Here is a 72,089-nt window from a genome sequence, read left to right as displayed (position 1 = left end):
TACATGCTGAGTTTATGTCATATTATTTATTACACAAATTCTTTTGGATTATTTGTTTACTTCTCTTCCACGCAATGTTTTATTTGAACCATTTGTTTGTTCGTGATTTCATCAATCTGAGACAAATGTGTTATTTTGCTTTCAAAAAAAAAAATAAAAAAAAATTCAATTGTTTACTTTGATAAACTCAGGTTATTATTGGAAATTTTCTTTTTATAGACCTATCTGATTTTGATATTAAAATTTCGTTCACCCATTTCACTTTATTATAAATTTACATGTTCGTAAGATGTAATTGTTTATTCATCTCAATGTTGCCGCTAGTTACGTTGAATATTATTAAGAGATTTACATTCGTTAAACTTTTTGATATTTTGATATATAACAGTTTCGTTTATCTAATCTATTCTCGAACCCAATGAGTTATCAAATTTACGTGTTCATATTTCGTTGGTTAAATGCTACGTTTACCTACCACGTTATTCTCGATCCCAGTATTTCAATTACATGTTACGATGGTTATAATTCTAAATGTTTCGTTCTTTAATTTCATTACCTCGTTTATTTCGTTTTCAACATCATTCACTTGGTTTAGACACAATGATTCTATTTATTTGACTTAGTGTTTTAACATTAACCTTGGCCTGAACGGTCTATTAATGTGTTTTGTAATGTTTTTACCCTTTTTAATTCATTATTTTTTTGAAGTTCTATATGAGAATACTTTTTTTTCTTTATCTAAGGTCTATGTCTTAAAACCACACAATAAAGCAAGTTATACGGACCATCCGACGATAGAGGTAATTACAGGTCGACACGTAATTATCAAAGTCCTCGCATTGAAAATATAATAAGTATGGTTGTGTGAAATAACTCGGAACTTGGAATGATTTTTGAAGAACGTGGCAAATACAATATGATAAGGGCATGGTGGATACGCCGCTGGTACATCATATATATAAGTGTCCTTGTCATATTTCCTATGTGTGGCGTTCTTTCGGGTCATTCAAAGATCTACGTTATTTTATTTTAATTGTGCATGTATAAAATTGCTTAAATTTCCAACAACTCTGTTTATTAGTTGTTCTCTTTTAGATTTTTTATTTTTTTTATTTTTATTCTAATTTCGGGATGAAATTTCTAAAAGTTGTAAGTCCTGTAACATTCGTTACTTTTCAAACCCGAAAACTCGACCCATTTTAAATTTTCGGTTTTGTTTCTATTTAAATTTATATATTTTTATAATATTATTAATTAATCTGAATTTTCATTAATGTATTTTATGTGACCATTTCTTTGTAATTATACATTTCACCACCTTTGTAGTATTACATACTCATTTAAAACATTCATAATTAAGATCAAATATTTAAGTACATGTCCCATGCAATTTACTATAATTAATATTTAACTACAACTACTACTTTTATTTTTATTATTATTATTATTAATTTTATTATTATCATCATCTTTTCATATGTTGCTTATTAATAATAACAAATTAATGTTTTAATTCAATAAAATTTATTAAAATAGTTAAACCTTTTGAATACCCTATTAAACAATTTTTAATTTGTGTTTTAGTTATATTAAATATGATTAATTTTCATAATTTCCTTAAGACATAACAACTCTATATTTCCAATATAAAAGGAGGACAAATCCTCCATTATTTTCACACCTCAATCCATTATTTTCTTAAGTTTAAGAGCACTAACAAGTAAGTTGTTACCATTTCAAGCATTTTATAGCTTTTGTTTTGATTTTATCTTGAATATTCATAGTTGTTCATAAGTTGTTCTTCATGATCATGTTACTTTTATCTTAACAATATTATATTTTGGTTTTAAGAATCATTATGATCATGGATATCTGTAACATCCCGAAAATTCTAGAATAATAATTAATATTATACCTGCGTCGGGTGAATTATTTGAGTTAGTGGGATAGTATGATAATAAAGCTTAAGGGGTAGCGGGCTTGGTTAATATAATTAAAGATGGACCAAAAATGAAAGATGGCCTTAGGTCTATGGGCTTAAGGGAGTATAAATACCCCTTAAACCCTAATCCTTTCCATTTTTCTCCAAATCTACACCATAGCCTACACCTTGGTAAACACACACAAACATTATCCTTTAACCCGAGCCTAGATCCGAAGTTGAAAACGTGAGATTTTGGTGCTAGAACGTTGTGACGAACCAAACCTGCATCAAGGACCAGCTCGTGTTCATAAACCACCTCGTTTAAGGTACATTTATATCTAGAAATCGTCTATTAAGGTTCGGTTTTGTTTGGAAAACCTTAGATCTATATGTAAATGATTAAAACGAACTCAACGCAACAAATCTCATTGAAATTGGTTAACAATTGATGGGTTAATCAAGGGTAAGCGAGCCCTTGTTTGATCCCGGATTACCAATCAATAATAATAACAGATCTCAGATCTGTGAATATCCGATTAGTACTAGATCTAGCTCATAATTAATATCGATTCAGTATTGTATATATGTATATTTATTATCAATATATTATCAGTAACATTTGTATAACATTAGGTGAAGCTTGAGAGAGATTGAACAGCAGTTCGTTAATTAGCTCAAAAACTTATATTAACAGTGAACAGTAGTTCACTATATATAGAGGGTAATCTGGTTCGCTAACATCCCCTAGCGAACCAGCTTCCCCTTCGTTACATAAATAATCATAGCGAAGCACCCCCAGATTCGTTAACATCCCCTAACGAATCAGGAGGGAATAAATTACTTGGCTAGTTCGCTAACATCCCCTAGCGAACTAGCCTTTAACTTAGCGAACTGATTAATAAATAAACTATTTATTACATTAAACATTAACAAAATCGTTAACGTTAAATACAAAGACTCAAGACGCAAAACCGTGCACTAACAGACACCCCCTCGTCTTGAGCTCTTTGTCTTTAACTTATTTGAAGCGCTTTGACTGCCAGTCTCTGCAACTATGAATTCCATTTTCATGACACACACGAACCACACGTTGGAATTGCATAGCCAGGTCGTAATCTTCTTGGCATTCAAACAAAATCTGCTTCCTGTGTAGCACGTCGTTGTCGGTCTCTGATAAATTAACCAACCACATCGGGTCGATTATCTTGATAAGCTCGGTCTGCAGTCCTCGACCACGAACAAAAACGGCCTCGCTAGTACGATTGTCATAGTACCAACGGTTGAAAGACAGATAAATATCTCGAGGCATTGTCTTCACATGAACCTTTTTCATCGTCTTTGGCGGCTTCACTTTGAAGACAAGTTTCTTCCAGCCGGTCCTTGGATCAATCTCGTCAATGCGCTTACGTCTTGGGACCTGGGGCTTGAAGAATTTGAAGCCATGATTGACCTCGAACAGTAAGTGTTGGTGAAACCACTCAGCTGTTCGGTAACCCCCACGATTGATAAATGGACGTCTCGCGAGGGTACGAATATCCCACCGCGGTAAAGTCAGAACATCCATTATCCTCTCGTAATACTGGACACCCTTTTCCCACTTGACTATACATACTTTAAGGTCATAATCATAGAGCCAGGAGACAATATCACCATGTACCTTAGAAACGGTCTTGAAGGTAGTCACCTGATTAGCCTTAACCCAAGCAGCAGCAGTATCTTTTCTTTCTTGATCTACGTCCTCATCAGTCACTTCTTTGAGTGAGGGTACTGTTCGCTACACAACCTTTTCCAATTCATCCTCAGTCTCTTTAATTACTTCTTCATGAAATACCGGAACACCTTGATCAACGTTTGCATGTTGAAACAAGTCCGGGTACTCTTCAGCAATCACATCCTCCATCTCAATCTCCTCGTTCTCATAAATAAAATCCGTATTCATAAACAACGGATCAACTTCCAAATCTTCCTCAGTTATCACTTCGACATCGGGCTCAGTCTCTAAAGCAGTCAACTGATCGTCATTCAGCCCATGCAGAATCAAAATCTACTCCCGTGTCACGGATCTAACCACAAACTCACCAACCTCTATCTCATCTCTGTTTACCACACTATGAACCACCCCTGATCCATCAACAAATATCACTGTGTTAGCTGCAATCATTTCAATTGGCTTGGCAGCTGTTGGATCTCGATAAATAATTATCTGCTTGCTCGAATCATCACCGCCACTAAAACCTGCACCAGAGGATGAACCATGCGATTGTTTAGGCTCACCTCCTGCATCAGACTCGTCAGGATCATCATCGTCATTTTTGAGTTTCTTGAGGGCATCTTCTTTACAAGTTAATTGTAAAATCAACTCTTCTTGTTCCTTTAATTTCACCCCCTGAGACTCAACAATCGTACGCAACGACTTAGTCTCCTTCTGACAGAAAGAAATATAACTCATCATTCGTCGTTGATTCTCCATGAGTCGTTCTTCAGTTTGACGGTCAGCTGCCGTTTGATTTTCATATAGATGTAGCAGATTTAGCAGCATTTCAGTTTGACGACCTGGTGGCAAGTTGTATACGGATGGATGAACAGGTTGAACTGGTCCTTGAGGCTGAGTAATTCTCATGAATGAGACATCACTAGGCGGAGGTGGAGGAAGAGTAGTTGTTGGCGGAGGAGGAGGTCTCATTGATGTAGTAGAAGATACTGTAGACAATGCAGCAGGAGGTCTCGGTATCTCGGTTAACGCCATTTGAGGAATAAGACCGAGCCTCTCATGTGACACCAACGTCGTCGTTAAAGTAAGCATCGGAGTGCTAGTAGTTAGCGGCACCGCCGAGCTTTGAGGAGTTGATTGACGTGGTGGTGGGGTTCCAATGATTACCCCAGCCCCAGCAGACACACGTCTCTTTCTCGATGGCTCACCAGTTGCCACCGCTTTCCCTTTTCGTTTTCTTTCTAGTTGAGCTTTAATGGTGGCAGCTAACGCAGCATCGACTGCATCTTGTTGTTCTTTAAGAGCTGTTTCACCATCTCCACCAGCACCATCATTCCTATCATTGTTCCCACCTTCTCCTCCTTCACGCTCGGAATCCGAATCATCGTGGATCTAGCGCTCATTAGGAGAACATACGTAATCCGGATTTATTATATGACCAATCATCTGTTTGTTCTGTGGCTTTTCCTTTCTATAAATTAACATACGATGCACCGTTTCAGCTTTCATATGTTCCATATCAAGAACATCATTCACCAACGTCCGATCAATCACCAAATTCGGAATCAAATCCTGAATAATTAGCTGTAAAAAGCGAGGGTACATCAAGAACTTCTTTGACTGTAGAGTTTGCTGAACCTGTTCTTTCAGATGATCAAAGATGAGTTCTAAGTAGTTGAAGGGCTTGTTCAGGATTAGGGCAACAAACGCCGACTGCAAACTTAGTCTACACTCATCAAAACCACCCCGACGGCCACTCATACAATGAAGTAGAACATGCAACAGATACTTGTATGGTGGACACAACCCGTTCTTGTTCAGCATAGATTTACGAATATCACCACCATTGTTCAAGCGTGTGAATAAACCTCTAACCAATGTCCTGTCAAATTCACTCGGGTTATCATCATTATCGTCAAATTGAAGTACCCGACGAATGACCTCAACGTCAATCGTAATTGGAATCTGATTGATTGTAGCTCGAACCAATTTATCTGCCTCAACATATTCCATCGTGTTCCAAAATTTCCTGATTATACTAAGATACACTTTAGGTTTAGCAGTGATTGCATAGTGTATCTTTGAACATCGTAAGAAAGTCAACATAGCTCCAAACGTTTCCAAATTAGTCACATCTTGATCAACATAAGCACAAATGTTGTTCTTTTTATCAAACGGCAATAAGATCACTTCAGCTTATTGATCTTGTTGTGGTGGTTGTCCTTGTGGAGGTTATTCTGGTGGTGGTTGATTTTGTTGTTCTTGATCAGTCATGTTTTACTGTATAAATAAAACCGAATATGAGAAGAGATATCAAAATATATAATTAAAAGATATGTGTAATTAATCTATTTATGCGTATTAGACGATTTAAATCCTTTAATTAAATTAAATGAATATTTAAATTAATTTATTTAATAAATGTCATTCGTTGGGAATCACACTGATTCGGTACAATAAGATAACGAATCAGGCGATTCGCTATAAAGTAAATACTTTAACGAACTGAACATAGCGAATCACTATTTAATTTTGACGAACTAAACTCTAGTTCGTTATATTTTAAGCAAATCCATATCTGATTCGTGTAACATCTTATTCGCTTAGCTAGTTCGTGTAAGATCTTAACGAATTGGACACGAAACAGTCCCAATTCGCTAAGATCAACAAATGGTCATAATTAAGACTTGCTCTTTGACCCATATAGTCAAGGTCAAAATCAAAATGAACAACAATAGTTAACATTATAAACCTAGATACAATTAGGCCATAACCATCATTGAACCATCAAGATAATCAGCTCGTTGAGATCGGAAACACACTAATAAGCTTAGGTGGATGAGATTGAGGCTCAACACCTAGATGTACTGAGGGTTAAACGAACCAACTATAAACACGGAGAACATGAACACATAATTAACCCAGCAAACAATAATCAAATGTTGATTAGAGTCCACCAAGGGTATCCGAATGACATTCCGATCACAATGATATCTAAATTATCAAGTATGTCAACACAAATTATACCGAAATGGGGTTTATAAACTCGAAAACCCTTAAACCCTTAACAGTTCATAATTTAACTATCAAATCTTAGCCATTTTTGAAGAAAATTAGATCGCCATGATCGGCTATACCTTAGAAATCCAAAGATGCATGTTTTTTTTACCGACGCACAAAGAAAATATTTTGTTGCGAATGAACAAGATATTGAGGAATTATCCTAGAAATATCAAAACGTGAAGATTGAAATTTCAGAGAAAATTTGAATAAGGTTACTTAAAGGTGAAGGAAGAAGGCGAACAGTGAAGAACTGTTCGTTTTCTTGTCTTATATAACCTTGCACACAACCCGAGGTACAACTTGTATGAATCAGACGATTCGTTTTAATTAAAGTTAGCGAATTATCCCATTCGCTAACTCAATTCGTTACCTTATGTTGGCGAATCGCTACATGATTCGTGGCGTGATTCGTTAAATATGCATAACGAAGGGATGATTCGTTACAGAGTGCGGAAGCGAATTAGGTTAGCGAACCAGAAGCTAGTTCGCTAAAGAATCACCTAGTTCGTTATCCATAAATAACGAATTAGATTCTAATTAAAAAATCTTTTATTTAATTTTAAATTAAAAAATTAAATGAATTAAATAACATAAATAAATTAGGTTATCGAGAATCCTTTTATCCCGACAACCAAATACCTTAAAAACGTTTCAGTTTTCCGAAACATAACTTAAAATATTTAAATAATTTGTACAAAGAAGACGAAAATATATTTGGTATTTTATAAAAATTTAAAGAATTAAAGAATGTATTTACAAAATAATATCCGATCCCTTTAAAAATAGACAATTTTTTTGTGTTTTTCAACGAATTTATCAAAAGCAGTACATATTTTTGTATTTTTGTTGAGTTTGAGCAGAGAATCATATTGACTAAGTTGCCCTTCCATCACAGTTTTATATTTCAGCGATATTATAACTGGCGATAAGTCGGTCATTGTTATTGTTATCGACATAAATCTAATAACACACATTCAAGTATTTTTTTATACGATTAATTTGTTCAATTAAAGTACGGAATATAAGAAACTATCAGCCTCTAATCTTGGTTCAAGCTTAATTTGATTTTCGCCAAATCACCCAACTTGACTTAAACCATTATATTGTTGATCAAAATTTTGATACCAATTTTGAAATTTTGAGCAATGCATCAAGTTTCCTTTACTGTGAGTGAGTATGCACGAGTCCATATGTCGGCTTACATACATTGTATCCCCTGGGGTCCGTTTCTTAATGGTATTAAGACGCACGCAAGGGAGGAACAATTGTATGACTAACAGTGGATTTTGATCAAGTCAGTAATTTAAATTGTACGAAGTACAGCGGTTATCAAGTTTAATGACTTTGGGTTTGCTTCTTGAAAGCGAGTGAAATATTCATGCTTATGAATACCCAGATGATTAAGCCGCATAAAGACTCACAGTGTCCAGAATCCTAACGCTTGTTATTTGCTTTATTTTATTTTTGGGTGATCAACAAATATAAGGCTTGAGTATGACTGGTTATTACATTTCTGCCATCCTCATCGAGACTTTTGCTAGAGACTAACACCCTTTCAATTTGGCGTTTCTTTATGTTTATATCACATACTTTACTCTACTGGGTTGTTTTAAGACCTACCAATGCACCAATGCAATTAAGCACATAGTCTTTTAAGCTTACTTTTTGCCGGATTTGGGGTCAAGATAATCAATGTACTATCATGTTCTCTTTTTGCTTCAAAAACTCAAAATTTGAGGGGCATAAAATAAAGAAAAGATAAATTTAATCGCCCCAGTTAAATTAAGTTTATAAATAAATGGCTAACCATCAATTCACAAGTGAATAATAGGACCAAGACATGCAAACATGCTTCACAAACTTAAATAACCGACATAATTTTCAGCGAGAAAATAAACTAAAAACGTCTGCAAAAATCTTTTTTGGTTTTCTCTATACAAACAAAATATTTTTGTCTTTTTCAAATTTCTTATAAACAAAATAACTTTCACAATATTTTTGGATTTTTGGATTTTCTGTACAAAACATAAATCACGTTCTTTTTGGTTTTTCAAAATTTTAAAATGTTTTTGGTTTTTCTAAATATTTAAACGAAAAACATTAAAGAACAGAAATCACAATATTTTTGAATTTTGAAATTTTTTAATGTTTTTGGATTTTAATTTTATCTATACAAACGAAAAACACTCTTTTTGTATTTTCTAGATTTTCACCCCCTACAACCAAAATAAATTTTAAAAGAAAAATATGACAGAAAATAAAGATAGTCATCATTGCTTAAGGATATCAGCGAGGGTCTTCAATCCGTTCAGCAACACCGTTTTGTTGAGGTACATAAGGTGCACTATATTCTCGGTGAATTCCCTTTTGAATACAGAAGAAATCCAATATAGTGTTTCTGAATTCAGTACCATTATCACTTCGAATTATCCTCACCTTTTTTTATACAGTTATTCGATCTTAGTAATAAGATTTTGTACCAAAACCGGTGTTTGATCCTTCGAACTCATAAATAACACCCAAAAGTATCTTGAATAATCATCAGTCACTACAAGACAATACCAATCCCCAGAAATACTCGCACGATTCACTAGACCAAACAAATCCATATGAAGTCGTTCAAGAGGAGTATCAATGGAATTCAATAACTTAGAGGGATGTGTCTTCTTCTTCTGCTTGCCCTTTTTACATGCAACGCAGTGATCGGATAACTTAAAATTCTTTAACGAGACACCCTCAACTAAGTCATTGGCATTAAATAATTCATCGTTCGGACATGTATGTGACCCATTCTACGATGCCATAGAATCGAGTCTTTCTCGGTTGCTTTCGAGACAAAACATGTTTTGATCGATGTGGATACCTTAGAACTCATTTATGACATAAATATCATTTGATTGTGGTGATCGCAAGAGAACCATGTCCTCGGGAATAACATAACCCAGTTTCAAGATAAGACATTCTTTGTCAGTAAATATCGTAGTGTACTTTTTATCACAAATCTGCGATACACTCAATAAGTTATGATCAACTTTGTCGCAATAATTCACTTTCTCAAACGTAATATGACCATTTGAAACTTCACCCTCTTGTGTGATCATGCCCCCAGAATTCCCAGCGAACGCTACATAACCCCCTTGAATATTTCTTACTTTGGTTAACAGGTCGAGATTCTCAGTGATATGACGAGAACATCCGCTATCCATGATCCAGTTTTCACCAGAGATGGTCTTGGATGAACCCTACACACAAACAAAAGTGATTAGTTCAAAAAGGTAGCCCAGGCCTCAGTCTTGGGCACCTTTTGGTTTTCTCTTTGATTATTAACTTGAACAGATTTCAACTGTTGTTCAGCCACTTGTGAATAAGTTACCGGCTTCCTAGACTTTCGTCTTAAATAAGCTGCCTGAACAATGTTTGAATTCTTGTTCTGACATATGGGTTCAGTTGGAACGAATTTTGGTTTCACATTAGAGAACAAAATATGAGTATCATCAGCATACGACACAGGTCGTTTCAGGATCTCCTTGACCAATGGAATTGGCTTAGATTTGTCCTTGATAAAAGGATAAATATTCTGATAGTTCTGCTGACTACAATTCCTCACAACATGACCCTGTTGACCACATAAGAAACAACTTCGCATGTCTACACGATGTTGTTGCGAGGTAATTGGAATAAATGATGCAGACGGTTGATGATGACTCACATTTTTTGTCATACTTTTTTCAAACTCATCAGATAATTCAGACTTCTTCTTTAGGTAAAAAACTAAATTAGAACAGTTCGAAAAACTTTTTAGTGTATCTGTCCCATTTAACTTCACAAAGTTAATTTTCTTAGCTTGTTTTAAAAGTTTTTTTGCCTTAGTCAATGGGTCAGATTGAACTGATGTTTTTGTTTGAGCATACACACGTTCAAGTTCTTGAATTTTTGAAGTTTCATTGATAAAGACACTCTCAATAAGTTCAGGCTTGATGATACTTATTGGAATATCTTTTTCAATGAACATCGTGTCTATTCCCTTTAACTTAAAAACTGTAGCCGATGAAGACTTAGAACTCGGAGGATTAATGAAACGTATTAAGTCATCGTCAGAAATCTTTGGTTTAACTGACTTTTTTTCCCTCACTGGTTTAGTTTTCACAGTTTCTTTCTTGTTCACTTGAGACTTGAATGAACCATACACAGCTTCCTCAAACTCTTGAGGTTCGCAAAGAATATGATTAGAACTAGGAATGTTCTTATTCTTGTGTATTATCTAAGGTTCAAACACATCCTCAATAATCACTTTGTCAACATTTTAAACAAAGACCTTTTTACTTTCCACATGAGGTTTTTGAGGAGCAACTTGGGGTTTGACAATTTCAGGTTTAACCAATTTAGGTTTTTCAGAAATCACAGATTCTTTTTGAATCAAATCCTCTTCTTTTCTTGTAAAAGAATTAATTTTATAGTCATTATGGAAAGGTGGTGGAATTTCAACAAAACCAATACCTTTCTTGGAATCCTTTTTGTTTTCCAGATACCTCAATGATTTCATTCAACAGAAAAGATGAATTTCTAAATTTCACCAATTTGTTCTTCAACTCAAGAACCTCAATCTCAAGCTCATTTATCTTTGAACGATGTTTCAAGATTTCTTGAAACTTTTGGTCATTAATGGTCATTTTCACAGATAACTCGGCTTTGAGATCATGGTTACTTGTCGACAATGCATCAATCTTTTCTCGAGATCTCATTTGAGATTCAAGAGATTGTCAATAAGTATCTTTCAGAGAAGCAATTTCTTGTATAAGACTATCATTTTGGTTTTTCAAAGCTTCTAACTTAGGTTTGTTAGATTCACAGTCAACACATGATGCTTTAACAAATGAAGTAGCAGAAATAGAATTACTAACCTAGTTAATCTTGGCCATGCAAGCAAACATTGATTCGGAAGGCTTGTCGCAAGAGTCGTCAGAATCAGATCCAGAATCATTATCGAAAGACATCTCACTACTAGTTGCATCTTGACAATCTTTGTGTACCCCAAACATAGCCAAATTTGCTTGAACATCATTGCATAGTAACCGTTGTGACCAATCAGTTCCATCCGCTAACATTGCTTGTGTTGTAGAAGAAGATGGTTTCTTTTCAACATCACTTCCTCGTGGTGTAGAAGCATTTTGACTTTGACCACGAGGTCCAGTGTATTCTTTCCTTGGTTTGTCACATTCCTTCGCGAAATGCCCAAATTCTTGACAATTATAACACTTTACTTTTAATTTATCAAAACCCAACTTCTTGTTTAAAGCTGGAAGATCTTTTCCAGTTCTTTGCATGAATCTTTTAACTTTACGAACGATCATAGCCATGTTCCATTTTAAATCCATGATTTCTAGATCATCTGGATCTATCTGATCATATTCCTCATCTGTTAAATCACTTGTGGCAATCTTACTACTCACTAAGTTTTCATATGAAGACATAAAAGCCGTCAGAAAAGAAAAGTTTTGCTCAGCTTCCTTCATATTAACACTAGGTGGTGTAGCAAATGGATTTGTATTAGTTGAACTTCCAGAACCACCCGAATTACCAGCAGAGTAGAAACAAACTTTTGGATCATTCAACATAGTTGATTCTTGTTCACTTGCAGCATGAGTAAGAAAAGCAGTGATTGGAGAAATCGTTGAACTAAGAGGCATACTTCCACCATAGAAAGCTGGATCTTGATTTTCTTTGGAGGATTTTTGACACTTAAGATCGTATTCTCTAGCTTCGATCTTTTGTAGAAATTCAAGTGCCGTCAAGTCTTCATTCACAAAATAGTCATTCTCTTTCAAAACCATTAGAAATGTTGAGTAAGAACTTGGAAGCACACTTTTAATAGTGTCAATTTTATCTCTTTCAGAAATTTCCATTTTCATCTTGTCCATTTCAGCAATTAAATGACTAAATCTTGTAGTCATCTCTTCAACTGTTTCTCCCTTCAATAGATTAAAGTTTCGAAACTGAAACTTGAGCATCACTTTCTTACTCTCAGCTGTGTTTCCCATGCTTCTCATACGCAGATGTTGAAATAAAGACGCACATCTCTTGATACTACCAACTTGATGAAAGATATTTTCTGGTAATGCCATAGTCAGAGTAGAATAGGCTTTTATCTCGATTTCTAAAGCTTTCTTCTCTTCTTATGAGTATTGAGAAACAGCTTTAGGAGTATACCCAATAGTATCATCACTATGACAAACTGAAAAATTTTTCTTACTTGTTCAGACACTCATCACGACTTGACTCAAATTTTCGGGACGAAAATTCTTTAACATGGGAATGATGTGACATTCGTCAATTTCAGGTTAACTCCGTTAACTCAACTCCGTCAATTCAAACTTTAGATCATTAAATCTATAACGCACACCTCATTACATTTAAACTAGGGTTTAAATGACGCTTGAACAATTACTACATGTGTAGTCTTTCGGGAATTGCACCGAAACGCAAACGAGTTGACGCAAACAATTGGTGAATAAACGAAAAACGTCAAAACAATAATTATGTGATAATTATGTGTTAGACATACGTGTTACTTGATTATATTATGTGTGATGCTAAACAAGAAACAAGAACTAAATTAATTAAGCTAGAAAAGTAACATTTGAAAGTTGAGGGACTTAAGTGTAACATATTGTTATTAAATAATAATAAACCTAAACCCTAACTCTCTCTTTCTCTCCTCCCAAACCGACGGCAGCCCCCCCCCCCCTTGTCTCCCTTGCGATCGGCTCACACACACATATTACTTGATTTTTGATCTTGTCTTTCACAATTGAAGCATCCTACACCCGTTTCTAGTCATCTTCTACCTTCCTCTTGCTTTCTTTGGTGTTTTTGAAGGTATAATTATAAACCCTAGGTCCGAAAATCTTATGTATGGTGTTCATATGTTTTGTTTTGATTAGATGATGTATTGATTGTGATTTGATAACTAGAATTGATGTTATTGCATGTTAATTGCTTTTTTCTTTGATTTTGAGTTCAAGTAAAACCCTAACCATGTATGTTGTGTGTATTTGATGTGCATGGATAGTCATTATGGTGTCTAGAAGGTCATATGAACGGATTATGGTCCATAGATAGTTAATATGTTGAGTTTGGATACAAACAGTTTCTGGACAGATTGTGTTATTGATGTTCAATTGACTGTAACGGGGTGTGAATGTGAAAATTGGTCGAGATGATTGATACTACAGTAAACTAGGTTGAGTCTAGTTTCTAAAGAATATAAATTTGCAATTTTTGAACGTGTAAAAGTTAACTTTTATGATTTTACAAAAACGTTGTGCAAATCTGAATTGTGAGACCTGCTGTTAGGCTGTTTTGTAAATATTATATCTCATGAACTACAAGACCAAATGGGTTGGTTTCACTTCTGGAAGTTAACTTGTTGAGTTAAGAACCTAACCCAATTGGTCTTGCATTTGTTGGAATTTTCATTTAATGGAAATTTCAAATAACATTCTGTTGCGCATGAATTTGACTGTTGTGAGTTTGCTGTAATAAATTGATCATTGTGAGAAATATATGTGAAATAAAAACACAACAAAATATGTTCTAGAAACCTAACACATGTATGCTCTTGTGGTGATTTTTGATGAATTAATTGATGAGTTGTGATCTGTGATTTAGAGTAATCTTTACTAGTAGTAATCTGTCTCGGTAAAGCTAGTTGCTGAGTTAGGCGAAAGTACATGAAATATGTTGATAATTGATAATTGCTACGTGTTTGACCAAAATACCCTTGTGTTAGAACATTACTAGAAGTATGCTATGTTTATACTTGATGCTTGAGAAATTGTTTACACGTGTAACGTATCACAAATATACTTGTTAATTCACACACGATTCACAAACGAAACACGAAACGTATCTTGTGCTTAGGAATTATGTGCCGGGTCTAGAGACTCGATAATAGTTCCGATACTTAGAAAATTTCCTTGTTGTTATAGAACGCTAGTGAGAGTTTTCTGTGACGCGCATCACTTGGTGACTTGTTTTTGGGAATTCTTCGCAAACAGTGAGTTTCACTTACCCCTTTAAACTTATTAAACGCTTTTTACTTGGGGGAGATAACATACTCCGAAAACGCTTTTAAGATTTTGTTAGTAAATTATATATCACTTGTAAAGGCTAAGTGGCAAACGAAACAATTGAAGTCCTACACATCGAACCGGTTAATATTTGGATAATAGCGAGTCACTGTTGAGTAGTACTACTGGGTTTGACAAACCCCACCCAACGCTAAGCTCGACTGGAGGTCGAGTGGGTGTAATTTTGGCTAACACATTACCATGGTCTGGATGACCTGGTGGCAAGGCACTTGATAAACAGTCAGCTTCGGTGTCGAACACTTAGTAATACTTGTTTTATAGGCTAGCTACCTATAGATATATAATTGATTTAACACTATCTGGTAAACGCAAAACGCTGAACGCAAAACGCTGAAAGCAAAACGCTAAACGCTTTATTTTTTATAAACTTGTGAATTCACCAACCTTGTGTTGACACTTTTAGTATGTTATTCTCAGGTAGCCGAGGCGGGCGCGCGATATAGGATCATTCATTGTTTGAAACGCTTTTGTTTATGCAAACTGATTTTTAACAGTTGTCATTGGGTTTTAAGTCGTCCTGCGTGACGCAACTTTTGTCTTTTGGTTTTTTTCGCTTCCGCACTTATTTTCATTTAAACGTTTTTATGGTTTGATTATAACTAATGATTCTGATCCTGTTAGTTCACACCCTCTGACGGTAAAACTCCGTTAGTGGATTTTGAGGGTGTGACAATCACCAATCATTGATGCAACATAAACTTCATCAAGACAATATGAGCAATCAGGATGAACATAACCCAAATGTGCACGAAACCGAGGTTCCCATTTGGCAAAGTCACTAAACTTCATCAAATGTGGACATTTAGAATGCGAACCTATCTCGGTATCAAGTTGCATCAACATGTTTTGAGACACTAATGCATAAATGCCGGCCATTTTTGAAAAGTTTCAAAAATTAAAGGTTTAACGAATAAGGATTAAGATTTAACGAACTGTAACTGTAGCGAACTACAAACAGTTGTAGCGAACTATACACAGTGTCTAACGAATCAACCCTTAACGAAGTTAAAATTGATTAGTGGCGAAGTAAATTAACGAATGAGAAACTTGTTTAGCGAATCACAAGTCAAGTTAACGAATCAGTGAACAGTTATAGCGAACTGTGAATAGTGTAGCGAATCAAGTCTTAATGAAGTTAAGATTGAAAGTTAACGAATCACAAATAAGATTAATCAACCAAATGACGAAACAGATAACGAATGACAAGTAAACTTAACGAATTGACCAAACGAATCACCAAGGATTAGTTTAGCGAATCACAAAGGATTTAGCTTAACGAATCACAAAGAAATTCTTAGCGAAATAAGATAACGAATCAGCAACAGTTGATTAGCAAATCACACTATAGCGAATCAGGTTGTTACAACCGTTTGTAAAAAACTCTGACACCTTATGCCACGTGGTAAAGGTTGTTATGACACAAATCCCAACATGGACGAGTGTCACACGAATTAGTTAATCTAGTTAACGAACTAGATAACACGAACCAATAACTCACACGAACTGGCCAACGAACTAGGTAGCGAAGTAGCAAAATTGATAACGAATCACAGATAAACATATAGCGAATCACCATACAGATGATAGCGAATTACGTTCATCTTCAAATCTTCAAATCTTCAAACAATTTTCCAGAAATTTTGAAGATCAAACCCAGAAACCCAGAAATACCAAATTTGTAATACTCTTTCAAATCTTAACCAAATCGTATAAGTAACCTATCAATCTTCTCGTAATCAAATTCCAAATCCAATACACACAACCTCGTAACCGATTAACATCAATAGCCAAACCAATTTTGACCAAAACATAACCCTGTTTCGGACTTAAACCGAAATCAATACCAAACAACACAAATCCAAACCACACCTCAATTCCTCTAATCCAAACCTCTACAATACCTTAACCAACACGAATCCAATCCAATTCGTCCAAAATTCAACCAATTCAAACCAAATTCGATTCAAAAACTATACAACAGAAAAACTTAATAACAATAACAATTAAAACACCAAATCAGGTGTAAATCGAGCACCAACAGCTTTGATACCACTTGTTTGATCCCGGATTACCAATCAATAACAATAATAGATCTCAGATCTGTGAATATCTGATTAGTACTAGATCTAGCTCATAATTAACATCGATTCAGTGTTGTATATATGTATATCTATTATCAATATATTATCAGTAACATTTGTATAACATTAGGTGAAGCTTGAGAGAGATTGAACAGCAGTTCGTTAATTAGCTCAAAAACTTATATTAACAGTGAACAGTAGTTCACTATATATAGAGGGTAATCTGGTTCGCTAACATCCCCTAGCGAACCAGCTTCCCCTTCGTTACATAAATAATCATAGCGAAGCACCCCCAGATTCGTTAACATCCCCTAACGAATCAGGAGGGAATACATTACTTGGCTAGTTCGCTAACATCCCCTAGCGAACTAGCCTTTAACTTAGCGAACTGATTAATAAATAAACTATTTATTACATTAAAAATTAACAAAATCGTTAACGTTAAGACGCAAAACCGTGCACTAACAGTGTATGTATATGCCTAAATCGCACCGTATAAAACGCGATATTTTAGTATTTAGGTACTTGGGGTTTGTAGGCGCTGGGTAGACGAATCTGTCGATACCTAAATCATGTTGTTTCATCACGATATGAGGGTTAAATAGAAATCCCGTACTTGTTGACTGTTACCTGTACTTATCAATTTTAACTTTTACCCTAGAGTCAAAGATTTGGATAAGCCTGATGACCAGTTCGTTATACCAGACGAATCGTTGGTCATTCGTTAGAAATTATAGCGAATTAGATGATGTTCAAGTAACGAATTGAAATAGCGAATTAGATGATGTTCAGGTAACGAATTGGAATAGTGAATCAGGTCATGATCAGATAACGAATCAGAATGACGAACCCGATTAACGAATCAGTTAATCAGACCTTGAATGATAACGAATTAGGCCGTGTTTTGATAACGAATTAGGCTTAAATCGTCATAGAAAACAAGTTGGCGAATTAGATAATGATTTGAAATCCAAATGGAAAACGTGTTAAGTTAGTGAAAATAAAAAAAATTTCAAGCTGACCTGGCAGCTTAACCCCAGCTAGGGGCTCTGCCCCTTGGACCCCGCTAGGGGCTGCCACCCCTAGAACCCCGGACCCCCGTTCGTTGTGGGCTATTGTTATACTAGAAACGTGATATGGGTAGTGATAGTTAATCACTACCCATAACAATTACACGTAACGATTAACTATCACTGCCCATATCACGTTTCTAGTATAACAATAGCCCATAACGAACGGGGGTCCGGGGGCAGGGCCCCTGGCACCTGGGTTCTAGGGGCGGCAACCCCTGGCTGGGTCCAAGGGGCAGAGCCCCTGGCTGGGGTTAAGCTGCCAGGTCAGCTTAGAAAAATTTTATTTTCACTAACTGTCTTAACACATTTTCCATTAGGATTTCAAATCATTATCTAATTCGCCAACTTGTTTTCTATAACGATTTAATTTCTATAACAATTTAAGCCTAATTCGTTATCAAAACACGGCCTAATTCGTTATCATTCAAGGTCTGATTAGCTGATTCGTTAATCGGGTTCGTCATTCTGATTCGTTATCTGATCATGACCTGATTCGCTATTCCAATTCGTTACCTGAACATCATCTAATTCGCTATTTCAATTCGTTACTTAAACATCATCTAATTCGTTATAATTTTCTAACGAATGACCAGCGATTCGTCTGGTATAACGAATTGGTCATCAGGCTTATCCAAATCTTTGACTCTAGGGTCAAAGTCAAAATTGATAAGAACAGGTAACAGTCAACATGTACGGGATTTTTAATTAACCCTCAAATCGTGATGAAACAACATGATTTAGATATCGACAGATTCGTATACCCAGCGCCTACAAACCCCAAGTATCCAAATACTAAAATATCGCGTTTTATACGATGCGATTTAGGCATATACATACACGTCTCGTTTACCCTTGATTAACCCATCAATTGTTAACCAATTTTAATGAGATTTGTTGCGTTGAGTTCGTTTTAATCATTTACATACAGATCTAAGGTTTTCCAAACAAAACCGAACCTTAATAGACGATTTCTAGATATAAACGTACCTTAAACGAGGTGTTTTACGAACACAAGATGATCCTTGATGCAGGTTCGGTTCGTCACAACGTTCTAGCACCAAAATCTCAGGTTTTCAACTTCGGATCTAGGCTCGGGTTAAAGGATAATGTTTGTGTGTGATTACCAAGGTGTAGGCTATGGTGTAGATTTGGATAAAAAAATGGAAAGGATTAGGGTTTGAGGGGTATTTATACTCCCTTAAGCCCATGGACCTAAGGCCTATCTTTCATTTTTGGTCCATCTTTAATTCTATTAACCAAGCCTGCTACCCTTAAAATTTATTATCATATTATCATATTATCCCACTAACTCAAATAATTCTCCCGACGCAGGTATAACATTAAATATTATTCTAGAATTTTCGGGATGTTACATAAGTTAACGTTTCCGTGAAAGTTTTAATAAACTCTTATTTGTAGAACTGTGTTTATGAGTAAATCCAACGCTAAAGTATGGCTACCGGATTCGGGGCCTTACAATATCCAAGATGAACACTTTGATTTTTCTAAATCTTGGATCAAGCCTAGTTATTTTGCAAGAACAAACATGAATATAAATTTATCTAAATCTTATGATTCTTTGATCATCATAACTTATAAACTTTCTTTAAATAAGATTATTTATAAAAATTTCTTTTATTTAAAGTATTTTACAATAGATATAACATACTTCATATCTTTGAATTACTAATTAAGTAAATTAATTATTGTTTATTTTATTTCAACATAACTACTATTTATGAGAATTAATTAATTAATTATGTTACTTGGAAACAAATGTTTAATCATAAATTGTTATTAATATTATTATTTAATCTTATATTAATAAGTCATAATTATTTATCTACAAATCATTCTTCAACTAATAAACATCAAATGATTTATATAAACTTTATTCATTTTTGGTAAACTCATTAAAAATCCCCAAGTCCCCATTTACCATAAGTTAATTAACTTTATAATTCCGGTTACTAGTCCTTGATTTGTTTGTATCTTCATTATTATTTATAGTTTCGTGAGATTCAATTGCTTCATTTGTTAACTCGCTTTCGGTTATTTATTTCAAGTTGTCTCCAATATCAATGGTGAGTTTCTCACACCCCCTTTTACCCTTTTTAACTATTTTGGGGGTAGCAGATATATCCTATCAAAATTCAATTTATTTTATTTATTATTTACAAACTACAATTCGCATCATGGACTTGTGTGTTTACTTGTTACTTGCTCAATTATTACGTGCATGGATTTCTTAGATGCGTATGATCATACGCCCCTCTTTGCACCCATGGACCATTTGTTTCTGGTGGAAAAGGGACTCCGATCTGAGTACGTTGGTGCACAATCCCAACTGGAAAAGGCCTGCATTTATTCTTTACACTCATGGACCATTGTTTCTAGTGTAAAGAACCCTTATGTGATTTTCACAAGTTTTCATGGAATTGTATGGTTTTTATATTATATTTCAACTATGTTAACTCACCAAGTATTAATTTAGTTGACGTTATTATATATATATTACAGGTACTTTCTGTTAGTGCACGGTTTTGCATCTAGAGTCTTTGTATTTATCGTTAATGTTTTATTTATTAATTAATGTAATATTTAATGTTTATTATTAACTAGTTCGTTAAGGTTAAGTCTAGTTCGCTAGGGATGTTAGCGAACTAAGACATTATAATGTATTCCCTCCTAATTCGTTAGGGGATGTTAACGAATCAGGGGGTGGTTCGTTATGATAATTTATGTAACGAAGGGGAAGCTGGTTCGCTAGGGGATGTTAGCAAACCAGGTCACCTTCTATAAATAGTGAATTACTGTTCACTTTAATATAAGAGTTGAGAAAAAGAGTCTTTGAGTAATTTCTCTCTCTCACGCTTCACATTAACATTATTCATCTAATATATTGATAATATATACACATACATAACATTAAATCGAGGTTAATTATGAGCTAGATCCTTAGGTGTTCTAATCGGATATTCACAGATCTGAGATCTGTTATTGTTATCGATTGTTAATCCGGGATCAAACAAGTGGTATCAGAGCTGTTGGTGCTCACTACACTTGATTTGGTGTTTTAATTGTTATTGTTATTAAGTTTTTCGGTTTTTTTTTTGTTTTGAATCAATTTTGATTTGAATTGATTGAATTATGGATAATTTGGATTGATTTTGTGTTGGTTAAGGTATTGGATAGGTGTGGATTAAAGGAATTGAGGTGTGGATTGGATTTGTGTGTTTTGGATTTGGATTCGGTTTAAGTCCGAAACAGGGGTGTGTTTTTGGTCAAATTGATTTGGTTTAAGGTGTTAATCGGATACGAGATTATGTGTATTGGATTCGGATTTGGTTTACGAGGATTTTGGTAGGTTATTTGTGCATTTTGGTTGAGTAACGAGGTTGTATTACGAATTTTTTATTGTTCGGTTTCTGGGTTTAATCTTCAAAATTTCTGGAAAAATTGTTTGAAGATTTGAAGATTTGAAGATGAATGTAATTCGTTATCTTTGTTCTGGTGATTCGCTATATGTTTCATGGTGATTCGTTATCAACTGTGTTACTTCGCTACCTAGTTCGTTAATCAATTCGTGTGAGCTATTGGTTCGTGTTATCTAGTTCGTTAACTAGATTAACCGATTCGTGTGACACGTGTTCTTCTTGGGATTTGTGTTATAACAACCTTTGCCACGTTGCATAAGGTGTCAGAGTTTGTTACAAACGGTTGTAACAACCTGATTCGCTATAGTGTGATTCGTTAATCAACTGTAGCTGATTCGTTATATTAATTCGCTAAGCATTTCTTAGTGATTCGTTACTGATTATCATCTGATTCGCTAAACTAATCCTTTGTGATTCATTTGGTCAATCCGTTAAGTTGACTTGTGATTCGTTAAGTTGACTTGTGATTCGCTAAGTTGACTTGTGATTCGCTAAACCTTCATCTCATTCGTTATCTGTTTCGCCATTTGGTTGATTCATTAACTTTATTTGTGATTCGTTAAGTTGACTCGTTAAGTTGACTTTTGATTCTCTAAAACACTCACCTCATTCGTTAAGGTACTTCGTTTGCTGATCAGTCTTAACTTCGTTAAGGGTTGATTCGTTAAACATTGTTCACAGTTCGCTATAACTGTTCACAGTTCGCTATAACTGTTCACAATTCGCTATAACTGTTCACTGATTCGTTAAGCTAGTTCACTATTTGATTCGTTAAACACTTAAATTTTTAAAAATGGCTGGTATGTATGCATTAGCGTCTCAAAACATGTTGATGCAACAGATGTTGCAACTTGATACCGAGATAGGTTCACATTCTAAATGTCCACGTTTGATGAAGTTCAGTGACTTTGCCAAGTGGGAACCTCGGTTACGTGCACATTTGGGTTCTGTTCATCCTGACTGCTCATATAGTCTTGATGAAGTTTATGTGGCACCAATGATTGGTGATGATAGTATTGGGTATACTCCTAAAGCCGTTTCTCAATACTCACAAGAAGAGAAGAAAGCTTTAGAAATCGAGATAAAAGCCTATTCTACTTTGACTATGGCATTACCAGAAAATATCTTTCATCAAGTTGGTAGTATCAAGAGATGTGCGTCTTTATTTCAACATCTGCGTATGAGAAGCATGGGAAACACAGCTGAGAGTAAGAAAGTGATGCTCACGTTTCAGTTTCGAAACTTTAATCTATTGAAGGGAGAAACAGTTGAAGAGATGACTACAAGATTTAGTCATTTAATTGCTAAAATGGACAAGATGAAAATGGAAATTTCTGAAAGGGATAAAATTGACACTATTAAAAGTGTGCTTCCAAGTTCCTACTCAACATTTCTAATGGTTTTGAAAGAAAATGACTATTTTGTGAATGAAGACTTGACGGCGCTTGAATTTCTACAAAAGATCGAAGTTAGAGAATATGATCTTAAGTGTCAAAAATCCTCCAAAGAAAATCAAGATCCAGCTTTCTATGGTGGAAGTATGCCTCTTAGTTCAACTATCTCTCCAATCACTGCTTTTCTTACTCATGCTGCAAGTGAAAAAGAATCAACTATGTTTAATGATCCAAAAGTTTGTTTCTACTCTGCTGGTAATTCAGGTGGTTCTGGAAGTTCAACTAATACCAATCCATTTGTTACACCACCTAGTGTTAATATGAAGGAAGCTGAGCAAAACTTTGCTTTTCTGACGGCTTTTATGTCTTCATATGAAAACTTAGTGAGTAGTAAGATTGCCACAAGTGATTTAACAGTTGAGGACTATGATCAGATAGATTCAGATGATCTAGAAATCATGGATTTAAAATGGAACATGGCTATGATCATTCGTAAAGTTAAAAGATTCATGCAGAGAACTGGAAAAGATCTTCCAGCTTTAAACAAGAAGTTGGGTTTTGACAAATTAAAAGTAAAGTGTTATAATTGTCAAGAATTTGGGCATTTCGCGAAGGAATGTGACAAACCAAGGAAATAATACACTGGACCTCGTGGTCAAAGTCAAAATGCTTCTACACCACGAGGAAGTGATGCTGAAAAGAAACCATCTTCTTCTAAAACACAAGCAATGTTAGCAGATGGAACTGATTGGTCACAACGGTTACTATGCAATGATGTTCAAGCAAATTTGGTTATGTTTGGGTTACATAAAGATTGTCAAGATGCAACTGGTAGTGAGATGTCTTCCAATAATGATTCTGGATCTGATTCTGAAGACTCTTGCGACAAGTCTTCTGAATCAATGCTTGCTTGCATGGCCAAGATCAATGAGGTTAGTAACTCTATTTCTGCTACTTCATTTGTTAAAGCATCATGTGTTGACTGTGAATCTAACAAATCTAAGTTAGAAGCATTAAAAAATCAAAATGATAATCTTATAAGAGAAATTGCTTCTCTTAAGGATACTTATCGACAATCTCTTGAATCTCAAAGGAGATCTCGAGAAAAGGTTGAAGCATTGTCGACAAGTAACCACGATCTCAAAGACGAGTTATCTGTGAAAATGACCATTAATGACCAAAAGTTTCAGGAAATTTTGAAACATCGTTCTAAGATAATTGAGCTTGAGAATGAGGTTCTTGAGTTGAAGAACAAATTGGGGAAATTTAGGAATTCATCTTTTCTGTTGAATGAAATTATTGAAGTATCTAGAAAACAAAAAGATTCCAAGAAAGGTATTGGTTTTGTTGAAATTCCACCACCTTTTCATAATGATTATAAAATTAATCCTTTTGCAAGAAAAGAAGAGGATTTGATTCAAAAAGATTCTGTGATTTCTGAAAAACCTAAATTGATTAAACCTGAAATTGTCAAACCCCAAGTTGCTCCTCAAAAACCTCATGTGGAAAGTAAAAAGGTCTTTGTTGAAAATGTTGACAAAGTGATTATTGAGGATGTGTTTGAACCTGAGATTATACACAAGAATAAGAACATTCCTAGTTCTAATCATATTCTTTGCGAACCTTAAGAGTTTGAGGAAGCTGTGTATGGTTCATTCAATTCTCAAATGAACAAGGAAGAAACTGTGAAAACCAAACCAGTGAGGGCAAAGAAGTCAGTTAAACCAAAGATTTCTGACAAGGACTTAATGCGTTTCATTAATCCTCCGAGTTCTAAGTCTTCATCTGCTAGAGTTTTTAAGTTAAAAGGAATGGATACGATGTTCACTAAAAAAGATATTCCAATAAGTATTATCAAACCTGAACTTATTGAGAGTGTTTTTATCAATGAAACTTCAAAAATTCAAGAACTTGAACGTGTGTATGCTCAAACTAAAACATCAGTTCAATCTGACCCATTGACTAAGGCAAAACAACTTTTAAAACAAGCTAAGAAAATTAACTTTGTGAAGTCAACTGGGACAGATACACTAAAAAGTTTTTCGAACTGTTCTAATTTTGATTTTTATTTAAAGAAGAAATCTGAATTATCTGATGAGTTTGCTAAGAGCATGACTAAAAATGTGAGTCATCTTCAACCGTCTGCATCATTTATTCCAATTACTTCTCAACATTATCATGTAGACATGCGAAGTTTTTTTCTTTGTGGTCAACAAGGTCATGTTGTGAGGAATTGTAGTCAGCAGAACTATCAGAATCTTCATCCTTTTATCAAGGACAAATCTAAGCCAGTTCCATTGGTCAAGGAGATTTTGAAACGACCTGTGTCGTATGCTGATAATACTCATATTTTGTTCTATAATGTGAATCCTCGGAAGGTTCTTCATGTCAATGAGACACACGGTCAAATGAAACCAAAATTCGTTCCAACTGAACCCATATGTCAAAATAAGAATTCAAACATTGTTCAGGCAGCTTACTTAAGATGAAAGTCTAGGAAGCCGGTAACTTATTCACAAGTGGCTGAACAACAATTGAAATCTGTTAAAGTTAATGATCAAAGAGAAAACCAAAAGGTGCCCAAGACTGAGGCTTGGGCTTCCTTTTTGAACTAATCACTTTTGTTTGTGTGTAGGGTTCATCCAAGACCATTTCTGGTGAAAATGGATCATGGATAGTGGATGTTCTCGTCATATCACTGGAAATCTCAACCTCTTATCAAATGTGAGAAAAATTCAAGGGGGTTATGTAGCATTTGCAGGGAATTCTGGGGGCATGATCACACAAGAGGGTGAAGTTTCAAATGGTCATATTACGTTTGAGAAAGTGAATTATTGCAACAAAGTTGATCATAACTTATTGAGTGTATCGCAGATTTGTGATAAAAAGTACACTACGATATTTACTGAAAAAGAATGTCTTATCTTGAAACCAGGTTATGTTATTCCCGAGGACATGGTTGTCATGCGATCACCACGATCAAATGATATTTATGTCTTAAATATGAGTTCAAAAGTATCCACATCGATCGAAACATGTTTTGTCTCGAAAGTAACCGAGAAAGACTCGATTCTATGGCATCGTAGAATGGGTCACATACATGTCAGAAAGATGAATTATTTAATGACAAATGACTTAGTTGAGGATGTCTCGTTAAAGAATTTTAAGTTATCTGATTACTGCGTTGCATGCAAAAAGGGCAAGCAGAAGAAGAAGACACATCCCTCTAAGTTATTGAATTCCATTGATACTCCTCTTGAACGACTTCATATGGATTTATTTGGTCCAATGAATCGTGCGAGTATTTCTGGAGACTTGTATTGTCTTGTAGTGACTGATGATTATTCAAGATACTCTTGGGTGTTATTTATGAGTTCGAAGGATCAAACACCGGTTTTTGTACAAAACCTTATTACTAAGATTGAATCACTGTATAAACAAAAGGTGAGGAGAATCCGAAGTGATAATGGTACTGAATTCAAAAACACTATATTGGATTTCTTTTGTATTCAAAAGGGAATTCACCGAGAATATAGTGCACCTTATGTACCTCAACAAAACGGTGTTGCTGAAAGGAAAAATAGAACTCTGATTGAAGCTGCACGCACAATGCTCGCTGATTCTAAGCTTCCTGTCCAATTCTGGAATGAGGCAGTGAATACAGCTTTTTATACGCTTAATCGAGTTCTAACTGTGAAACGCCTCAAGAAGACAAGCTACGAGATCTTAAATAATAGATAACCTAATTTAAAGTACCTGGAACTATTTGGGTGTCCGTGTACAATGTTGAAGAAGGATTCGGGTAAATTTGAAGAAAAAGCTATGAAGGGTATTTTTGGGATATGCATCTCCAAAGAAAAGGGTTTTTAATTTCACATCTGGTTGTGTCGAAGAATGGTACCATGTGGACTGTCAAAAGTACACAACTCCTCCTCAAGGGAAAGGTCCAGACTGGATGTTTGACTACGATAATTTATTTAATTCATTTACTCCTTCGACTGAACATATTGATGAAGATCTGGTTCGAGCATACTTTGAAGATCATTTGACCATTCCAAGATCTTCAAGTTCTAATGAAGTTGAAGCTCAACCAGATACTCCAACTGAAGAACCTCGAGTTGTTTTTCCAGTTGCTATTGATAATGTTTCTACTTCTTCTGATGATGATCAAGCTGAAGTTCAAGTTATTGATCTTGACAGTGATAATGTTTCATCTCCCGAGTTGGGTGAACATTACACTAACTTATTTGATAATGTTGTTGTTCCTGAGAATCCCATTCTTCAGATTCATGGATATCATCCACGGGAAAATATCATTGGAGAACTTGATGTGGGCGTTCGTACACGTCATCAAGTTGTTTCGTCAAGTGATAATAACATATTGTGTGCTTACACTAACTTACATTCTTCGGGAATTGTGTGTCTTGCTAAATTCTCTTGCTTTCTATCTCAAGTTGAGCCAACGACAGCTCATAAGGCACTTGAAGATCCTTCTTGGGTAGAAGCTATGCAAGAAGAATTACAGCAATTTGCACGTTTAGGTGTTTGGGATTTAATAGACAAACCTGCTAAAGTCAAGAAAGCCATTTCGACTAAGTGGGTATTTAAGTGTAAGAAGGACGATCGAGGGGTGATTGTCAGAAACAAAGCACGTCTAGTGGAGCAAGGTTTTTATCAGCAAGAGGGTATTGATTACACAAAGGTATATGCTCCAGTTGCAAGATTAGAGTCGATTCGAATCTTCCTGGCTTATGCAGCTTATAAGAATATCAAGGTCTATCAAATGGATGTTAAAAGTGCTTTTCTCAATGGTGAATTACACGAGGAAGTGTTTGTCCAACAAGCACCTGGTTTTGAAGATCCTGATTATCCAGACCGTGTTTACTGATTAAACAAGGCCCTGTATGGTCTACATCAAGCCCCAAGAGCTTGGTATGGCACGCTCGCCGACCATCTGACAGATAATGGCTTCAAACGAGGAACTGTTGACTGCACTTTATTTCATAAAACTGTTGGTGACGATCTTCTTCTAGTCCAGATTTATGTCGACGATATTATTTTTGGGTCTACAAACGACACATTGTGTAAGGAGTTCGAGAAGTCCATGCAAACAAAGTTCGAGATGAGCTCGATGGGAGAGATGAATTTCTTTTTAGGGTTGCAGGATCACCAGTCTGCTCACGGAATTTTTATTCACCAGACTAAGTATGTGAATGACGTCTTGAGCCGATTCAAGATTTCTACCGGAAAAATCCCTTCTACTCCTCTTCCAGTAGGACACAATTTATCACCGGATGAATTGGAGGATTCCGTTGATCCTACTCTTTATCGTACCATGATTGGTTCTTTAATGTATTTAACGGCTTCCCGCCCTGATATTATGTTTGCTGTTTGTCTTTGTGCTAGGTATCAAGCAAGTCCACGAGTGACTCACCTAGCTGTAGTCAAGAGAATTCTTCAGTATTTGAGGGGAAATCCAGACATCGGGTTGTGGTACCCCAAGGATGATACTTTTGATCTTACTGCCTACTCAGACTCAGATTATGGAGGATGCAAGATCAACTTCAAATCAACGACTGCAGGATGTCAATTTTTAGGAAACCGGCTTGTTTCCTGGCAGTGTAAGAAGCAGACAACAGTCTCCACTTCAACCGCCGAAGCTGAGTATGTTGCAGCCTCGAGTTGCTGTTCCCAGGTTTTGTGGATACAACAACATCTTCGCGACTACGGTTTGAAGTTTCTTACTACTCCTATTTTGATTGATAATTCTGCTGCTATTAGTATCACCAAGAATCCCGTACAACATTCTAAAATGAAATATATCGACATTCGATATCATTTTATACGGGATTGCTATGAAAAGAAATTAATCGATCTTGAGAAAGTACATACTGATTTTCAGAAAGCCGATCTGTTTACTAAAGCTTTTGACCAAACACGTTTTAATTTTTTGCTTGATTTAAACGGATTGAAGACCCTTGCTGATATCCTTAAACAAGGATGACTATCTCTATTTTCTGTCATATTTTTCTTTTAAAATTTATTTTGGTTTTAGGGGGTGAAAATATAGAAAATACAAAAAGAGTAATACAAAAAGAGTGTGTTTTTCGTTTGTATAGATAAAATCCAAAAACATTTTAAAATTTTGAAAAACCAAAAAGAATGTGATTTATGTTTTGTACAGAAAAATCCGAAAATCCAAAAAGATTGTGAAAGTTATTTTGTTTATAAGAAATTTGAAAAAGACAAAAATATTGTGTTTTTAAAGTTTGTATAAAGAAAATCCAAAAAGATTTTTAGATTATTTTCTCGCTGAAAATTATGTCGGTTATTTAAGTTTGTGAAGCATGCTTGCATGTCTTGGTCCTATTATTCAATTGTGAATTGATGGTTAGCCATTTATTTATAAATTTAAGTTAATTGGGGCGATTAAATTTATCTTTTCTTTATTTTATGCTCCTCAAAATTTTGAGTTTTTGAAACAAAAAGAGAACATGATAGTACATTGATTATCTTGACCCCAAATTCAGCAAAAAGTAAGCTTAAAAGACTGTGTGCTTAATTTCATTGGTGCATTGGTAGGTCTTAAAACAACCCAATAGAGTAAAGTATGTGATATAAACATAAAGAAACGCAAAATTGAAAGGGGTGTTAGTCTCTAGAAAAAGTCTTGGTGAGGATGGCAGAAATGTAATAACCAGTCATACTCAAGCCTTATATTTGTTGATCACCCAAAAATAAAATAAAGCAAATAACAAGCGTTAAGATTCTGGACATTGTGAGTCTTTGTGCGGCTTAACCGTCTGGGTATTTATAAGCATGAATATTTCACTCGCTTTCTAGAGCAAACCCAAAGTCATTAAACTTGATCACCGCTGTACTTCGTACAATTTAAATTAGTGACTTGATCAAAATCCGATGTTAGTCATACAATTGTTCCTCCCTTGCGTGTGTCTTAATATCAATAAGAAACGGACCCCAGTGGATACAATATATGTAAGCCGACCGATGGACTCGTCCATACTCACTCACAGTAAAGGAAACTTGATGCATTGCTCAAAATTTCGAAATTGGTATCAAAATTTTGATCAACAATATAATGGTTTAAGTCAAGTTGGGGTGATTTGGCAAAAATCAAATTAAGCTTGAACCGAGATTAGAGGCTGATAGTTTCTGATATTCTGTGCTTTAATTGAACAATTTAATCATATCACAAAAATACTTGAATGTGTGTTATTAGATTTATGTGGACAACAATACCAATGACCGACTTATCGCCAGTCATAATATCGCTGAAATATAAAACTGTGATGGAAGGGCAATTTGGTCAATATGATTCTCTGCTCAAACTCAACAAAAATACAAAAATATGTACTGCTTTTGATAAAATCATTGAAAAACACAAAAAGATTGTCTATTTTTTAACCTACCAGATATTTTTTTTTTTGTAAATACATTCTTTAAATTTTTACAAAATACCAAAAATATTTTCGTCTTCTTTGTACAAAATACTTAAATAATTTTAAGTTATGTTTCGGAAAACTGAAACGTTTTTAAGGTATTTGGTTGTCGGGATAAAAGGTTTCTCGATAACCTAATTTTATTTATTTTATTTAATTATTTAATTCATTTATTTATTTAATTTAAGGTACATAGGTTTTGTCTTAATCTCATTCATCTTCGATTACGAACGTCATTCCGAGTACACCGAGCTCATTATTGCGATGATTCAACGATAGTTATGGCCTAATCGTTCCCGGGTTCATATTGTTGACTATCTATGTTCATCCTAATTTTGACCTTGACTTTGTGAAGTCAAAGAACAAGTCTTAATTATGACCATTCGTTAGTCTTAGCGAATTGGGACCTTTTTCGTGTCCAATTCGTTAAGATTTTACACGAACTTGCTAAGCGAATAAGATGTTACACGAATCAGTTATGGATTCGCTTAAAATATAACGAACTAGAGTTTAGTTCGTCAAAGTTAAATAGTAATTCGCTATGTTCAGTTCGTTAAGGTATTTACTTGATAGCGAATCGCCTGATTCGTTATCTTATTGTAACGAATCAGTGTGATTCCCAACGAATGACATTTATTAAATAAATTAATTTTAATATTCATTTAATTTAATTAAAGGATTTAAATCGTCTAATACGCGTAACTAGATTAATTACACATATCTTTTGATTATATATTTTGATATCTATTCTCATATTCGGTTTTATTTATACTGTAAAACATGGCTGATCAAGAACAACAAAATCAACCTCCACAAGGACAACCACCACAACAAGATCAACAAGCTGAAGTGATCTTATTGCCGTTTGATAAAAAGCACAACATTTGTGCTTATGTTGATCAAGATGTGACTGATTTGGAAACGTTTGGAGCTATGTTGACTTTCTTACGACGTTCAAAGATACACTATGCAATCACTGCTAAACCTAAAGTGTATCTTAGTATAATCAGGAAATTTTTGAACAAGGCGGAATATGTTGAGGCAGATAAATGGGTTCGAGCTACAATCAATCAGATTCCAATTACGATTGATGTTGAGGTCATTCGTCGGGTACTTCAATTTGACGATAATGATGATTACCCGAGTGAATTTGACAGGACATTGGTTAGAGGTTTATTCACACGCTTGAAATATGGTGGTGATATTCGTAAATCTATGCTGAACAAGAATGGGTTGTGTCCACCATACAAGTATCTGTTGCATGTTCTACTTCATTGTATGAGTGGACGTCGCGGTGGGTTTGATGAGTGTCGCCTAAGTTTGCAGTCGGCGTTTGTTGCCCTAATCCTGAACAAGCCCTTCAACTACTCAGAAGTCATCTTTGATCATCTGAAAGAGCAGGTTCAGCAAACTCTACAGTCAAAGAAGTTCTTGATGTATCCTCGCTTTTTACAGCTAATTATTCAGGATTTGATTCCGAATTTGGTGATTGATCGAACGTTGGTGAACGATGTTCTTGCTATGGAACATATGAAAGCTGAAACGGTACATCGTATGTTAATTTATAGAAAGGAAAAGCCACAGGACAAACGGATGATTGGTCATATAATCAATCCGGATTATGTATGTCCTCCTAATGAGCGCTGGATCCACGATGATTCGGATTCCGAGCGTGAAGGGGGAGAAGGTGGGAACAATGATGATGGTGATAATGATGGGAATGATGGTGCTGGTGGAGCTCGTGAACGAGCTCTTAAAGAACAACAAGATGCAGTCGATGCTGCTCTAGCTGCCACCATGAAAGCTCAGCTGGAAAGAAAAAGAAAGGGTAAAGCTGTAGCTAGTGGTGAACCATCAAAGAAGCATGTTTGCATGTCTTGGTCCTATTATTCAGACGTTTTTAGTTTGTATAGAGAAAAACCAAAAAGGATTTTTGCAGACGTTTTTAGTTTATTTTCTCGCTGAAAATTATGTCGGTTATTTAAGTTTGTGAAGCATGTTTGCATGTCTTGGTCGTATTATTCACTTGTGAATTGATGGTTAGCCATTTATTTATAAACTTAAGTTAACTGGGGCGATTAAATTTATCTTTTCTTTATTTTATGCTCCTCAAATTTTGAGTTTTTGAAACAAAAAGAGAACATGATAGTACATTGATTATCTTGACCCCAAATCCAGCAAAAAGTAAGCTTAAAAGACTATGTGCTTAATTGCATTGGTGCATTGGTAGGTCTTAAAACAACCCAGTAGAGTAAAGTATGTGATATAAACATAAAGAAACGCCAAATTGAAATGGGTGTTAGTCTCTAGCAAAAGTCTCGGTGAGGATGGCCGAAATGTAATAACCAGTCATACTCAAGCCTTATATTTGTTGATCACCCAAAAATAAAATAAAGCAAATAACAAGCGTTAGGATTCTGGACACTGTGAGTCCTTATGCGGCTTAATCATCTGGGTATTCATAAGCATGAATATTTCACTCGCTTTCAAGAAGCAAACCCAAAGTCATTAAACTTGATAACCGCTGTACTTCGTACAATTTAAATTACTGACTTGATCAAAATCCACTGTTAGTCATACAATTGTTCCTCCCTTGCGTGCGTCTTAATACCATTAGGAAACGGACCCCAGGGGATACAATGTATGTAAGCCGACATATGGACTCGTGCATACTCACTCACAGTAAAGGAAACTTGATGCATTGCTCAAAATTTCGAAATTGGTATCAAAATTTTGATCAACAATATAATGGTTTAAGTCAATTTGGGGTGATTTGACGAAAATCAAATTAAGCTTGAACGAAGATTAGAGGCTGATAGTTTCTTATATTCCGTACTTTAATTGAACAAATTAATCATATAAAAAAATACTTGAATGTGTGTTATTAGATTTATGTGGATAACAATACCAATGACCGACTTATCGCCAGTTATAATATCGCTGAAATATAAAACTGTGATGGAAGGGCAACTTAGTCAATATGATTCTCTACTCAAACTCAACAAAAATACAAAAATATGTACTGCTTTTGATAAATTCGTTGAAAAACACAAAAAAATTGTCTATTTTTAAAGGGATTGGATATTATTTTGTAAATACATTCTTTAATTCTTTAAATTTTTATAAAATACCAAATATATTTTAGTCTTCTTTGTACAAATTATTTAAATATTTTAAGTTATGTTTCGGAAAAATGAAACGTTTTTAAGGTATTTGGTTGTCGGGATAAAAGGATTCTCGATAACCTAATTTATTTATGTAATTTAATTATTTAATTCACTTAATTTTTTAATTTAAAATTAAATAAAAGATTTTTTAATTAGAATCTAATTCGTTATTTATGGATAACGAACTAGGTGATTCTTTAGCGAACTAGCTTCTGGTTCGCTAACCTAATTCGCTTCCGCACTCTGTAACGAATCAACCCTTCGTTATGCATATTTAACGAATCACGCCACGAATCATGTAGCGATTCGCCAACATAAGGTAACGAATTGAGTTAGCGAATGGGATAATTCGCTAACTTTAATTTAAACGAATCGTCTGATTCATACAAGTTGTACCTCGGGTTGTGTGCAAGGTTATATAAGACAAGAAAACGAACAGTTCTTCACTGTTCGCCTTCTTCCTTCACCTTTAAGTAACCTTATTCAAATTTTCTCTGAAATTTCAATCTTCACGTTTTGATATTTCTAGGATATCTTTGGATTTCTAAGGTATAGCCGATCATGGCGATCTAATTTTCTTCAAAAATGGCTAAGATTTGATAGTTAAATTATGAACTGTTAAGGGTTTAAGGGTTTTCGAGTTTATAAACCCCATTTCGGTATAATTTGTGTTGACATACTTGATAATTTAGATATCATTGTGATCGGAATGTCATTCCGATACCCTTGGTGGACTCTAATCAACATTTGATTATTGTTTGCTGGGTTAATTATGTGTTCATGTTCTCCGTGTTTATAGTTGGTTCGTTTAACCCTCAGTACATCTAGGTGTTGAGCCTCAATCTCATCCACCTAAGCTTACTAGTGTGATTCCGATCTCAACGAGCTGATTATCTTGATGGTTCAACGATGGTTATGGCCTAATTGTATCTAGGTTTATAATGTTGACTATTGTTGTTCATTTTGATTTTGACCTTGACTATATGGGTCAAAGAGCAAGTCTTAATTATGACCATTCGTTGATCTTAGCGAATTGGGACTGTTTCGTGTCCAATTCGTTAAGATCTTACACGAACTAGCTAAGCGAATAAGATTTTACACGAATCAGATATGGATTCGCTTAAAATATAACGAACTAGAGTTTAGTTCGTCAAAATTAAATAGGGATTCGATATGTTCAGTTCGTTAAAGTATTTACATTATAGCGAATCGCCTGATTCGTTATCTTATTGTACCGAATCAGTGTGATTCCCAACGAATGACATTTATTAAATAAATTAATTTAAATATTCATTTAATTTAATTAAAGAATTTAAATCGTCTAATACGCGTAAATAGATTAATTACACATATCTTTTAATTATATATTTTGATATCTCTTCTCATATTCGGTTTTATTTATACAGTAAAACATGACTGATCAAGAACAACAAAATCAACCACCACCAGAATAACCTCCACAAGGACAACCACCACAACAAGATCAACAAGCTGAAGTGATCTTATTGCCGTTTGATAAAAAGAACAACATTTGTGCTTATGTTGATCAAGATGTGACTAATTTGGAAACGTTTGGAGCTATGTTGACTTTCTTACGATGTTCAAAGATACACTATGCAATCACTGCTAAACCTAAAGTGTATCTTAGTATAATCAGGAAATTTTGGAACACGACGGAATATGTTGAGGCAGATAAATTGGTTCGAGCTACAATCAATCAGATTCCAATTACGATTGACGTTGAGGTCATTCGTCGGGTACTTCAATTTGACGATAATGATGATAACCCGAGTGAATTTGATAGGACATTGGTTAGAGGTTTATTCACACGCTTGAACAATGGTGGTGATATTCGTAAATCTATGCTGAACAAGAACGGGTTGTGTCCACCATACAAGTATCTGTTGCATGTTCTACTTCATTGTATGAGTGGCCGTCGGGGTGGTTTTGATGAGTGTAGACTAAGTTTGCAGTCGGCGTTTGTTGCCCTAATCCTGAACAAGCCCTTCAACTACTCAGAACTCATCTTTGATCATCTGAAAGAACAGGTTTAGCAAACTCTACAGTCAAAGAAGTTCTTGATGTACCCTCGCTTTTACAGCCAATTATTCAGGATTTGATTCCGAATTTGGTGATTGATCGAACGTTGGTGAATGATGTTCTTGATATGGAACATATGAAAGCTGAAACGGTGCATCGTATGTTAATTTATAGAAAGGAAAAGCCACAGAACAAACAGATGATTGGTCATATAATCAATCCGGATTACGTATGTTCTCCTAATGAGCGCTGGATCCACGATGATTCGGATTCCGAGCATGAAGGAGGAGAAGGTGGGGACAATGATAGGAATGATGGTGGTGGTGGAGCTGGTGAAACAGCTCTTAAAGAACAACAAGATGCAGTCGATGCTGCGTTAGCTGCCACCATTAAAGCTCAACTAGAAAGAAAACGAAAAGGGAAAGCGGTGTCACCTGGTGAGCCATCGAGAAAGAGACGTGTGTCTGCTGGGGCTGGGGTAATCATTGGAACCCCACCACCACGTCAATCAACTCCTCAAAGCTCGGCGGTGCCGCTAACTACTAGCACTCCGATGCTTACTTTAACGACGACGTTGGTGTCACATGAGAGGCTCGGTCTTATTCCTCAAATGGCGTTAACCGAGATACCGAGACCTCCTGCTGCATTGTCTACAGTATCTTCTACTACATCAATGAGACCTCCTCCTCCGCCAACAACTACTCTTCCTCCACCTCCGCCTAGTGATGTCTCATTCATGAGAATTACTCAGCCTCAAGGACCTGTTCAACCTGTTCATCCATCCGTATACAACTTACCACCAGGTCGTCAAACTGAAATGCTGCTAAATCTGCTACATCTATATGAAAATCAAATGGTAGCTGACCGTCAAACTTAAGAACGACTCATGGAGAATCAACGACGAATTATGAGTTATATTTCTTTCTGTCAGAAGGAGACTAAGTCGTTGCGTACGATTGTTGAGTCTCGGGGGGTGAAATTAAAGGAACAAGAAGAGTTGATTTTACAATTAACTTGTAAAGAAGATGCCCTCAAGAAACTCAAAAATGACGATGATGATCCTGACGAGTCTGATGCAGGAGGTGTGCCTAAACAATCGCATGGTTCATCCTCTGGTGCAGGTGTTAGTGGCGGTGATGATTCGAGCAAGCAGATAATTATTTATCGAGATCCAACAGCTGCCAAGCCAATTGAAATGATTGCAGCTAACACAGTGATATTTGTTGATGGATCAGGGGTGGTTCATAGTGTGGTAAACAGAGATGAGATAGAGGTTGGTGAGTTTGTGGTTAGATCCGTGACACGGGAGCAGATTTTGATTCTGCATGGGCTGAATGACGATCAGTTGACTGCTTTAGAGACTGAGCCCGATGTCGAAGTGATAACTGAGGAAGATTTGGAAGTTGATCCGTTGTTTATGAATACGGATTTTAATTATGAGAACGAGGAGATTGAGATGGAGGATGTAACTGCTGAAGAGTACCCGGACTTGTTTCAACACGCAAACGTTGATCAAGGTGTTCCGGTATTTCATGAAGAAGTAATTAAAGAGACTGAGGATGAATTGGAAAAGGTTGTGCAGCGAACAGTACCCTCACTCAAAGAAGTGACTGATGAGGACGTAGAAAGATGGTTCAAACGTCATAAAGTGGGTAAAATTATCAGTGCTTATCGTTATGTAGATCAAGAAAGAAAAGATACTGATGCTGCTTGGGTTGAGGCTAATCAGGTGACTACCTTCATGACTGTTTCAAAGGTACACGGTGATATTGTATCATGGGCTTATGATTCTGACCTTAAAGTATGTATAGTCAAGTGGGAAAAGGGTGTCCAGTATTACGAGAGGATAATGGATGTTTTAACTCTACCGCGTTGGGATGTACGTACCCTCGCGAGACGTCCATTTATCAATCGTGGGGGTTACCGAACGGCTGAGTGGTTTCATCAACACTTACTGTTCGAGGTCAATCATGGTTTCAAATTCTTCAAGCCCCAGGTCCCAAGACATAAGCACATTGACGAGATTGATCCAAGGACCAGCTGGAATAAACTTGTCTTGAAAATGAAGCCGCCAAAGACAATGAAAAAGGTTCCTGTGAAGACAATGCCTCAAGATATTTATCTGTCTTTCAACCGTTGGTACTATGACAATCGTACTGGCGAGGCCGTTATTGTTCGTGGTCGAGGACTGCAGACCGAGCTCATCAAGATAATCGACCCGATGTGGTTGGTTAATTTATCTGAGACAGACAATGATGTGCTACATAGGAAGCAGATTTTGATCGAGCGCCAAGAAGATTACGACCTGGCTATGCAATTCCAACGAGTCGTTCGTGTGTCATGAACATGGAATTCATAGTTGCAGTGACTGGCAGTCCAAGCGCTTCAAATAAGTTAAAGACAAAGAGCTCAAGACGAGGGGGTGTATGTTAGTGCACAGTTTTGCGTCTAGAGTCTTTGTATTTATCGTTAATGTTTTATTTATTAATTAATGTAATATTTAATGTTTATTATTAACTAGTTCGTTAAGGTTAAGTCTAGTTCGCTAGGGATGTTAGCGAACTAAGACATTATAATGTATTCCCTCCTAATTCATTAGGGGATGTTAACGAATCAGGAGGTGGTTCGTTATGATAATTTATGTAACGAAGGGGAAGCTGGTTCGCTAGGGGATGTTAGCGAACCAGGTCACCTTCTATATATAGTGAACTACTGTTCACTTTAATATAAGAGTTGAGAAAAAGAGTCTTTGAGTAATTTCTCTCTCTCAAGCTTAACCTTAACATTATTCATCTAATATATTGATAATATATACACATACATAACATTAAATCGAGGTTAATTATGAGCTAGATCTCTAGGTGTTCTAATCGGATATTCACAGATCTGAGATCTGTTATTGTTATCGATTGTTAATCCGGGATCAAACACTTTCATTAGAGGATGAAATGGAAGAAGTCACTAGAAGATAGGTTATTTCAATAATAAATAAATAAGACATGGGTTTTATTGTTTTCCTTTGTAATTGTTTTATTGAACAACTTGTGTACTTGGGATTTGAATGAATTAATGATATTATTGTCACTTAATAGTGTCACATGTGTTTTGGGCTATCTGTACGTCACACCCGGGCGTATTCCGCTTTAGCCGGGGTGTTGTAACACCTTTGGCAAACACAACATTGTCCCACTTTTAGGCAAATCCCACATCGGCCGTGGTCAGAGAGATCCTTGGTTCATAAGTAAATGTCATGTCTCTTCAATCACCAACGCGTTTTGGGCAACCAAAAACAAATCCGTGAGCTCTTCGTGGGCCGAGCGGACAATATTGGTGGTGCGAGGGGCATATGTAAATGTTGAATATTACAATTCCTATGAAAATGTAAACAACTAAATAGATGTGGACTTGTTATTATTGATATGAAATCAAAATACTTGGGTAAATGTATGATCATACTAGATGAGGATGAGATACCAACCACCAAACATAAAATAAACAATTAAGCACATAGAGCATTATCATAGAGCATGCAATAATCACACATAAACATATATTAAATTGCGTTACGAATAAATAAGTAAATAAAAATGAGTAATTTAAACAGGGTATACATGCCACCCCTAAAATTTAAAACAGATGAAAAAGAGGAATATGTAAACTCACCTTTGAGATTAAAGCCAAAATTGAAATGACAACCGAAAGCACGTTGAAGAAAATGAACGATTGAACCTCACGAACTATAAATAAACAAAATATAATAATTAAATACTAACTAATTGATTGGAAAGTTTAAATAATACAAAATCTAATGAATAAATATTAAGATAAAAACATTGAAAAGATCAAAAAGAAAGATGAATATACAGAATCAGTTTTTGGACAACAAATTGTAATGTTGTGATTAAGGTATTTAAAATATTAAAACAATTTTATTATAAATCAAGACTTTTCAGTCTACTAAATTAGAATGTTTTGAACAACTTTATTATGGAAAAGTTTTGCAAATTCGTAACCTAAATAGGCTAAAACAACCATGTAAATCAGAGGGTACGAATCTGCGCACTATTTTTTAAATATTTATTGCGAATTCATAGGAATGAATTAAAATGCGTAAAAATAGTTTTAGAAACGTATTTCATTGAAGTATATCATAGAATATGGTTTGCACTTTTTCAGTTTATTATAAACAAGATATGCCTCTTTCTTTGACGACTATATCTAATGTCAAAACTGAAATACTGCTAAAAGCAATATTCTAATGAGATTGAAAAGGATTTTGATGACATAAAATTATAGACTTTTTTGGATATGATTATATAACATTTATTAGAATATATCATCAAAAATCCTTGGGTCCTTTGAACAAAAAAATAATGATTCAAAACAGAAAAATAAAGATGTAAGAATATTTCAAGTGTGAACTTCGTGTAATCGATCATCTCCTTGTGTTCTTTGTCTCATCCACCCTATATACCATGGTGTATGGATTATGTGGATTCCTAGACATGATTGTGTTACGGACATATGACCATTTGATATACTAGTATGAACAAGAATTTAAAATAAATAGAAATAAGATGAAAAAGACTTGAATAATTAAAACCCTACGTTTGAAATGGAAAAAAATAATCTCTTGAACATGTCAAAGAGTGGTGTGCAAGAATGAAAGGGGCGGGAGTGAGTTCTTATTTATACTAAAATAAGGAGGTTATTTTTTAGAATGTTTTAATGATAAAATTGATTAGGAGAGTGATTTGGGGGATGAGGTTTGACCAAAATTTGAATGGTGTAGGAAGATATTTTTCATCTTTTAAAAATTAAATAACTTTAGGTAAAAATAAATGTGACGAAAATAAATGTGACATAACTAGATTAAAATGATGTACTTTGGTTATGCATCAATAGTGTTCTTTATGTCATATTTGAATAAAGAAAAAAAATCATGAGTGTTATAATTTTTATTTATATACATATTAGTAATGATTAATATTATTAAATAACTTTAGGAAAGAAAAACTATTACGTATGAAATAGGTAACATATGGGTATATGTGTAATTGAACATAATCACAACGAAAATTTTAAACGAGTCAGGTTTTTGGGTCCGAAAATTGACGAATGTTACAATTTTCATGTTTTATTCCCTCCATTTCTCTAATCAAGTTACTATTGTGAGATTTATATAAATCTACCTTATTCACACTAGATTGATAACATAATTCTGAACTTACCTCGGCTGAGCTGGAAGAAGTGAAAGCCAGGAATGCAAATTGAAGAACCTTAACTTGTTCCTCAGCATCGTTCCCTTCTTCAGCAACATCAATCCGGGAAAAGTTGGCTTTCTGATTGCTGATGTTGAGAGCTGTCATCTGGTCATTCCAAGAAAACTGTTGAGCTACCAATCCCCACTCACTTTCACCCGAGCCAGCTGTATTTTCTCATCTTGCATTGCTCACCGGAACCAGTGCCCTTTCTCTGTTTTCTTCCTTTGTTGGATTAGTGCATTCACGAGGAAGTGACCCGGCTCGTGACAGTTGTTACACCTCAGAGTGTCTTTGTTAAATCCCACCTTCTAGTTAGATGGCACATTCCAGTTGTTTCTGCCTGTTCTCTTGGTAAATTTCTTCGCTCGAAACACTGACATGACTATTTGCCAAGAGATATTCATTTCCTCCACATCATCAGGATGAATTTGATCCAACTCAACAGCTACAACTGGTTGAACCAGATCTCTAGCATGAAGAACGTTATAACAATTCATGAAACCTGCCATCAGGGCAATGTTTTCTTGAGTCTCCTTCGAGATAATGGGAATCTGAGTAGGAGACTGACTAGAGAATGCAGCAGTTGGCTGGGGCTTAGTGGCAGAAGCAGGTTGTTGAACAGGTTGTGGAAAGAACACGGGAGTTGGCAGTGGTGGTGCCTGAGTGAATTGACCTTGAGCAGACTTAAACATTGAGAAGTTATTCTGAGACTGTTGTGGCTGAGCGTACTGACCCTGAGAATATTTAAACATAGAAAAGTTGTCTTGTGAGATGAGAGCATTATTGGAGGCAACACTGTAGCCGGCCGCATTATAGGAATTGGCATGATTTATGGCATGCGGCTTGTCATCCATGTCACATGCTTTAATGATTGCTAATACTTCTGATAAAGTTAGCCTAGCAAGATCCTTTGTCTTCTTAATCACAACAACATTCATATCCCAGCTTTGTGGCAGAGAATTGGCCAGCTTATTATTTGTCTCAGCAGCGGTCAAGTTTATGTTTGTGGATCGCATTTCAGTGACTAGAGAGATAAATCTCAGCAGTTGTGTTTCCAAAGACTTTCCCAGAACGTGATTGAACATGTTAAATTTTTATCGTAAGAGATCTGGTCAGCTGCTTCTTATGTCCTCATTTCCCTCGTACACTTCAATAAGGGCTTCCCATAAAGCCTTAGCGGACTGTAATTCTCTAAATCCCAAGGCAATTTCAGGTGAAAGTGTCTTATTTAAGGTAGCAAGAGTCTTTTCGTCCTCTTCAATCTTCTCAAAATCAGCGTCGACATACAATTCGACAGGCTTCACAACCACTTCATCAGAATTTTCTCGTTGATAAGTGATAGGGTGAGGACCCCGATGATGTGCTGAACGCGGTCTATAAAAGCTTAACCTAACCTAGAAACTCTAGTTTTAAATATATAAATCTAGACTATCCTAATGCTATACCACTAGACAGGCAACTGTACCTATCAACTGTAGTAAAGACTAATGAAATCCAAATATCGAACCCAAAGGACACTAGCGACACCTAAACTAGACTCTAACTAATAACTTAACAAATAGATTTAATTGATTTTTGTTTTTTTTAGTTATTAACTATAAACTAAAAAATACTGAAACTACAACTGACACTAAAACAAGACACGGACAAATCGGACTGGAACTCAAATAGGGTGAAACAACAACCTAGGCAAGGAATCCTAATAGTCAAATCGTAAACTCTCAGAATTGGATCTATGATTGGAAACCAGGATCTATAAATATGAAACTTAAGGAATAACAAAAGTATGCTAGATCACCTCCCGGTCTCACTAACAATACCTAAGAACCCTAAATATCATGTAAAGCTAAAAGAATCTAGGGTAACTCACTCCCGTGCTATCACTACCTAAACCCGTGAAAAACCAAAACAGACGATACTTAATTACCTCCCGGTCTCTCAAGTAGCAGAATATAAGGTATCTCTAAACTCTCAATTACCGTTCTTATGGAATATGTTAATAAAAGACCATAAACTAGTTGTAAACACACAGTAAACAACCTAATATGCATCCATACATGAAAGACTTCACAAAGACTCATATGGAACAAAAATTGAAAATAAATTAATACCAAATACGCATATGCATCACAACCAAATAAAATAAAAACTTACCAAAGAATGAAACAATAAAAATAATCCAAAACCAATAATAAAACAAGTTTAAAAAGTTTTTATCCAAACCCAGGCAGTATAACAGTTTAGCTAATCAGAATTACGAATGAAACAAAGATAAAATCTATATTGTAGTTCATCGTAAAAAAAATAAAATTAATTGAGCTACTAACATGTGAGCTTAAATTAATTGAGTTGTGTGCCAGGTAGCTTAAATTGATTCTCCTACCTGCTTGCTTGTTTCTTTTCTTTTTTGAGTTGTCGTGACTATTTGACGTGTGTGCTTGCTGGCTTGAGATGCTAGGCTGCTAACTTTTTTCCCTTTTTGTTTTTCGAATTCCGCCGACCCAAGGGTGGCACCCTTGATTGGCGTCTGCCTTCTTTTTCTTTTAAAAAATCAGCCATGATCTTTTTATTATTTCTTGCTTGCTTGGGGTTCAAGTCACCTTAGCCAACACACACATTGTCCAAAATATTACTTCTTCTTTGCCAGCCCAATTCACTAATATCAAAAGAGTCCACTTTAAAAACTTGACTTGAATATTGATGTTTGATTTACGTGATCCATATAACAATTGGTTCAAATAAATAACTTATGGGGCAAACTCCTCACGTGGACATATCTTGAAATCTGCCATTCTCTCATCACCTAAATCACATAATAATTTGTAAATAAGAAATCCATATAGATTCCATTATTATACGTTTTGTTGTTTTATATTTTTATAAATCATTTAACATCTAATCTTTATAAACAAATAGCTTTTATGTAAAAAAAACTTCAAAAGCAAGATTTCTTTTAAGTTTTGTTCGTCGGTCTTAAGTTTAGTAAAAATATTCTATTTAGCTTATGGACACTTAAAACTTTAAAAATATATATTTGAACCAAGTAGACGAATTCTATAGTAAAAACAACTCTAAACTTACTCAAAGTATAGGAAATTGATATAATATTTATATATAATTTAGCCCATATAAAATATCCTCACACTTAAATCTTTTTTGTCCCTGAAAAAAGGTATTTTGCAATAGAATCAGAATTAGAAACTGATCTTTATAACATATAGGTTATCTTTTAAGCATAGATAAACGAAAAGATCGTGATTTCCGATATTGTTGTCCACTTAAACCTAGCCACCAGCCTATCAAGCCCCCAATCATATTTAACAATTAAGTTCAAATTATATCAATAAAACTATGGGTCTCACACCTAAAGAGTTATAGATCCACTTACCCCCATTTCAAGCATAACCAAGACATTCGAAATTAGGTTGACACAGACTGGTTCAACCTATCACCGTAAGCTAAGAACCCTTAAATGGTAAGAAGAAAATACACACAGATGGAATTTAGATGGATGAAAGGTCAAATGAGACCGTACGAGCATATCCTAAGTATTATTAGACTTTGTCCTATATATTCCCTAAAAACAAATATTTATCGACTAAAAACCTCGAGTCCCAATAGTGTATCCTCAGAGTCACCATCCCCTGGTGACACGTAAACTCTCAGTCCCATCTAGTATGTGTACTTTGGCCTCCTTTTCTATTTTTGAGAATGCTTCTTTGGTATTTGGCATTACATAACTTTCTCATTTTCATTTGCTTTTCGGTCCAACTTCTCAGAATACTTATAACTTTCATGCATATTTTTTTGTGCACTTAGGCATATTTAACCTATAAATATAACTATTTTCTAAGCTCGTATAAAAAATGAACATGGCGGGTGCCACGACTCGTTATTTACTTTAATAAAACAGAGTGGCGTGCTAGTTTTTTCAAAGCTAGCTGGGCCTACCGACACATCCCAAGTTAAGTGCGTTATCTTTATCTAGTCTCATATATAATAGTAGTTTTAAAACCAATCTCAAATTTTTCTATCATTTTCCATTATTTGCAAAAATTTTCGTTAAATTTTTTGGACATTTTTTAATTTTTTTTTTTAACTTTTTTTAAAATTTTTTTGAATTTTTTGGTTTTTTTTAGTAAATAAAATCGTTAGTTTCCCATCTCCACATATAAATGTCACATTGTCCTCAATGAGAAACGAAAAAGACAAATATAAAGCAAACATTCAAATATAAGTAGACTCTCTTGGTAAATATGAAGATATTGTCTCGCGCGTCGTGTTCCATGCCCTCCAATTCGAACGAAAGCCTCACACTCCAGTGCTCTCTACCAAGCTGTCACTTACAAACGAAAGCGACAAATCAATAAGCAAATAGCCTCCCCACACTTGAATCAAACCACGTATCATCAATCATCCAATAACATCCACAGCAACCTCAAAACAAAGAAACAACCAGCACAAGAAAGAAAGAACCCCAAAAATAAAAAAAAACATACTACCGGGTTGCCTCCCGGTAAGCGCTAAGTTTACAGAATAGTCGTCAGCTGGACTCGCTCCCGAAATCTCAATCAGGAGGATTTTCTTTTATCCAACCCCGGTCTGACCCGTTTAGTTCCACCCTTCCAACATATTTAAGCAAATAGCACATAGTGAAACTAAAAAGCATTTTAAAACATTCAAGCGGGTCAGACCACCAACACTTAAACTTACTTGGACCAAACCTAATGCGTGACATATAATGAGGAAAATGGTTATTCTTGCATTTCAGTGTTGTCCTATAATTCTTAATGAACCATTTTTGAACCCTCAAAACTTGTTGATCCAAGCATTTTCGCTCCCTCTTCTGTGGCTTTATCGATTTCGGTTGCGATCCACTATGTAGTTCCTCCACAGGCCTGCTAACCTTCACATGGCATGCCGACTCAACTACCACCATATTCCGATCCTCCTCCGTTGCCACTTCCCCTTCTTTTTATTCTTCTTGTGACATTTTGATCTCCATTATTGGCTTCCCCATGATTAGTGTTTTTAAATAGATAAGATCGTCAACAGGGTCAAATTCTTCATGTTCTTCAAAAACTGGTAAACCCACCAATTCATCAACAAACTCATCCTCTCAAGATAGTGCACTCTCCTCCTCTTCGTCATTTTCCATCTGGTCAAGTGGCTCCACAACGACATCTTCACTCATATCCATGTAATCAGGTAGCTCCAGTCACATCTCTTCTACCACGCCCTCATCATCATCATTCCAGAATTCATCATCCGCTTCATAGACGGCTTCCTTCTCCTAGAAAAACTCTCAATTTGAACTCTAGCACTTATCTCGTCTAACCTGGCTTGAAATTCCTCTATTTTACGGATTGTTTCTCTTTCGATCAACCTGTCAAGCCTGGCTTCCATTGCCTTAAACTTTGGGAGTCTTTCACGTTCTTCTTGTTCGGCTCTTTCCAACATCATCTCTTTCCAACATCTTCGATATAAAATACTCCTAAACTGATTCGATCTATTAAACATATTAACTAGACTCGATAAAATAAAACACAAATTAAATTATCCTAAACACGACTAGATACGCTAAATTTAAGACACAGACTCACAAGACACAAAAGACTGACAAAACAATTAAGTTCAATCAATGCTAGTTTCGCTATCGCCTAAGTATCCCCGGCAACGACGCCAAAAACTTTGATGTGCAAAACGGTCTATAAAAACTTAACCTAACCTGGTCACTCTAGTTTTAAATTTATAAATCTAGACTATCCTAATACTAGACCACTACACAGGCAAGTGTACCTATCAACTATAGTAAAGCCTAATGAAGTCCGGATATTGAACCCAAAGGACACTAGCGACACCTAAACTAGACTCTGACTGATAACTTAATAAATAGATTTAATTGATTTTTGTCTTTTTTTAATTATTAACTATAAACTAAATAATACTTAAACTAAAACTAAAACTGACATTAAAACAAAACATGGACAAATCGGACTGGAACTCAAATAGGGTGAAACAACTAACTAGGCAAGGAATCCTACTAGTAAACTCGTAAACTCTGATAATTGGATTTATGATTGGTAATCGGTATCTAAAAATATGAAACTTACGGAATAACTAAAGTATGCTAGATCACCTCCCGGTCCCGCTAACAATACCTAAGAACACTAAATATCATGTAAAGCTCAGCGGTTTAATGGTTCGGATCACCTCCCGGTCTCACCTTACCTAACTATGCTAAGGTACCCAAAGACTAAATTACCTCCCGACCTCTCTAATCACAAAACACCCTAAGGCGTAAAGGGGTATTACTATTGAATTCGATTTTGATTTGGATATGTAAATATCTACAGGAATCTATGGTAATCTAAACCCGCAAAAGACCAAAACAAACGACACTTAATTACCTCCCGGCCTCTCAAGTGGCAGAATATAAGGTATCTCTAAACTCTCAATTACCGCTCCTATGGAATATGTTAATAATATACCATAAACTAATTGTAAACACACAATAAACAACCTAATATGCATCCATACATGAAAGACATTCACAAAGACTCATATGGAACAAAAATTGAAAATAAATTAATACCAAATACGCATATGCATCACAACCAAATAAAATAAAAACTTTACCAAAGCATGAACCAATAAAAAATAATCCAAAACCAATAATAAAACAAGTTTAAGAAAGTATTCATCCAAACCAAGGAAGTATAACAGTTTAGCCTATCGGAATTATGAATGAAACAAAGAAAAAATATATATTGCACTTCATCATAAAAAGAAATAAAATTAATTGAGCTACTAGCATGTGAGCTTAAATTAATTGAGCTGTGTGCCTTGTAGCTTAAATTAATTCTCCTGCATGCATGCTTGCTTGCTTCTTTTCTTTTTGGAATTGTCGTGACTATTTGACGTTTGTGCTTGCTGGCTTGAGGTGCTAGGCTGCTAAATTTTTCTCTTTTTTTTTCGAATTCCGCCTACCAAAGGGTGGCACCCTTGATTGGCTTCTGCCTTCTGTTTTTTCTTTTAAAAAATCAGCCATGATCTTTTTATTATTTCTTGCTTGCGTGGGGTTCAAGTCACCTTAACCGACACACAAAATTGTCCAAAATATTACTTCTTCTTTGCCAGCCCAATTCAGTAATATCAAAAGAGTCCACCTTAAAAACTTGACTTGAATATTGACGTTTGATTTACGTGATCCATATAACAGTTGGTTCAAATAAATGACTTACGGGGAAAACTCAACTCACGTGGACATATCCTGAAATCTGCCATTCTCTCATCACCTAAATCACATAATAATTTGTAAATAAGAAATCCAAATAGATTCCATTATTATATGTTTTGCTGTTTTATTTTTTTATAAATCATTTAACATCTAATCTTTATAAACAAATAGCTTTTATGAATAAAAACATCAAAAGAAAGATTTCTTTTAAGTTTTGTTCTTGGTCTTAAGTTTAGTAAAAATATTCTATTTAGCTTGTGGACACTTAAAACTCTAAAAATATTTATATGAACCAAGTCGACGAATTCTATAGTAAAAACAACTCTAAACTTACTCAAAGTATAGGGAATTGCTATAATATTTATATATAAATTAGCCCATATCACCCGAACAATGCTCCGCCAAATATTCATATCTTTCATTTTCACATATTTTTCAAACCTAAACTTCCACTCGGAAAACCCTCACAAGACAAAAAACATGGTACACCAACATTTGCTGAAGTATTGGTTACTTGGTCCATTATAAGTAAAAGCTCAAGGTAATGATCCAAATCAGCAGTCCAGTTACACTAAGGCCCAGCAGAACAGACCCAATTACACAGTCATAGCCGAGAATAGTAACCTTTGACCGAGAACCCATATAATTAACCGAAAACCCAACTGAGAACCCAAAATCTTGACCGAGATCACAAGAAATTGACCGAGAATTTAAGATGTTGGCGGAAAACCCTTAAATGGTCCTAAAAACAATTTAGTGAAACCCAAAAACGATCAAAACTGGGCAGAGAACTCTCCAAGTAGTTTTGACCAATTAATTTTGGTAACAAACTAAATCTCGAAATCGATGGGATTTGAATTTTAACCAAAGATAACTCAATCTCCAACCCAAGTAATCACTTTCCACCTCCGATGAATAATTCACCGGAAAAACAACCACCATGGCTACCAAAAAAAATCACCAAACACACTATTTGAATACGCGATATCCCAACCGAGCCTAGAATAGGTCAATAGACTCTGATACCAATTGTAAATCCCTAAAACGGATCTTTCAATATGATATCACGTGAGATCGTTGTTATGCAGAATCTAACAACGAATGGACTCAATATAAAACATGTAAATAATAAGAACAAGATGATAATGCTTCAAAACACACGTTTACTAACGTCGAGTGCTTAATCAAAATAGATTACAAACTAGATAAAACTTCTTGGCTAGTTATTTCTCTCTCGTCTGCGTCCAATCCACACCAGTTAACAATACATTATATTTATATGCATGCTAACCCTAAGCCCAACCATACTAAGCCCACCGAAAACATGCTTTCGGTTTGCATATAGGAACCCAAAACTAAGCCCAATAACTAAGAGTAAACCATTTAGTGTGGTCCGACAGCCAGGATTCTTGGCAATATAGTTTGCAGCCTGACTATCACATTTGAGTGTGACAGGAGTAATGTTAAGAACACCGAACTCCGAGAGAAGTCTTGTCAACCATGAAAGTTCGGCAATCATACATCGAAGAGTTAGGTACTTGGCTTCGGTAACAATAGGTTGCTTATTAGACTTCCTAGAAATTGGAGAGCCCCCAACTTAAACATAAAAACCACTAACAGGTATAGTGTCCTCGAGAATGTAAAGACCATTTTCCATATACCAAGAACTTGTGGCTTCTTCAGTGAATGGGCCAACAAAACACAGGTAGTTTTAGAGAAAATAACAATACCATCTGTCTCAATGCATAATCTTGACACATAGAGAAGATTACGTTTAAAATGCGGTACGAAAAGAACATTCGACAAAGTGTAACATCTCGAAAAATACCATTTTTATTTCGAGTAAAAAATGTCAACTTTGAAAGTCGAAGGACCCAAAGATATTTTAATAATATGGTAAAGATATAATGAGATATATATAAAGTATAAAGTTGAAAGCATTCCAAGTTAAAGAAATAGGAAAAGGTGAAACCATCCCACGTGGAAAGAAGGAAGAAGATGGAAGTCTTTCACAAGAGTATAGATAAAATATTATTTCTTTATTGTTATAAAGATTTTTTAATGTTTCTTAAGAAAGAAGAAATATAGTATATACACGTTTCTTCATGAAGAAGAAACTAGTATTTAAATGATGAAACCTCTTAGACTAAAGGTCCAAGTATTTTATAAAAAGAAAAATGATTATCAAGGTAATGATTATGCAAATAGACTAAAGGTCTATATCTAGATCGTTGATATAGTATTTATAAAAGGTTATTCTTGTATATAGGTTCGAGATAACAAGAAGAATATGTCAGTGAGACACACTGATCAAAACAAAGGTGAATACATCCAAACTCTTTGCAACTTTATAAATTGAGTCATTAACCATTTACATGGGATTACATATCCCTAAAATGTTATAAACAAAGGTAATCGGTGGCCCCCAGGCTATCGTATACGTTTGTTTGGATCCTTTCATATGCGGGTAGAAGTTGGGCACACAACACCACGCCTGATTATGCCTCCACCATGTCAGGCTGGACCTACGGTGTTCATGTGGGGATAATCTTGTGTATATAGGTAGTGGCTATGATCTCGAACTCCGCGGTGTTCGCTGAGCGGTTTCGAGTTGAGCTGGAGTTTGTAATAGTTCTACAGACTTTTCAAAATTTATTGTTTCCTAAACCACGTTGGGTCGAGGCCTATGATGTCTCGAGGGGATAATTAAGTATTAAAATATTTTGTGTCAACATATTCATCAGCATGCGTTTCTGACGTATTTTATAAACTGTTTTACAGGTAATCAAGATTAGCTGTTTGGATATGATGGATAGTCGTTAGACGGTCAGATGGCTCAGTCGCGGTTTTATTATTGATATAATGTAAATTGTTGTTTTCCTTCTTCAAAAACTTTTGTAACAACTAACGGTTGTTTAATCCCCGTCTTTTGAAATATATTAATATTTAATCATAACATCCTCATTACAATGCTAAACTCTGATGTATTACAAAACATGTATCAACTTAGCGAATTAGGTATGTAATCGTACCTAAGCTTTGATCAAGGGATAAGTTTCAATATTATAATTTATTATACTATAGGGATAAGATAAGTTGGTACTCTTTCCTATCCCTTATCATTCTAAATCTAATAGATGTTGTTCAAAAAGTATATGGATACTTTTCGCAATGAGTGAATGATGGAAAGTTGTCCCAAGCGAGCTGATTCCAAAGGAGACCAAAGTGATAGCTACTATGTTGACTTCTTTAGCCAAGATCGCCCGATCATACCTGTAGTACCTTTTGGAAGCCAACAGGTTTATTTTCCCGACATTGAGAAAATGCCAATCCGTATACCGAGCGATCCACCAACTCCCGAATATCATCCGTCTGATATTCCTCATCCTTCCAATGAAATGCAAGTTAACGAGACAGTTAAGTCCAAAAACGAACAAGACACATCCAGTTGGATGCAATGTCATTCCGATCAACGAAGATGGCGTTTTGGAACTCCAATCTATAACCCAACATATTCTAACCCTAATTCTATAGCAGGTCCATCAAGGAGACCTAAAATATGGACGATGCAACCTCAATAAAAGGTAAGGATACAAGTAGATATAAATAAAGATGATAAAGAAATGTGGATAGAGGAAGAATCAAAGAAAGATCCCAAAGAAGAAATTTCGGAAGAAAGCCCTCATATTTGGGATAATCCAATATGTGATTGTCCACCAAATATTGGTTGCCAACATTCCATGTTTCCTATGTCCTCTTGCTATGATTCTCAATATCCTTATGTTCAAGAATTTCAACCTAGTTTTCCACCTTACTCCGGTATTGTTTCTACCATCTCGAAACAAGCCTATGAAACAAGGGAACAAGAAGCATCCGCTGAGCTTTTTACAATGTACCATTAGAAGCAAGTCCACCCACCACCATACCCAAAAAACACTATGATATCTAATATGGTCCAAAATATACATACTATTATATAGATATTTCCTACACTTTTAAGTGATTTGAGCTAGGTTTTTATTAAATATTATTCTTAATTGGTTCAAATGTGAGTTTTTAAGGTTTCAAGATACAATGAGCTAAAATGGTGTACTTTTAATAAACTTGAGACCGATGACTAAAACTTCAAATATATTATATTATACATAATTTGGTTTTCAAATTACAAAATTTAATATGCAATTTGAATGCTACTTGAATTGAAAGTTATAATTTGTTTTACATCACATGCATAACAAGTAAATATACATATTTATTTGTGACCTGATTATTTAATTATGTGATGAAATGAGGGCCACATTTATTGGGATTTTGGGCTTTGAGGCCGAATCAAATAAAAAGAGAAAAGGTTGAAAAGGAAGTAGGTTGGGGACAGGAAGGAATCAACAATTTAAAAAATACCCTAGGAAAAATTAGGTGCTACAAGTCAGAAGGATCATTATAGTTATTTCTTTGGAGTTGACGACAAGAAAAAAGGCAGCCACAAGGAGAGAAGAACATCTTGGTTCGAGCGCAGTATGTTTGGGTTCAACACCTACTCATCATTATTATTAGTTTGAATTTATTATTTTCTTCATGAATTCACTATTTTGACCTTATTTATTTTCTTTTGTTCTTGAGAATGGTTGTTGGCTAAACCCTTAGACCGCCTAGGCTTATGATGAACTTTTTTTGATTTTGGATTTTGGTTTGGATTTTGCTTTCGTCTATGGTTTATGATTAAGTAAGATGTTTATTGTTAATCATTCGATGCATATGTGTGCTTAGAATTGTTTGACGAGTTTTATTGTTTCACAGTTTCTTTGGTGATCGTTTCATATGATAGGATTCCGTTAGGTCATCTACTATGTGTTTTTAACTAGTTTATGGTTAATTTGCTATAAAACCATAGGAGAAATAATAAAAAATCAAGTAGACCTAAGTGTGCTGCTAATCTAAATAGTTGTAAGGTGATAGATTATGTGATAGGTCTTGGTTGATGAATTGCTAGATTTAGTTCTCTGTAAAGAGTCCGTATAGGTTTGGTTTATTTTCCTTGTCTATCTAGTCGAGTGAATTCTTTAAACTACCTTTGATTTCCGTGCTGTAAGGTAGGATTTCATATACAGGTACTTGTCATAAAATAAATTAGTGACCGTAAGAGAGCCTAATTAAACCAGTAGTTGTAATAGCTTATTAGGGTTCTATTGGTGTCTCCTTGAGAAGGGTCGAGGGTCCTGCTTGGTTTCCCCATAAGTGAATAGTTTAAGATCCCGTTCCATAACTTAGGCATTTCCTATCATTTGATAATTGATGCATTAGGCATTCTAGCCTATGTGGTTGTTTGTTATTATCTGAAATAAGTCCATGTTCTAAGTTAAGTCGTGTCTAGTTTTATTAGTTAGTTTTAATTAGTTTATATTAGCTTTTTAGTAAAACCCCCTCATAAGAATATAAAATAAATAGTCGTGTCAATCAGTTGAGTCTAGTTAGCTAGTTAACGTAATTTAAAGAGTCTTGTGGGTTCGATATCTGGACTTACTTAGTTGTACTAGAATCGACCGGTTCAATTGTTGATTAGTAGTTTTTAGTTAAGTTAAGAATCTAGAATTATTACCTAGTGTCTAGATTATCATAATTTTAGTTAATAATTATTAGACTACTTTTAGCACATTAATATCGTTATGATGGGATATCGAGGTCCACCACCACTATATGGATACCCAAATATTATGCCACAATCACAAGAGGAATATCTTGATCGAGCCTTGCATGAAACCGATTACTTAAGGAAGAAAGTTGCTATTGAGGGTAACAAGAAGAAGAAAGTTGAAATAAATTACTACAGAAATGTAGTCAGATGAAGAAGATGATCAACGATTACATAAAAGATTAAGAATCTCGTTCGGTTGTGTTTGTATCGTTTGTTGACATGTCAGTTCTTGTTAAATACATTATCATTAGGACTAGTAGTTATAGTCGTTTGTATGATATTCTAGTTGTTGTAAGATATTCTAGTTTATAAGATACTCTATCTACGGTATATAAATAAAAATATTTGGTTCTAAATCTATTCTTTATAAATAACAGATGTCGAATCAAAATAATCTCTCACAAAACCAAGAAGTTCTAACGCAAGAAGAAATCAAGCTAGTTACTATCCTGCGCAAGAGATTACCAAGAACACGATAATAACAATGCAAAAAATGATAATGCAAGCTATGAACCCACTGGTTCAATTTATGACAGATGGTTCAATCCATAAAAGTGAAACCTGACAATCCCACAAGACCGTACAAACCAACAATATCATTAAAACCAAGACTCATCCTAACCCTACTCACCAAGATGTGGAAAGTGATCATGGATCAAATACTGGTGACAATTTCAATCAAAACTTTAAAAAGAAACTTAGGATTGAAGTTTGTCTTTTCAAAGATTTCAAGACTTATGTACCTAAAGAATTTGATGGCGACAAGGGCGTCATTGCTGCTTTAAGATGGTTAGAAGAGATGGAATCGATCATGATAATCCGCAAGTGTACTGAGAAGGAGAAGATTCAGTATGCGTCTCAAATGTTTAAAGGTGAGGCGTTGGAGTGGTGTAACACCCTTATTATGTCGAAGGGAAGAGAGCCCGTGTATCAATAAGCATGGGAAGAGTTTAAACAAATACTGCTCCAGAAGTTTTGTCCAATGCATGAGACGGACATGATCCAAACCAAGTTCCTCAACCACAAGGTGGTTAGAAGACATAGAATCGATCAAAATAATCAGCAAGTGTACTGAGAAGGAGAAGATTCAGTATACGTCTCAAATGTTTGAAGGTGAGGCGTTGGAGTGGTGTAACACCCTTATTAAGTCAAAGGGAAGAGAGCTCGTTTATCAATAAGCATGGAAAGAGTTTAAACAAATAGTGCTCCAAAATTTTTATCCAATGCATGAGACGGACATGATCCAAACCAAGTTCCTCAACCACAAGGTAGTCTGAACTAATTTGAAAGATTACAATACCAAGTTCCAAGAGTATTGTAGACTTGTGCCTCAGCAAGTTCCAAGAGTATTGTAGACTTGTGCCTCGGTTGGTGACACCCGAATCAAGCAAGGTAACTCGTTACATTTGTGGTTTACCTAGGGAAGTACGAGACATGGTGAGGTCTTGTAACACCCTTGGCAAACACAACATCGTCTCACTCTTAGGAAAATCCCACATCGGCCGTGAACAAGAGAGATCATTTGTAACACCCCCAACCCGGAACAGGCTGACGTGTCACTATTACAGATATCAAATCAACGCCACAATCCAAAATACAACAAAAATCAAAGCAACCTAAGTCATATTGTTAAACAAAAATTAATTAACTTTTAAAAGCTTGAACTTCATTATTCTCTCTCATCACTAATTTTCCCCGAGTCCCGGATTACCTGAAAACAAAATAAGAAAAAACAAAACAAGAAAATACGGCTGAGCCAAAAATTGCCCAGTAACGGATAGAACAATAGTACATGTAAAGACGAACTTTTGAATAAGGAAAAATAAATAGAATTGGCACTAGACCATAACTAAACTAATACATATACTAAATATAATACTAATACAGATGCTGATATAACCCAATCTACTAAATAATAGAATCGGATACAAAACAATAATAATAACATATACAGAAACAGATGCAGAACACATATATCAAACTACACGACAATAATATATCCATAAAATAAGTCGTGTACACAGAATCACCCAGAGCCATAAACAGAAACAGAGGGGTACACAGTTAGCTAATCTATGCACCAATGAGATGGTACGTGTGGCGTACACGCATTATTCCATCCCCTAGAAATCAGAACAGAACTAGGATCGATCCATACGCCCCTAAGTGGCCCTAATACTTCACAAGTACTAGTTAGAGACGCCGTGAACTTTAATTACGCACTGTCACGACAAGTGCCATGTCGTTGACGCCCCAACGACAAATCAGAAAATGCTCAGGTAACAGAGTACTACAACTAAAAACATATAACTAAAATATATTATATTAAAATAACTAAACTCAAAATATAATCGACGCGTAGCAAAAATCCGTACTACAAAGTAACGGAATAGATTCAATACTATAAGTAACCGAAAACAGAAACTATAACAAAGTAACGGAATATAATTAATACTATGAGTGAAAGAAACCAGAAACCGTACCTCAACTTTAGCAAAGAAATAGTAAACAAATTGGTTCTTCTCCAACAACTTATGAGAACCTAAGTTAATTTTTGTTCGAATTAGAGTGACAAAACCTTGATGAGGTTGGCTTATTGATTTCCGGCGACGTACGAGATCGTTATTTACTTATACCCGTAATAGTGACTATAAATTTAACAGGGAGTGTTGGTTTGCTTAGAACAACGGTAAACCTTTATTAAGTTATCAATACCTTCATTTATATAAAATAATAAATTCAAATATATAATTAGGGAATGACATCATGGTTTAAGTTGTAAGGGTTTATAAAATTCATAAATTAGTATAAAGTAGTCATGAAGTCAATTAAATCAACTCTTACTATATATGTTTATAAAAACCATAAGAGAGTAACCTGGTCTCAACTCTCAAGCAAGCAAACAAACAAACAAACAAAAGAGATTTAAACCAGTTTGAACTTAAGAATGCAAAATCTAAAACATATGTTGAGGGCTTGCTTGGAAATCAGGTTTTACAAATAATGCTTTTGTAATAATAATTTTTTATTATTTTTCTTTCACTTTTAGTTAACAATAATTCTTAGTCACCGGAAACGTATCGAAAATCACGAAAACCTAAACATACAAGCACATGAATGGCTAAAAGAAAGCAAAACCATTGCCTTTGTAACCAAACAAAAGGAATCTGATGGTGAACAAGCACTATGGTAAACGGATGTGGATGATGGTGGCTCTAATGATAATGACAGAAACCGGTGGTGTTGCGTCTCAATCGCCGGTAATCGCTTTGAAGAAGAATATAAAAATATATATTATTATATATAGAGAGAGGGAGAGAGAGGTGCAGTCGGAGAGAATTTAAGAGCAAGATTGAGAGTTGATAAGAATTATAAACCGATTAATTATCAAGTAAAACGAAATATTTGCATTCAATCAAGCAATTAGCTGCAACAATTAAGGAAGAGATAAACTAATGCCTCACCATATGGTTTATCTAGGTTCCATATATTATTATTATTATTATTATTATTATTATTATTATTATTATTATTTTAATTTAAGTAAAAATATCTAACTAAATCTTTTTAAGTTTACTTGGTTATTCGGTTAATTAAGTAAACATTTTATTTTCTTTTTATTTATTCATCTAGGTACTTATTTATTTCAATTCAAATTTTCGTATATTACATCCTTGGTTCATAAGTAAATGTTCTACCTCTTCAATCACCAACGCGTTTTGGGCTTAGTTGGCTGTGGAGCACATGAAAACTCCACAGTTAAGCGTGCTTAGGTGGAAGTAGTACTAGGATGGGTGACCTCCTGGGAAGTCTCCATCTGGGCAACCAAAAACAAATCCGTGAGCTCTTCATGGGCAGAACGGACAATATTGGTGGTGCGAGGGGCCAGATGTTACAGATTGGTATCAGAGCCGAAGGTTTAAGATAGGTCATTAGAAATTGCCTTAGACACATGTTTAGGAGCCCTATACATGCCTATCTGCTTACCTTTATGTGTTCAAATTAAATTGTTTACAGCTTTCTTAGATAATTATTATTTATTATCTATTGTATTGTTATGCACACGCACACACAAACTCCAAGGCTATGCCTCAACATTCAAAGAAAACTTTTCTAAAATTAGATTGTTTTTATTTTTGGGAAATTCCTTAAGAATTTCCACCTATTGTTTTCACTCGTTCACCTTAGGTCTAGGTTATGTGACATGTCCCTACGATAAATGAAAAGGGAAGAGAAACTGTGAGTTGGGCATTGGCAAAACGGTTCCAAGAACCAACGGTAAGACGCTATTCCTTACCTGGGTGATAACCTGACCACAGTACTCACCCTATGGACCCGAGCGAGACTCGAAAATGCCATATGACCGACACCATAAGCTGTCAACCGCGACCACGTTAGTGGTTGCACCCCTATAATATTTTTAAACCGAATTCACGGTTGTTCGTGGCTAAACTAGGTTTTCCCAATTATTGTTTTCCGTTATTTTAAATGGTTAGTTCGGTGAAAAATCCATGGAACCCATGGGCACTCCTACTATCCATTTCTTAACTTGTTTTCGTATTTTTGTTGGAGTAATCAAACATGGTGGTTCACAAGATACTCTGACTACCCATATTTATTTCGATAGTTTGTTATTTAGTTTGGTCAGTTAAAACGCCATGTAACGCTCATTGGGCCGACAAGCTTCATTGCATTGTTAATTAGTTAATTAGTTGGGATAAACAAATTTCCATGTAACGCTCATGGACTGTCCAACTCAGTTTTTATTCGTTAATTCGTTGGGCCATTCAAATTGCCATGGAAAGCTCATGGGAGGCCAACATCCACAAGTTATATTTCGTTAGTTTATTGTAACTTAATAATCTAAATTTTAATTGGCTTAACTCCTTATGTAGTCATCACACATTAAACTTTTTGACTACATCATATAACAATTATTTACGCAATGTACCCCTCTCATCTTATAATCTTTTACATTCAATCTTTGTGGTGCAAATCCCCCTTATTTCTTAAGACAACATTATTATTTCCACATAATTAAACATTTTACTATTCTTATGATTTCCTCAATTTATTCTTCATCTTATAACTCCTCATTTTTGATCCCTCTAGTATGTCGTCTCTAAGAAACCACCGTCGTCACCAACGTTCATCCGGTTCATGCGATCGTCGCTTGGCTGCTAGAATCACAAAGGAATTTGCTGCTGCAATGCCCACAATCATCACTCAAATCCAAAGCCTACTCCCGACAAGACTAAGACGGACTCTTCTTCTGATGCTGAAGCTGAGACTAAGCCTTCCTACAACAACAAGCTTAAAGCCTATGCCGTTAATCAACCCAATAACCAACCTTCTCCTGACCAGAACCAAACTGCCCCGAACAAAAAGACTTATCTTGGTCCTTATCCCTTATGTGCCAAGTGTAACTTCCATCACTCTCCCCAAACCCCGTGCCGAATATGCACCTAGTGCAACCTTTATGGCCACCTTTCTAACACTTGTCGTATCCCGCCTAATGCTCAAGCCACCTCACATGCTCAACCCAGTACTCCCAATACCCATGCATGCTATCATTGTGGAGACCCAAACCATCTTCATAATACGTGCCCTCAAATTATACATGCCCATCAAGCCCAAGCTATGACTACACCTTACTATTTGACCCATGCCCATCGTATTCAAGCTCAACCACCTCATGGCCTGCAAGCTCCTCCCACCAATCCAAGTCAACCGTGCCTAACCCAATACTATCAAGCTCCGCACCCCCAAGCTCAAGTGTACCAAGCCTACTTTGCTCAAGCCCCTGCTATATAAGCTCAACCCATTCAAGCTATTCCAAGCCAATCTACCTCAACTGCTCCTGCTCATGCAACTCCTCATGGCGCTTCAAGTCAAGTCAATTAAGCTACTCAACGACGGTGAAGACTTTTTCCATTCTCTTTATCTATCTTGATATTTTGTCTTTTCTTAATAATTGTAACGCCTCTTTATGGCCTTAGATTATCTCTCACTTAAAATATGTATCCTCTATAAGCTATCTTGAATTAAGTTCCTTTTCGTTCCAATAGATTGTTTATTAAATTTACTCTTATCTTATTTATTTACCCTTATAAGTGATGTCTTCTTCAAATACTTATATTTTGCGATATCTTAATAAAAATTTCACTGCAACTTTTGGAATAATTTTATACATTGATATTCTCTAATATAAAAAATTCTTTAAAATTGTGTTCCCTCAAAAAAAAATATAATAAAATAAAAATAAAAAAATAAAAAAAATCATGTTTTACTTAAACGTTTTGCAACCCACACAATGGGACGAGTCATGTGGACCATCCGACGATCTAAGTAATTATGGATGCATACATAATTACCAAAGTCCTCGCATGGAAATCATGATCTGAATAATTGTGTGTCATAATCTAGAACTGTAAGTAGTTGAGATAACGGTACAAATGCAAAGATGATAAGGACATGGTGGATACGCCGCTGGTACATCCTATATATAAGTGCCTTTATCGGATTTTCCTTTGGAGTGTTACTTCAACTATCTAAGGTTTTGTATTATGTATTTTTATTTAACGATGTCGTTATGACATTCCTTAATTTCGGGACGAAATTCCCTAAAGTAGAAGAGACTGTAACAACTCGGGTTTTCGAATTTATATAAACACCCGACTCGTTTCGACGTCTGGGTTATTTTATTTAATATATTGTGTTTATAAAGTTATATTTAATAATTTAAATTTATATCTTTAAATTTTTATACGTTTTTAACCCAAAATAAAAAGTTCTAACCATTTCTATGTCCATCTCCAAACTTGAAGGGGTCTATCTGTAAATTCTGTTATAATCCATATTACAAGATGGATATCCATAACCAAATCCGACCCATATTCAAATTCCGTGAACCCGTAATCAATCAATCTAGCAATTAACTATCCAAAATCGTTTATAATCAACTTTTGATTAAGGGAATCAATTCCGTACATGATTTGCGGTCTCACCGACGATATAATTAAGTTAATTACACCATCTTTGACTCGTTTTTCCTTTTTAAACTGCCGACACTCGTTTGACAGCTGGTGATCACGAAAACATAGTTAGTATTTCAATTAATTACGCGTTCACAACCCTAACATATTGGCCGACCCTTACCCTATAAATAATTAGATTAATTTCATAGTTTATTCGTTCATATATAACTTATAACCGCCGGCCACTGTTTGAGCTCGTTACCCTACCTCCGATCGTTGTCCAAAGTAATTATTTACATGTTTAGGATCGTGATTTGAAGCAGATCAATAGTCCTAAACTTGTTTTGGTTAATTGTAAATGGATTAACCAATTTGAATTTCTAGGGTTCTTGATCAGTTTGGTCAAATCTATTTATGTTTATTAATAAAACGAGCTGAACCTATATGCACGTCGCCATTAGGGCCTGCTGGTTAACACATGTTACTTGGGGGGAAGGGGTCGCGGGTTCGACCCCCCTGCACCCCGTTTTTTGTTAAATTTTTATTGTTTATCATTTTAATTGCTTAATCTTTATAATAATAATAACAATAACTAATAAAGACTATTTCTAATGAAAAATAGACTTCGTAACACTCGTTTTCGTTCTCGTAAATACATAAAGGTTTATACACGTATATGTAAATGTAAATGTAAATGAAGCATATTATAATTTAAACACTATATGTATATATATAAATATATCAATCTAAAATCTAATATTTCATATTTATATCAAGTAAATAAAACTACAAGTAAATTTTACTAAGATGGATTTCTTATAAATTCAATTAATTATTTTTTTATAAAAAGTTTTTATGTATAATAGTATATTACTTTATTCTATATTATCGAGTTGTTGTAATCAATATTAATCTTGACTTAAGTGCATCCGTTACTCTCATTCTTTTAGGCTTTAACGTTCGCGTGTGACTTTTCCTGATTTCTCGTTATTCTAATCATCTTTTGTTCATCTATCGAGGTGAGTACCACATTCCCCACTTTTACTCGTTTTCTACGTTTTAGGGACATATGCGTAAATTGTATTTCTCATGTATATTTATACTCAAAACTGCAACTTTTTCTTATGTGTTAACAACTTATACCTTACTTGTTTATGTGCTTATTTGCTTTGTATGCTTCCGCATTCAGAGAGGTCCAACATAATCTCAGTCTAGTATGATCATACGCCAGTCATTATAGCTTCGTGCTTCTCAACATCTCAGTTATACTTACTCATTTGGTTAATTTGTTATACTCATATGACTTGTTGCAAATACTTATTTTCTATATGAACATTTAAACTGGTGTGTTGCTCACTCAACCTTGTGTTGACAAAATCATTCTATTTTCAATGCATATGCAGGTTATCGTTTGATATTCAAGCTGGTTTGGAAGAAAAACTTAGGATTGCACGCTAGAGAGAATAAACAAGATTATAGACCTTGATATATTTGTATTGTCTTAGTTATTTGGAATATGGAATTTGTATTTGATGTTTTTGATTATTTAATTAACTTAATAGATATTGTCACATTTATTATTGCATAATAGTAACCTTTGAAAAGATGTGAGCAATCAGTCCGCCCCGGCATTTCCGTCGTAGGTTGGGGTATGACAGGTCTCACTTGCCATAAACCGCTGATTCCGCCATGGAATTGGCTTTGGTTAATGGTCTTATCCACAACAAGGAAGAGGATAAGAATGGTGACACACCAAATGACAAGAGAGGAAAAGGGAATACTCGTTTTAAGGGGAAGGAGGCTGATAAAAGAAGAAGAGGTTTTAATTCTAATAACCCATTGTGCGAGATATGCAAGAGGAATCATTTCGGTCGATGTCGGTTTGCAGCATCTACTTCTGCAGTTTGTGACTCATGCAACAAGCCAGGCATGTTGTAGCTGATTGTTGGAAAAAATCCATGACTTGCTTTAACTGCTTGGAAACTGGGCATCTCAGTTTTGAATGTCCCAAAAAGAAGAATGTTGTTGCTGGTGGAGGTGTTGGAGGAAGCAGAACCAAGAATGACCGGGAAACACTCAAGTCTTCGTACTCGACACCAAAAAGGTTGCGGACATACCGGACACCATCACCGGTACATTCTTAGTTAACAACGTCTATGCTAGAGTTTTACTTAATTTAGATGCAAATTAAAGTTTGTAGATTATAACTTTTGAAGTCTATTAAATGAAACTTTAATGAAATTGAATGAAACTTTAAACGTTTAGACGGCCAATGGTGAGATATTTAAATTTTCCGAAACCATATAAAATGGAAAAATCTTGTTAGCAGGTTATGTCATACCCATGCAACTACTACATATGACATTAGCCGGTTTTGACATAGTTCTAGGTATGGACTGGTTATCCGATAACCATGCCCGTATTATCTACAATAAGAAAACCATATAACTACAAGCTCCTGATAAACGGGCAATACAAATTTCCGGTGACAAAGATGTTGGTCAACATGATTAAAGCTAACAAATGTCTAAACCAAGGTTGTTTAGAATTTATGGCCTACGTTACCGAAGAGCCAAAACCAAAAGAGATAAAAGATGTACCTATAGTTGCCGAATTTTTAGACGTCTTTCTCTATGAGTTACTGGGTATTCCACTTAATCGGGAAGTCGAATTTAGAATAGACTTGATGCATGGAACTGCACCTATAGCCAAAGCCTCATACCGTTTAGCTCCAACGGAAATGAAAGAATTGAATAAACAATTATATGAGTTATTAGAGAAAGGATTCATTCGTTCAAGTTCGTCGCCTTGGGGAGCTCTGATATTATTCGTCAAGAAGAAAGACGGATAAATGAGAATGTGTATTAATTATAGAGCCTTGAACAATGTAACTATTAAGAACCGATAACCGCTACCTAGAATTGACGACCTATCCGATCAATTGCAAGGGGCCATCTACTTTTCTAAAATAGACTTACGTTAGGGGTATCATCAATTGAAAGTTCAAGAAGAAGACATTTTGAAGACGGTGTTTCGCACAAGGTATGGACATTATGAGTTCATCGTGATGCCATTTGGACTCACTAATGTCCCAGCCGTATTCATGGATATGATGAACATGATTTGCAAACCCTATCTAGATAAATTTGTAATTGTATTCATAGACGATATACTCATTGATCCTAAATCGTAAGAAGATCATAAAGTGCATCTTAGGATCTTACTTGAACTACTTAGGAATGAGAAATTATACACTAAGTTTTCAAAATGCCAATTTTGGCTTCATGAAGTACAATTTCTTGGTCATGTGGTTAATGCAAAGGAATTCAAGTAGACCCTGCCAAGTTTTAAGTGATAGCTAAGTGGGAATTTCCAAGATTGCCAACCGAAGTCTGAAGTTTCTTAGGTTTGGTTGGATATTACCGAAGATTCATTGAGAATTTCTCCCGAATAGCAGTTCCCTTAAGTTCCTTAACTTGAAAGAACGTCAAGTACGAATGGGGAACCAAACAACAAGAAGCATTTGACTTACTGAAACAAAAGCTTACTATCGCACCTATACTGGCATGTCCAGAAGGTACGGAAGATTTCGTTGTATTTAGTGACGCATCCCATTCAGGTTTGGGTTGTGTACTAATGCAAAGAAAGAAAGTAATAGCTTATGTTTCTCGTCAATTGAAAGTACACGAAAAGAATTATTCAATTCACGATCTAGAGTTAGGTGCCATAATTTTCGCTTAGAAATTATGGAGACACTATCTTTATGGAGTCAAATTTATCGTGTATACTGATCATAAGAGTTTGAAACACATCTTTGATCAGAAAGAACTTAACATGCGTCAAAAGAGATGGATGGAAACCCTAAATGATTATGATTGTGAAATCATCTATCATGAAGGTAAACCCAATGTGGTGGCTGACGCATTAAGCCGAAAAGAACATGAGAAACCCACAAGAGTTAGAGCTTTAAGATTAGAAATTTAGATAGATCTAATTGAAAAAATCAAGAAACCACAAAAGCAAGCCATTGAAGAAAAGAAAATCTCCGAATAAAAGCGTAATGGCACAATCTCTCTTTAGTCAAAGGAGGTGCTGGTATACTCAGACTTGGAAATTGGATTTGGGTACCAATAATCGGAGAGCTACGTGAAAGATAATGTATGAAGCTCATTAGTCAAAATACATGATGTACCCCGATAGTGATAAGATGTACCAAAATCTTAAACCTAACTACTGGTGTAATAGAATGAAGATAGACATTGCTCTGCATGTAGAAAAATGTCTAACTTGTTTACAAGTAAAAGCCGAGCATCAAAATCCTTCGGGTTTGCTTCAACAACCCGAACTTCCCGTCTGGAAATGGGAAACGATAACTATGGATTTTATAACAAAACTTCCAAAGACTACTCTTCAACATAATGCAATATGGGCTATCATCGATGGGTTAACCAAATCTGCTCATTTCTTACCAATCAACTAGTCTTACTCTATGAATAGGTTGGCACGAATATACATAAATAACATCGTATCATTACTTGGTGTGCCATTATCCATCATATCTGATCGAGATAGTAGATTTACATCTCATTTTTGGTATAGTTTCCAACAAGCGTTAGGAACTCAATTGAACCTTAGCCCTGCTTATCATCCTAAACTGATGGACAGAGCGAAAGAACAATTCAAACACTTGAAGATATGCTCCGAGCTTGTGTGATCAACTTAGGAGGAAGTTGGGACGATCATCTTCACCTAATGGAATTCTCATATAACAATAGTTATCACACAAGTATTCAAGCCGCGATGTTCGAAGCTTTGTATGGACGAAAATGTAGAACATCGGTATGTTGGAATCCGAGATGAGAAAGAAATATCCGCACCTATTTTAACGTATCTCGAGGACGAGATTCATTCCAAGGTGGAGAGGATGTAATATCTCGAAAAATAATATATCTATTTTGAGTAAAAAATATCAAAGTTGAAAGTCGAAGGACCCAAAGATATTTTAATGATATGGTAAAGAAATAATGAGATATATATATATATATATATATATATATATTATTTAGTTGGAAGCATTCCATGTTAAGAAAATAGGAAAAGGTGAATCCATCCCACATGGAAAAATGAAGAAAATGGAAGTCTTTCACAGGGATATAGATAAAATATTATTTCTTTATAATTATAAAGCTTTTACAATGTTTCTTAAAAAAGAAAAAACATAGTATATACGTTTCTTCATGAAGAAGAAACGTAATATTTAAATGATGAAACCTCTTGGACTAAAGGTGCAAGTATCTTATAAAAAGAGAAATGATTATCAAGGTAATGATTATGCAAATAGACAAAAGGTCTAAAGCTAGATCGTTGATCCAGTATATATAAAAGGTTATTCTTGTATTATAGGTTCGAGATAACAAGAAGAATACATCAATGACACACACTGATCATAACAAAGGTGAATACGTCCAAACTCTTTACAACTTTATAAATTGAGTCATAAATTGTTTACATGGGATTAATTATCCCTAATACATTATAAATAAAGGTAATAGATGGCCCTCAGGCTATCGTATACGTTTGTCTGGATCCTTTCGTACGTGGGTAGACAGTGGGCACACACCACACCTGATTATGCCTCCGCCACGATGGGCCGGACCTACGATGTTCGAGTGGTGTGTATATGGGTAGTGGCTACTCTCGAACGTTGTGGTGTTCGTTGACCGAATTCGAGTTGAGCTGGAGTTTGTAATAGTTATTCAGACTTTCTGAAATTGATTGTTTCCTATGCCACGTTGGGATGAGGCTTACGATGTATCGAGGGGATAATTAAGTATTAAAATATTTTGTGTCAACGTATTCACCAGCATGCGTTGCTGACGTATTTTATAAACTGTTTTACAGGTAATCAAAATTAGATGTTTGGAGATGATGGATAGACGATCTGATGGCTCAGTCGCAATTTTATTATTAAAAGAATGTAAATTATGGTTTTCCTTCTTCAAACACTTTTGTAACAACTAGCGGGTGTTTAATCCCCGTCTTTTGAAATATATTAATGTTTACTCATAACTTTCATTCTACAACCTTAAACTCTGATATATTACAATACATGTATCAACTATTGGTCACACTTCTAGGCCCTAAGTTGGGGTGTGACACAAAGAAATGTCATGAGTCAAATGAACAGTCCCATATCCCATATTGATGGATTGTGGTAGATATCCCATTAGGAAGAGTGATAGGAATAAGATTTTTAAGAAAAGAAATGCTTGAAAACAGATTTTGACATATGATCATTCGCACCAGTGTCAATGATCTATTTGGAACAATCATTTGAAGAATCGATGGACATATTCGGAATAACAGAACTATTCGAGTCGGCCATTGAACACAAAAGAACGAAACAAACGCACCAAAAGAAGAAGTGAAAAACAAAAGAGTTATACGCTTAAAGAACCAACGTATAAGTATATACGCTATAATGGAGCGTATAACATATACGCTCTAATGGAGCGTATAAGAACAAAATTCTTATACGGCGTATAAGAGGTTATATGAATCAAAGAAGGACTTATACAACATAGTATAAGTTGAGCAATAAGATTTTGATAAGATTTTGAGTGAGAATGAATAAGAAATGATCTGAAACTTTTGAGAAACTGTTCAAAAACAATAATATGATATGTTGTGAACTTTTGATGAAGTTTGAACAGCTAAAACTTCTGAAAAGATAAAAAAAATAGGTAGAAAAGATATGTAATCTCAAAAGAGATTGGATGAAACGAACGAAATTGATCAAAGAACAATCAAATCCCAAACAAAACAGAAAAATGATCAGATGGAGATGAGAAAACCGGCAAAATGAGAAGAAAAAAAAACTTATTGAGACTAAGAGTAAGACTAAGAACCTTGCTTTGATACCATGTAACCGTTAAAAACTATAACACATAAAGGAAAGAAGAAATGAAGCAGAGAAAGAAATTTTATTGTCTTAGAATAAAAATTAAACCCAAACAATAAATGAAGAACAATACATATGTCGTAAACATGAGCGTATAACATATATGTTTACATAAATCCACATGACATGGCGAAATGGGTCTTGATCATCTTTGAACTTTATTAATTAAATCCACCACTATCATCACCATCTTCATCTTCACTTACAAGAATATCCTCATCCAACGGCCCACACACACAGTTTCTATTTTCTCATTAATAAACAATCGAGTTTATACAAAATAATATATTACAAGAACCTCCAATAATTCAGGCTCCATCAGAATTTGATTCTTGTTGGTTTGAGTTTTAATAAAGTTAGTAGATTGATGAATCTTGCAGAGTTTATATGTATTCAAGATTTTGAAGTTTAAGTTGTCTGATTGAATATCCAATTATCCAAATCAGGTTTGTTTTTGATTTATAATTTATTTTGGTTTCAACATGCAGAATTTTATGAAAATTAAGAATTTTTATTGATTGGTTTAATGGTTTTACAAAATATTTGGTATTCCAACTGGGTTTTTTTGTTATTAATATTATGGTGATAATATCTTTAAATTTTGGAATTCAAATTTTTGAAAACTTTTAAATAATTTGAATGATCACCCAAGTTACTTTCTTTTAATGTTGCAAAAGTAGTTAGACGGACACTAGATGGCCGAATGGGAAGTTGGATGTACTCGAAGTACTTGGGGAATGGGGAGTACTCGGAGAGTACTCGACAATGATAAATATAAAAAGAATTAACTTTTTGATATTATATATATGTCAAATATTATAAGTATGCAAATATTTATAACAAAATAAGTGAATATCAATATAAATAAAAGAACTACATTTTTAAATACTAATATTTTAAACTTTGCTAATCATTAACTAAAAAAGTGATGTTCTTTTTAATACTATAGAAATATGAATTATGTTCTATTTTTAAAGTTAAAACCGGCCCCAGTTGACCGACCTAGATGCGATTATGCTGAGGTTGACCACATTTAATCGATTATTAGTAACTATGCGAAGTTAAAGAAACTCTACTCGCCGTGATACATCGTAGCGAGTACCCGACCTTATAACCTAGTTTTATAACATTGCTTTTTATAGGTTTGGTTTAGAAAATGTTTAATTTACAAGGATCAAGGTTTGATCTAGAATTTTATGCAACTCATGGTTTCTTGCATGCATAGACATTTTTAGAGTTTTTTGATATTTTTATTAATCACACAATTTAAATTCATTTTTTCTTTTCTTTTTTATAATTTCCAATATCTGTTTTTCTCAAAATTATGAATATTTTTTTTGTCTATTTTCTTCGCTTAATCTAATCTAGGGTTGTCACTTTTACCCGAAACCCAACCCGAAAAAACCCGTACCCGAACTAACCCGAACCGAAAAACCCGAACCTGAGAAAAGACTAACCCGAACCAAAGTAATTCGGGTTGGTTTCGGGTTTGATTTATAAGTTTCGGGTTAACCCGAAAACCCGAATAAACTTTTAGTTTTGAAATTAAATATATTTTTAGGTAAAATAGGCTTAGTCTTAGCCACTAAAGTTATCAAAATTTGACCCTAGTCGATTGTTGTCATTCCAACTATTAAGGATCGATTGTTTATTGTTAAATTACGTTTTTCGTTTATTACTAATAGCAACCGTAATCGAACAATCAAATCACGTCCGATTGAAGAAGATTATGGTTCAAGTTAGTTACTTAGTTTTATTCTTCTTTTGAAATGTTTATCAAGTTTAGTTGGTTTATTATTTGATTGTTTGCGTTTCGAGCATATAAGAATATGTTGTTTTAATTTTAGCACTGAAATTTTTAATTTTTTTTTTTTGTTTTGCTTTCTATGATACTTGAACCCCAATTAACCCAACCCGAAAAAACCCGAACCCAAATTACCCGAACCCGAAAAACCCATGAGAGATTTGGGTTGGGTTTTGGGTTAAGATTTAAAACTAAAACTTTGAAACCCGAAGAACACCCCTAATCTAATCAATCACTCTGTCTAGGCTTGTTCTTGAATTTCAAGAATTATTTTTTGTTCCTGTTTCTGGTATGCAGAGTATTATATTGTGATGAACCGGACAAAACAAAGAAAATAAACAACGATGGAATTTGGCTTAACTCCCAAACTTTATTATCAAGAAAATCTAACTCAAAAAACTTGATACATATCCCTACCCTTTAAACACGGTATATATATACTAACCTAAACGCGTTAGAATATATTTAGGACAGAATAAAATTAACTTGATAATTATCTCCATCTAAACCTTAAATAGATTTTCCATAAAATAATTATCCATAAATAATAACCCGGTTACTTGCACACCAAGTTAACCAGTTTCTTCTTTCCCAAGCCGCTCCACGCAATTGTCATAAGACGACTCGGGATTCTTCAACAATCACCCCCCGAATCTCTGAGTCGTATACGGGAGATCTTCTAACTTCAGCAAGTCCCGCATTTCACTGAACTTTATCCGCCCCAAAGCTTTAGTTAAAATATCTGCTCGTTGTATCTTGCCACTCACGTGCTCGACTTCAATTTCCTCTCCTTCAACACATTCCCTAATATAATGATAACGGAATTTAATGTGTTTCGTTCTCCGGTGAAATACCGGATTCCTCATGAGAGCAATCGCAGACGTGTTATCCACAAACAACGTCACCTTCTGAATCGGTTTCCCGGTCAACTCACTTAGCAATTCTCTAAGCCAAACTGCCTGACACGCAGCTGAGCTTGCAGCTATGTATTCTGCTTCACACGAGGATAAAGCAACCGCATCCTGCTTCTGAGAACACCAAGAAATTCGTGATTCTTCATAATAAAATACATGACCTGTTGTGCTTCTCCCATCGTCCTCATTTATGTTGTGGCTGCTGTCACTAAACCCGGTCAATGTTGTTCTTTCTTCTCGTTTATATTTGATATCGTAGCTTGGTGTCGTTTTCACATACCGCAATATCTGTTTTATAGCATTTTCATGAGACTCTTTCGGTTGCTGCATATAACGACTAACAACCCCGACAGAGTAAGTCAAATCGGGTCGGGTTTGTAGCAAGTACCGAAGGCATCCAACTATCTTTCGGTATCCAGTTGCATCAACATCAGCTTCATCTTCAGCTTTTGACAACTTCAGATTCGGATCCATTAGAACATAAGCCGGGTTGCAATTCTCCATACCCGTTTCTTTCAGAATCTTTCGCGCATATGCCTCTTGCTTTATTTTTATGCCTTCATTGCTTTGAGAAACTTCCAATCCGAGATAATACGAGAGTTTTCCCAGATCAGGCATATCAAACCTTTTAGCCATGTCTTTCTTGAATTCAAATATCAAACTCAAAGAAGAACATGTCACAAATAAATCATCAACATAAACAGCAATTATTAGTATTGACTTATCGGATAATTTCTGATACACGGCTTGCTCTTGCATGCATCTATGAAACTTCATCTCTTTCAAGATGCCATCCAACTTGATGTTCCACGCCCTTGGTGCTTGTCTTAACCCATAAAGAGCTTTTGACAATTTATAGACTTTATGTTTTTCTTTTGGCCTTTCGAACCCTTTCGGTTGGTGAACATAAACAATTTCTTTCAAATCACCATGTAAGAATGCCGTCTTCACGTCCAAGTGATGGATTTCCCACCCGTTGTTCGCGGTGAGAGCAATGAGAAACCGTATTGTTTTGATTCAAGCCACCGGAGCGAATACTTCATCAAAATCTATCCCGGGTTGCTGCACATACCCTTTCGCAACTAATCGGGCCTTGTATTTGTTTATCGAGCCATCTGTATTTCTTTTTATCTTAAACACCCACTTGAGCCCGATTGCTTTTGCCCCCTTCGGTAGTTCTGTTTACTCCATGTATTATTTTTTTCAATCGAATCAATCTCGTTTCTCATAGTTTGCACCCATTCTGGAATTATTTTAGCTTCATAAAAATTCCTTGGCTCTTCGTTTGCTGTTAGCATTAACTCAATCTCATCTAGGTTCAGCTCGTAATCATTGAGTCTCACCGGTAACACCGAAACACGAGCTGATCTTCGCGGCTGGACCAGTAAGTTTGCTGCACCACCTGCACTGTCAACAGACTGGGCTACAGAGTGGGGACTGTTCGGCCCATCTTTTGTTTGTCCGGCTTCTTGAAACTGGACCGTATCAGACCCAGAAGGCATTGGACTGCTCGGGCTGCTACTTGTATGCTCACTGTGTTGTGACACTTCTGTTCCACCTTCACTATTTAAAATTGGCCCTAAACCAAAATCAATAGTATTACCCCATATAAATGTGAACAGCCCCGGTTCCATTTTGTCATCATATTCGGTTACGTTTTCCCACTTCCAGCCCCGTTTTTCATCAAAATCGACATGTATACACACCACAATTTTCTTATTATTCGGATCATACAAA

The sequence above is a fragment of the Bidens hawaiensis genome, unplaced genomic scaffold (genome assembly GCF_021521415.1).
Source record: "Bidens hawaiensis isolate Kalapana, Puna unplaced genomic scaffold, B.hawaiensis_p1.1 tig00027329_1, whole genome shotgun sequence".
NCBI classification, from domain to species: domain Eukaryota; kingdom Viridiplantae; phylum Streptophyta; class Magnoliopsida; order Asterales; family Asteraceae; genus Bidens; species Bidens hawaiensis.
The sequence above is the reverse complement of the archived record's forward strand: the minus strand, read 5'-3'. Positions refer to the sequence as shown.